The sequence below is a fragment of the Oryza sativa genome, chromosome 6 (assembly GCF_034140825.1).
Source record: "Oryza sativa Japonica Group chromosome 6, ASM3414082v1".
Classification (NCBI taxonomy): Eukaryota; Viridiplantae; Streptophyta; class Magnoliopsida; order Poales; family Poaceae; genus Oryza; species Oryza sativa.
The window spans coordinates 28,795,788-28,867,355 of NC_089040.1; the positions used below are offsets into that span (position 1 = coordinate 28,795,788).

General features: G+C 42.8%; 5 protein-coding genes, 2 long non-coding RNA genes and 1 other non-coding gene across 11 annotated transcripts; 1 reads left to right on the top strand and 7 right to left on the bottom strand.

Annotated features, from left to right (window-relative positions):
* Positions 1-39: 39 nt before the first annotated feature.
* LOC9270111 (uncharacterized) lies at positions 40-2,739 on the bottom strand. The gene is made up of 3 exons (XR_010742048.1): positions 2,640-2,739; positions 1,181-1,395; positions 40-589 (listed from the first exon to the last, which is right to left on the bottom strand). It is a non-coding gene; the product is annotated as an uncharacterized protein (transcript).
* A 21,652-nt stretch (positions 2,740-24,391) lies between these two features.
* LOC107281402 (uncharacterized) lies at positions 24,392-27,044 on the bottom strand. Its single transcript, XR_001546736.3, has 2 exons — positions 26,815-27,044; positions 24,392-24,844 (listed from the first exon to the last, which is right to left on the bottom strand). It is a non-coding gene; the product is annotated as an uncharacterized lncRNA (long non-coding RNA).
* Positions 27,045-28,850: 1,806 nt separating this feature from the next.
* Positions 28,851-30,399, bottom strand: LOC4341814 (polyubiquitin). The gene is made up of 2 exons (XM_026026381.2): positions 30,332-30,399; positions 28,851-29,637 (listed from the first exon to the last, which is right to left on the bottom strand). Exon 2 carries the CDS (start codon positions 29,635-29,637, stop codon positions 29,074-29,076), a length of 564 nt encoding a protein of 187 aa, XP_025882166.1. The 5' UTR covers positions 30,332-30,399; the 3' UTR covers positions 28,851-29,073.
* A 727-nt stretch (positions 30,400-31,126) lies between these two features.
* LOC4341815 (uncharacterized) lies at positions 31,127-42,275 on the top strand. 4 transcript variants are annotated; one of them, XR_010741897.1, is made up of 7 exons: positions 31,127-31,248; positions 31,502-31,574; positions 39,226-40,059; positions 40,153-40,505; positions 40,930-41,512; positions 41,609-41,893; positions 42,019-42,275. It is a non-coding gene; the product is annotated as an uncharacterized lncRNA (long non-coding RNA). The 4 variants fall into 4 exon arrangements; XR_001546735.2 differs by lacking the exon at positions 40,930-41,512; XR_003242989.2 differs by lacking the exon at positions 40,930-41,512 and having other exon boundaries at positions 41,609-41,863.
* LOC4341816 (uncharacterized) lies at positions 32,992-34,335 on the bottom strand. The gene has a single exon (XM_015787511.3). The coding sequence runs from the start codon at positions 34,216-34,218 to the stop codon at positions 33,874-33,876; it is 345 nt and encodes a 114-aa protein (XP_015642997.1). The 5' UTR covers positions 34,219-34,335; the 3' UTR covers positions 32,992-33,873.
* On the bottom strand, positions 39,338-41,853 carry LOC4341817 (uncharacterized). The gene is made up of 3 exons (XM_026026380.2): positions 41,705-41,853; positions 41,284-41,409; positions 39,338-40,562 (listed from the first exon to the last, which is right to left on the bottom strand). Exons 1-3 carry the CDS (start codon positions 41,825-41,827, stop codon positions 39,345-39,347), a joined length of 1,467 nt encoding a protein of 488 aa, XP_025882165.1. The 5' UTR covers positions 41,828-41,853; the 3' UTR covers positions 39,338-39,344.
* A 4,100-nt stretch (positions 42,276-46,375) lies between the features above and the next one.
* On the bottom strand, positions 46,376-49,787 carry LOC4341818 (uncharacterized). Its single transcript, XM_015786693.3, has 4 exons — positions 49,416-49,787; positions 49,236-49,293; positions 49,005-49,133; positions 46,376-46,818 (listed from the first exon to the last, which is right to left on the bottom strand). The coding sequence occupies exons 3-4, from the start codon at positions 49,131-49,133 to the stop codon at positions 46,591-46,593; spliced, it is 357 nt and encodes a 118-aa protein (XP_015642179.1). The 5' UTR covers positions 49,236-49,293; positions 49,416-49,787; the 3' UTR covers positions 46,376-46,590.
* A 10,044-nt stretch (positions 49,788-59,831) lies between these two features.
* On the bottom strand, positions 59,832-61,955 carry LOC136357045 (chromatin modification-related protein eaf-1-like). The gene is made up of 2 exons (XM_066311775.1): positions 60,732-61,955; positions 59,832-60,605 (listed from the first exon to the last, which is right to left on the bottom strand). The coding sequence occupies exons 1-2, from the start codon at positions 61,953-61,955 to the stop codon at positions 59,832-59,834; spliced, it is 1,998 nt and encodes a 665-aa protein (XP_066167872.1).
* Positions 61,956-71,568: the final 9,613 nt, after the last annotated feature.

Below are 71,568 nucleotides of genomic sequence, written 5' to 3' on the forward strand. Positions count from 1 at the left end.
AGTAATAGGTGGTACATCACTAAGATCAGGAGGCACAAGTAATATACAATACGGTATTTATATTTCACACAGTAAGGTTTTGTATTCAAATACAAGGCATATCGGACATACACCACACAATAATAATACACAAGAAAATAAAGTTCTATGATGGACCCTCTGACCCTGCACACCACACACAGACTTTTTTGAATAGTTATATGGGACATACACAACATAACTACTAGTATAATACCACAGTACAGCTACAGAGCCTACAGGTACAGACATTGCGGGGATAACTGACAACTCACAAACAGTTTGACACATGTTTTTTTTTTTTGGTGGGACATACTACTATACAAGATGTTTAGCTAGCTTCTTTCTTTTTTTTTTTTGATGTGGGCCATGAAAATGTTGCAAGGACATCTTGAACTTGGACGGTGCGAGCATAGCAAGGTAAACAAACCGGCACCCAAGAAGCAGGAGCAAGAATGCCAGGAAGGAGATTTCTGGTCCACTGATGAAGCCAGCCCATACGGCCAACACTGGTGCGGCCATCAGGATGTAGCCGGACCAGGCCACCTCCGCACGGTTCACCAGTTCAACACTGCAAGGTGTAAGAGAAGAATAAAAATTTCCACGGGTACATCCACACCTCAATTTATAAGTAGGGTACGATTTTACATGCACAAGATAATATATGGCATGAACATGATATTGAGGATCTAAGGGACACTAAGAAGAGTGCATTCATTCTATGTGAATTAGAAAAGGCAGCCAATTGTTCAGCACAAACTAGATTGAAGTTTATTTTAAAGTATAAGATGAGTGTTCGCAAAAAAAAAAGTACAAGATATACTTCACAACTCTTACTTTCATATTTACGCAGACGATTGTATTTTCTTTGTATAATTATAGTTGAGCAGTCCTGTTATAATTTGGGAGCATCATATGATCCATAGTCTAGATATTAGTCCTCTTTTCCCGATTAATATGATAATTTAAATGCATTCATAGCAAATGCGGGGCTCATTTTAGTCTTTCTATAATAATACTGTATATAATAGATAGATTATCACATCCCGTGCTCTGAGAATTTCAATATCACAGGTCACAATTGGTATTTTTCGTGCTACTTTATACAGGACAGTTTGTCAACAAAGGAACTAGTGGTATGTGAAGGTCTCTCATGTCTTACCATGCTGGGCTTGTTGGTGTTGCTGCTCCCATGCTGTGGTTGTCTCCATGATATGCTGGAAACATTATATGGAGAAGACCGAAGAGCTTGAAGCAGCCGATGAGCCAGATCCCCAACAGAAGTAGCAGAGACCATTGCAAAGGTTCTGCCTGCCAAGCCACAGCTACCATTGGGGAAGCACAATACAGCAAGATCACAAATGCCGACGTGTCGACCTGCTGGGCATCACATATATATAGGACGGTTATGTAAAGATGTAGCTTAAACTGCTAGATTTGAATGCTTAGGGTATGGCTGAAACCATCAGTAATTAACATAAAGTAGTGAATCTAAACAACTAACATGCAGATGCAGCACTCCATCAGGACAAATCACTAAAGTAGTAAAATCTAGATGGATAAATATTAGCCGATTAGAACCTGAATCAATAAAACTAGCTGACATGCATCTTCACATTACTTAGAATTTAGAAACGGATGTTCAATCGCAAATAGGATGTTCTTCAATCACAAAAGGAGTAGTCAACATTAGCTGGTACAACAATGAATAGATCAAAACCTACGTGAACCTTTGCAATAATAACCTATCTGAAATCACCACAGCACAGCAAGTCAGCATTCAGCGACAGTATTGGAGCAAAATATGCAGCTATCAAAGGCTAAATCACGTCATAACAACTGGAACAAACCCCATAAGGACTTGTTTGGTTAATCCCTCCCACAAGAGGATTGAGATGGATCTGGAGGGGATTTATTCCACACCTATTGTGGTGTGGAATTATTTCCCCTCAATCCCCTCCTCTTGGGGATTAAACAAACAAGGCCTAACACAGTAAAAAGGGGAATTTAGTAAACAAGGCCTAACACAGTAAAAAGGAGAATTTAGTAGCCCGGGAAGCGATTAGAACGTACAACATCAACTGGACTACATGGATCTGGGATATGAATCATACAATTTTGAGTTAAATTTCATATTAAACCAGGTGAGGCATGGATAACGCAAAATAACATGTTCCCCTTTGGTTTGGACGGAATTGAAGGGGATTGGAGGGGGGGATAAATCCCCTCTAATCCCTCTCTCACGGGGATTAACCAAACAAAGCCTTAAAAGTTTATATGACTAGATTTCCCGGCAAAAAAGAAAAAAAAAGACAGAGTGATAGATATGGAAGCAGGATGTTTCACAAAACTCAACCTTACAAACAACGAAATAGCCAGTAGGCCAAATTCCCCTTCCCCTTCGCTGTTATGGTCAAATTCCACGTATTGGTGTCATAGGTCGAACAGAAACATGAGGCGCCAGCCAGTCGGGCCACATCTTCCTCCGATCTAAAATTTCTAAACCCGCACTACCGAAATCGAAGCTCGGCACACCCGCACACATACGCATCTCGATCGACCGGATCAAAACACCATGAGCAAAATACTGGAATGAACGGATCGAGGGGGGGTCGCTGTACCTTCACCATCTTGAGGGGGCGGAAGGCGGGCGGAACGAGAGGCGGATCGGCGAGGCGAGGCGACGAGGCTGCGCGCAAAGGGAATGGAATGGAAGGGAGTGAGGAGGCGATGGAAACGGGGAGTAGTATATTTGAATAGACTACTCCGGCCTCGGCCCGGCCCGTTTTGACCACTCTGTGAGTTGCGGCTGCCTTCTCTCCTATGAGCAGGTACAATAGCAGGCTATAAGCCAACTACAAACATATTTTAAGAAGATAAATAAGGAGAGAAAAGAAGCGGACTACAGATTTTTAGCCAGCTATAGCACGGACTCCAAGACGCAGTGTGTATATGGTAGGTGGGATAAAGTATTAATAGTGTAGTATATAACTATTATATGAATGAGCTATTCAAATTAGCTATAAATGAATTGGAGCTAATACTTGGCTATACTATTGAACTTGCTCTAAGCCTCCCTTGGAAGCGATCTCATCCGTCCATCTCTCCACGATTCGCCGCAGATCAGGACGAGGAGGGGAGGAGTGGCGTGAGGAGGAAGACGAGATCGGCTGTGTTCTTTTGCCCTGGGTTTCTAAACCACTATCTTTTCCGTGCGTACACTTTTCAAACTGCTAAACAGCGTGTTTTTTAAAAAAGCTTCTATAAAAAAATTGCTTAAAAAGAATCAAATTAATCTATTTTTGAAAAAAAGATAATACTTAATTAATCACGTGCTAATGAACTGCTCTGTTTTTCGTGCTAAGGAGATGGTTCCCAATCCCTATTATCGAACACAGCCAAGAAAGTTGATGGAGACCTTTCTGTTTTCTATTTTCATTCATCTACTTAATGCAGTATGTTCATTTTCTAGGCAACCTCATTCTCGAGATTATTTTAAATAAGATGGACGATTAAAGTATTCACCAAAATGCTTGATATGAGACAGAGAGTACTATTCATCTTGATTAAGTTGAGTGAGTAAAAACAGAAAATCATTAGCATATAATTAAGTTTTAATAATTACAAACTCCACAAATATATATGTTTGATATTTTAAAATAATTTTTATATAGAATGTTTTTCGCACAAAACATGCTTTTTAATTGTTTGAAAAGCATACTAACGAAACCAAGATAAAATCTAAATCTTAATAATAAAAAATGGCCTTAACTATTTTTCACTCTTACGAATGACAATTAAAGATTTATTACTAAATCCACATAACATAGATGTGAGTGACAAAATTTTAATTACCGTATCTTAGAAGTGATAAATAGTTAAATGTCCGCTCGTTCTCACACATGTTTCGAAGGCGGAGTGACTCGCTGCTTTGCTGTCGGTGAGGTCGGTCAGGTTGGCTGGCATGATGTCAACGCTCACCATCGTTAAAATCAGAAAAACCCAGAAGGCCAGAGTTATTTTTCTTTTAAAAAAAAAGAGTATTTTTTTCTAAAAAAAGGGTAATTTTTTCCCTAACCACATGTATATTGGGAAAATGCTTCTCAGGATACGTCCGACGCGGGATGATTCGTCGGACGCCAGTACGCTGCTTTTCTCTACTATATTCTGTACTGCTCAAGTCTTTGCAGCTGAAAAATATACTCTTTGTAGGCTGCTCCAAGTATAAACGGCCTTTGCAGCTGCGTACTATAGATAAATTATGGGAAACTGATCTGAAGTATATATGGCCCGAAGCCCGATGGCCTGGCCCAGACACGGCATGGCCCGATTCGACTCGTGCCCGTGCCGGCCCTGCCCAACAACCGTGTCGTGCATAGGCTGCTACCTCGGCATGCTGGGCTGACACTGTTCGACACGAAGTTGAAGGATGCGAAATAGACTTATTTCAACCACATGTAAGACGCGACGCAAAGTATAGAGAGGAAAAATAGACATTATATGTCACAGCCCAAAGATTAGGGATGTAAAATAAACTTATTTTAGCTATATGTGTCACAACCCAAAGATGAGGCAGGGAAAATAGACTTATTTTAAATAAGGCACAATAGGCTGCCCGTGCTTTCGGCCTGAGGTGCAGCCCGTGAGCCGGTACGCAATGGCCCGAAGTGCGGGCCGTGCCGTGCCGGCCCGATCGCCTCGGGCCGTGCCTAGGCTGGGCCATGTCGAGCGGGTCTTATGGCCATCTATAATTTGAAGGGTAACTAAATAGAAGCAGGTTGTGTTCTTTTCTTCTGAAGATAAAAATAAAGATGAAGATAAATACTAAGGACCTATTTGGTTGGTTAGGCAACTTCGGAGAATTGCATGTGCTTTGCCTGGCCAGGCAACCTAGATTTTGCTTGTTTGGTTTGGCACACTTGACTGAGAGAAAAAAATTTGATTGGACTTAGATTATTTCTATTAATTATGTGTTCAGGGGAAGAAACAAAAATCAACCAAACTCGGCGTCCACTCCAGATGCGGATGCGGATCCTCTGACTTTACTTGCTAAAGTCACGGTGTGACTTTCGGCTAATCTCCACCGTCCGACTCATCCGACGGAGGACGTCTCCTGCGGGCTGCTTTCGGGCCATTAAATGCCATTTCATTGCTGATCCTAACCAGCGATTAGTGAACCTAATTACCTAAACAATATAATACTACATGAGATTAGTCAGATAACTGGAAATTACTTCTAATCTGTGTGCTAAATCGCTGATTCCATGTGAATATATTACTGTGTAATCAGCATTATTGAAAAATTTAGTGTAAGCAGTACATGTGATTAGTTTTCTCGCTAGAACGTATCGATTGATATGTTGCACGTACATAAACGAGATCCCTCCAAACATTTTATTAAAAAGAAATTATAAGTGTGTTGGGAATTGAACACGGGACCTCGAAGTCAAAATCAACAAATATCAAGTGCACCTCTATGTTTCACGTATATAGCAATGTATTTTTTTACATAGTTATTTGCTTAAATTTCTGTTGCTATTAGAAAAAGTATGCGTGCATTGCAATTTTTTCTCGATCTTTCAATCCACTTGATTTTCATTTTTTTCATTTCCCATAAAAACGCGGGAAAGCAGCTTTATTAATTTTAGTCACCAAAAAAAAATTTCATGCAGTTGCCGGACTAATCTCTCATGGAGTAGTATTGTTTAGATTTATTACTCGTTGGGTAGAATCAGTACTAAAATGACATTCATCTGCAACAGATTAGAGGTAATTTTCAGTTATTAAACTAATCTCATGCAGTATTATATTGTTTAGATAATTAGGTTCATTAATCGTTGGTTAGGATCAGCAATCAAGGCATTTAATGGCTCGAAAGTAGCCCGCGGGAGATATCCTCCGTTGGATGAGTCGGACAATAGAGATTGGCCGAAAGTCACACCGTGACTTTAGCATGTAAAGTCAGAGGATCCGCGTCCACTCCATCCACATCTTAGCTCTGAGAAATTACTAGCATACTCACAAAGTAGGGAAAAATAAATAGGATGCTGAGAAAGAGATCCCCAAATCCAACAACCGGCAAATTAAACTTTCAATTCCCAGCCGCATGCAAATCAAGTCAATAATTAACGAAACAAATGGAGGCAGCCATCTCCGCAAGACGGTAGATCCAGCTAGACGACAGGGGCTGCTTCATGCGAGAAGGTGAGAGATCTTACTATACCATATGCCACAGCAAAAAACTAAACATAGCGAATCGGCAGGTTCCTCCATTCAACCTGGCGTGGCAATGGCTCCGCACGATGGGCGACGGTGGCCGGCAACAGTGGCTTTGCGCGATGGTGGCCAGCACAGGGGCTTCCCATGACGGCCGGCGGCGGCGGGGGCTTCGCTTGACGGCAACGATACCGATGGCGACGGCTTTGGCTTCGTGCAGCGCTAGCTGAGCATGCATGGGACTTCACGAGAGATTAGGCTGGTAATCCTCGAGCAATGCTACGCCTCGAGCTCAGGCGCCTGACTCTTGCTAGTGACATACCGGGTTTAATCATACCAGGCGAGTGGAAAGGAGGCTCAGGGTGACAACCAAACAGAGGGTAAAATAACTCGGGCTTGTCTCAGGCTAGGCAAGTTTTTCTCAGGGTAGCCAAACAGGTGCTAAGTGTTTTACGTAAAATGAGGTGGTATTATCGTATGATTAATTGAGTTTTAATTATTACAAACTTAAAAATAGATTAATATGATATTTTATAGCAACTTTCATATATCGCACACGAAACATACCGTTTAGGAGTTTGAAAAACGTGTCACGAATATCCAAAATTTTATCCACTTTTTATAGTGAAAAGGAACGGGACCTCAGGTGACTTGCAGTTTGGACCTCTCTTATCAAAATTTTATCTTGGAACCCCTCTCTGCATATTGAATCTTTCTCTTTTTTAGCCTTTCCATCTCTAAATTAAATAGGCGCGGCGGATGGTAATGGTGGATTCAGAACTATTTTCAAGCCTGAACAAACTTAAGTATATACCTTATCATTTTCTATAGAAATTCTATCTTCAATCATTTGGACAACTTAAAAAAAGTTTAACAGAACATTCTTTAACGAAGATGATGGCGGGCGATCACTCTTTAAAATAAAAATATTGGATCAAAAGGTTCCAGCGTGAAACTGCGTAAAAAGTTGTTCAAATTGGAATCAAATCGATATATATCACTAGTATCATTGTTGGATGATAAAGTTCTATATTTACATGGCGCGATGACAAGTAATTGAGAACTACATATTTCACATGATGGAAGTTCTATGTATATACAAGACATGAACATATACAACCGCCATTTAAATTCTACAAGGGGACTATCTTTCTGGCGTAGCATATACAGAATCATTTTAAGCTACTGTAGTTAGTACTAGCGTAAGCAAATAGTAGAGCTATAGACAGAGATCACAGATGGCTGATAAGTGACAAGCCAATATAAACGGTCGTTTTTGCCTTCTTTTCTCTTTCTTTTGTAACCTGCGCAACACAGATCAGTCACACAAACATAGTGAGAGTAACAATTAACAAACACTAATAGAGCAATGGTCGATCGAGTTGAGATCCTTACATACGTCTAGGATCGAGTTTCTTTGGATCAATTCATCACATCATCGGTGCCAGCATCGCAGAGACGTAAATAAAGCCACAACCAAGAAGAAAAAGCACTAGCGCCATGAAGGCGGACACCGGTTGACCCACTGATGTGCTAATGAGTATGTAGCCGCACAACTGCAGGGTGCCCTCGTCAGGGAGAGCGTCGTCCTTCACCATCCCGCTCTTCTTCTTCTTCTTCTTCTTCGCTTTCGATCTCGTGTAATGTATCGTCGTATTGGCCTGGTACTGTATTTAAGGCGGGGGAGCACATCTGAGAATTACTCCATCCGTTTCATATTATAAGACTTTCTAGCATTGTTCACGTTTATATATATGTCAGTTATGTCTAGATTCATTAATATCTATATTAATATGTAACAGAGGGAGTAATTCGTGCGTCCAGCGATTGAAATTTGAAAAGGTCACTGGCTACAGCTAGATTGCTTCAAAAACGACCTGTCGTTGCTGTAATTTATTTGCTCAACATAGTATTGTCATTTTAAAACCTTTCGTACAAATATTTATTATGGCCTTATGGGCATAACCCGCGGCCGTCTCAACAAAATCCATGGGTTATTCTAATTGTATATATAGCAACTTAAATTATCCAGTTAGATTACTACTTACTAGAGCAGCCTTGATCAAAGCGTGCGCCCCAAAGAAAGAAGCTTCGAGAGTGGTCGAGAAAATGAAATATAATCCATTTCTAAAGAGAAAAATATGTGGGCATTATCGCCTCCTATAATCTCAAGTATACCCGTTCTATTTTTATGAGCACCTTAACTTGAACAGTAGACATATTCCACAACAATAGAACTAAGCAGCTGAGATTCACCTAGAACATATATTTAGTTTAACTTATCATTATAGAATTTAGATTGAATAGCCAAAGTGGTCCTCCAAGTTTCATCTGAGGCTCAGTTTAGTCCTTGATGTTTCAATCTATCCATATTAGTCCTTCAAGTTTTCATTTTATTTCAAACTTATCCTTGAACCAACAACTCTCTTCATAAATGACACTTATACCCCTCATCATTCACATATATAAGAGAGAAATTGCATGTTGAATTTTTTATAGGTAATACATAGTATATTATGTAAAACGAAAAAAAATTATGTACTAGCAAGTGTATACGATAGCAATTGCTTAAGTTTTATGTGCACATGTCGAAATAATGGGAAGTAGATCTGTAATATTGTTTATTCATGTTGGCTTTCTCTTTTCTAGTATATAGATGTATACAAATTAAGGGCAAAAATGACATTTTCTAATAGAAATATTGACTAGAAATAGCCATATGGCATATTAAGTGGACCTAAGGATGATTTCAAGCCAAAACAAATATTTGAAGGATCTATGTGGACAAAATGAAACGTGAAGGACCAAATTAAGCCTTCGCTGAAACTTGAGGGACTAAATTAGCTATTCACCCTAGAATTTATATGGTTGTTTTCTTTTGAAATACAGTACAAACGTAGACACTCACAATGTGTATATATTCACCCTATAAACATACATACTCACACCCTATTTTTATAAACATCTCTTAAAGACTGGATTGATATAACTTGAGATTCACGAAGTCGTTATATAGGCGCCTCGTTGTCTCGATATTTTCGTTGATTATCTTTAGGAGGGAGATGGGGATTTGTCTCATAACATTGAATCTTTTTTATTTAACTTTTACAACTCATTGACTGTATGTCTATTGGTAGAAGCCGGAGATGCGAATGCTTTTCATTATTAAAAACTTATTTAATTTAACGACTTATTCGGTTAGCATGTCTTAATTTTGACCAAAGCCATGTCAAATTCACCAGAGGTGCAAGATACATATCTTCTCACTATATCATTTTATAAGTTTTAGTTGAATCTGTCATTACAACTTAGCCCGGCTAACTCGATAAAACCCATCGATTTTATATCTTGCTGTATATGAAGAGATATTCTAATAGTTTAATTATAAGGTTGTCTCTATTTTTTCTCTCTACTCTTTTTCTCTCCCTATAAATTTAATGTAAATATTCTAGTGTATAGTTAGCTCTTCTATAAAAGTCAATACTCATCACTTTTCTTTAGCTCCTCCATTTTAGTTTATAGTTAACTTATAGTCCATTATTATTATCTGAAGCCCAGCGAGGTAGTCGTCGGCGAGATCACTGGAATGCACAACACACACCTACACACGCGAGGAAGACACAGTTGCACACAGAGATTGTGCTGCATAATACGGCGTAGCTTTTCTGTTGCTTTACTTATCCTTTTATTTGCGAAATACAAGACGGCATGATCAATGTGATCCGCATTGCCCGCCACACAACCCAGTGGGTCGTGCGCCATCCCACACGATCCGATCGTGCAGCGAGCGACTCGCTACGCTACTGCCATGTCGTGAACATATATACGCACGGTTCGGGCTTATGGACACGCTCGTTCTAACAACTGAGCCCTGAAAACATGTAAGTACTAAAAAAACATGAGCTAAAACCTAGCCTAACAAAGCGGTAGAACAGGTGGTAACTTAATCAAAGTATCCAACATTATCCTTTGCTCTAACATATACTAGCATGCATAAGAATTTTTTTAAAGAAATAAATACAGGACTATATAAAATTATCCTATAGATGGAAGTCAAAAATCTGAAGACATTGTTTAAAGGTGTGGTGGATAATATTGAATGGTCTCAAAGGTTCAAAACGCAATGCCGTCCCTCGGATTCACCGGAAGTTGACTCCCGGTGGTTTAACGCTCTGCAAAGAATCCAACGGTCGCACTGACTGCGGCTGGGCTTTGTTATGGTAGCGTGGTTATCGTTGATTGTTCATGGCTTTTCTTGTCATTTCTTTGAGCTGAGATTTTTTTTTAAGCTGAGAATAAAGAATGGTGGTGAGAAATGGGATTGATCTCCAAGCCGAATCGCTTCTTCATCAATTATCATCATTCTCCTTCAGAACTTGCAAGTTGTAATCAAATTATTGGAGCGAATTAAACCCCTTTCAAATACTTAAAAATATGAATTAATATGGTTTTTCAAGCAATTTTGCTATAGAAATTTTTGCTAAAATACACACCGTTAAATAATTTAGGAAGTGGGTGCACGAAGAATGAGAGAGTAGAAGTTAGGAAAGGGGAGAAACGTACATATCCTAAGGCTGAGTTTGGAACAACTCCCACATGTTCTCATCTTCTACTCCTCCATTTTCTGCGTGTATGTTTCCTAAACTATTAAACGATGCGTTATTTGAAAGAAAAAATAGTGGATCTGAACAAGACAGTTGACATATAATAGGGACAAAAAAAATTTCACATGATAAAGTTATACTATATATAGCCGTGGTTTCAAGTTCTATATCATACATACTTACAATCATTTCAAGCTATTCAGTACAAGTAAAAGTATTAGAGCTATAAACAGATGGCTGATCACATGGTGAGAAGAAAATAGCTATACGGTCGTTCTTTGGTTCTTTCTTTAAACCTAAGCCACGCACGCACGCATATGTATATATGTATGAGGGCTTCTACAAAATAGGATCCCGTTGCAACGGGATAGACATATTAACTATTCTCTTCTTGCATGAGTATCACAGGTATTAAATCCTAGGTATCATAGGTATCGGGTAACAGGTATCACAGGTATCGGGTACCATGCAGCTGGTACCAGAACATATATTAGGTATCAGGTACTGTCTCATAGAAGGATATCCCGTTCCAACGGGATACCGTTGTCTAGGTTTTCTGTATATGTATGTACCAAGAGTAACAGAGGCAACACTCGAGATGTCATGGGCTTTGGACCAGGAATCCTAGGCCCATTGGATAGAGTTAGGGTTTGTTAGGATTTAGATTAAAGAGTCCTTTATTTATTTGGAGGGATCCTATCCCAGACCAGTTAGACATTAGATCAAGATTTTACCTTCTCAGTACTACGGAGAGCGTCGCACCGTTTAGGTTCAGGGCTATTCCTTATTATTTCCTCTATTATAATCCAATCTATTTCCCTTCACCACGTTTCATCCAAAATAATCCTAGCACGCGACAACTTGGTATCCGAACTAGGATTATTTGGGATGAAACGGGGTGAAGGGAAATAGATTGGATTATAATAGAGGAAATAACAAGGGAATAGCCCTGAACCTAAACGGCGCGACGCTTTCCGTCGCACTGAGAAGGCAGGCCCATAGGCACTAAGATAAATCTTAATCTAGGAACCCTCCCAATATAGATGGAGGACTATTTAGCCTAATCCTAACAAATGCTAACTCTATCTAATGGGCCTAGAATTGCCGGCCCAAAGCCCATGACACGAGAAGTTCACAATCGTTAGGTCTAGGAAGTCGTATAGTAACTATAGTTAGCAATAGTTGTGCTGATAGGGACGGTCGGGAGTGCAATCGATTATAGGATTCATAGCATCTTGGGCCTCGACGGTGTGAAAGGGAGCAGAAAATAAGCCCGCATCCAAGCATCACAAGCATGAAAGGCTTGAAGGCGGAAGAAGGGTACTGGTCCATGGCCCATACCAGCCCACATGGCCCAACACAAGCAGTAGTACCGCGAGGGCATAACCGGGCCATGCCAGACAGCCATCGTCACGGCCCAACGATCCGTCGTCGCTGCTGCCTGCCACGGAGAAGCACAAATTTTATGCGTCTTGGCGTTTGTAACGTGATGATCTGTTCGAATCAGTAAAACGAAATTAAAGAAAGGAATTTACCGTAGTGTGTTTGCCGGTGCTGCTTCCATGTTGTTGATCATCCGCTGGTTTACTAACGTTCATGGGTTAATGTGTTACTGATCCATCTCGGCGACCTATTTATAGCGCGATAACGAGCATTGAAAAGGTCGTTACTAAATACTGGCCATGTTACAAATACCGTAGACGGTACAGCACATCGATAATCACATTCTAATGAGTCGTTCCATTTTGTTTTGTGAGCTAGCTCGAGCGAAAAGTCCTACTGGTTACTAGCGTTGAAGTATATTTTTTCCTATAAAACAGTATGTACAAATTGCATAACTAAAAGACAATCTTTCTGAATCTTGGTGCAGAGCCTAGAACCCTAGGGGCTACCCGGTTCAACAAGCAACGATCGGGAACATATGCCTCTCATGCTTATAGCTAGTCTTCTTTGTGATAACAACGGAACTCATAGATTAAAGTAGAGAACAAAGATGACTTCCGATCAGAGGTCAGATTGGGTTAATTCTTTCTCTTATTCCATAAGAAACTATTTTCAATTGATAAAGGTGGACAAAATTTTTGTTTAATTAGGTGGCTTTATTTCATATTGCCAGCTAAAGAGAGATTATTACATATAATCCGTTCAGTCGGTAAGCCGAAATGACCTTAACTGAATTGCCATTATTGGCTAGAGAAACCTAAAATACATAGTCTTTTTCAATATTTGCAAATTAATTTGGTTTAAACATAATAAAGTGCAAATATAGGTTTGACCATAAAGTACGTAGATAACTTCATTGCGCCATGGTGCTGCATAAGTACTGTCGAAGGACGTACCGGTGGAGATGATCAGTCACACAAAGCGGATAGAATATATGCATATCAAATATGAATATGCATATTTGAGAATAGGTAGATCAAACACAATAGCCGAGACAAGTCAATGTGGTAATAGATATTCTTTAAAAAAACCTTTGTGGAAACGTTATCACAGCACAAACCCATGGCTAACTTGATAAAAACCAGTGGATTTTCGCATATTCATAATATAACATCACTAATTGGTTGTACCGAAAGGAAGAAGCTTCTAGTTAGTGTGTGTGTGTTTTTTTTAAAAAATATAGATTCCATATCGCATCGTACACGAAAAGGGATTACATCGTATACGTCACACGTATGAGTCATAAGAAAATAAGAGACTCAAGTTAGTAGTTATCCTATAGATAAAAGTCAAATATGATATTGTCGTTTTGCACATGCTTCAAGTCAAATTCCTATAACTTTCCTATCCGTGGCGGAGATCAAATATAGATTGCATATCGTGTCGTACACAAAGAGGGATTACATTGTATACGTTGCACGTACGAGTCATAAGAAAATAAGATACTCAAGTTAGTAGTTATCCTATAGATAAAAGTCAAATATGATATTGTCGTTTTGCACATGCTTCAGTCAAATTTCTATAACTTTCCTATCTGTGGCGGAGACAGGAGATGTGTGGCCTGGCTCCCTCCAACAATTTATTTTGGGACTTACACATAATCATCTAATTGGTGCTCTCTCTCATTTCAGATTATAAGTCGTTTTGACTTTAATCAAAATCAAACTTTTTAAGTTTGATTAAATTTGTAAACAAATATACTAATAACAATAACACTAAATTAGTTTCATTAAATTTATAATTAAATATATTTTTATAGCATATTTGTTTTGTGTTAGATATGTTGCTACTTTTTTAAAAAAATTGATTAAACATAGAATAGTTTGACTTTGATCAAAATTAAAATGACCTATAATCTGAAACGGAGGTAGTAATTAACCTAATAAAGGAGTATTAGACTCCCTCTACGACTCAGCCACCCTATGTTTAAATCCTAGCTCTGTTGTTGTTTCCCATCAAGTTCTTTCTAGCTAGTATTTAAATTTCAAATCAGTGTAATTTCAGGCTTCACCATATGCAATACCTAAGCACCTAACGATGTTGAAATTTTTGGAGACAAAAAATCAACCAAATCTAAAACATTAAGGCCATCTAGGACAAATCAATAGATTTCATATAAACTCCTAGTGAGAAAACACCTGCATGCGCGTTACCTTGCCTTAAAAAGGAAAACTAATTAAGATTGATGAATGGATGCATAAACCCACACAATTTTATCATCACACAAGGGCAACCTTTTCAGGGTAAAATGTAATTTAACAAAATAATGGGTCATTGATCTGGAGGTCCTATCGATATTATAACGTATTTGACGTAATAAGATTGTGTCTTGTGTGTAAACAAAGCATAACTACACACCGTACATACACATCGTGTTTTTTTATTTGAACGAAAAGCATAAAATGCCTTATTTATTGAATATAGAAGGGATCAATAATTACGAGTAAGGAGTAAGTGTAATATTTTAAAAAACGATTACGGACCATAGCAACATCTCTGCTAGGCGTTTGGCTCCCGATATAACCTAAGATTTTGACTCTTACTTTATCTTCTCAATAAGTGCTGCTGTGGATAACTCCTTATTTCGGAAATACACACCGTGTTGAGATAAAGCTAGTTAGCAGAAGAATGTTATAAAAAAAATGCTAGCAGCAGAATAGTGGAGCTATATATATATATAGGATAGATGGCTGACAAAGTGACAAATGGCAATAAAAAACAGGTGTACTCAATATTACAGAGAGTTCGGTTTTGTTAATTGTTCTTTTTCTAAAACCTGCGCGACACACATGAGTAAAGCCATAGTAAAAAACAACCTTACACATATAATCGATTCTTTTTTCATTTTTAACTCTAATATATATTTTTTTAAAAAACTCATGTTTTTATTTATTAGTAGACATAGAACAAGATACATGAGTTGCAGCAGTACAACAAACATAGATCACTATAGTACATCCAGTTTTGCACAAAACCCCCTCTAGAATGGGTAAATTACACTTGAGATCAGACTTTTGCAGAAAAGGACTAGAAAAAAAATACACAAAAGCAATCGGGTTCTCTTTTAGTTGCATGTGGTGTTGATGGCGGATGCTTGGAGCTTGATTCTGGCGGAGCTTGAAACAAGGCCAGCTGCAAAAGGTAGAGCTTGTGCATGAACTCTGAAGGGGCCTCCATATGTGGAGGTTGAGGCACCGGCAAATAATTTGGATTGTCAGCCACACTAACGAAGATTTCCGCCAAACCTCTTTCAAAAGATCAACACAACAACAGCCATAGCAAGGAAAACGGCCAGATCAAATCCACCAACGAAGGAAACCAATCAAACGTAACACGGTGAACTGCAAAGAAAGCTGGGGGCCATACCCAAAAGGGGCCTTCTTGCAAAGGAGGTTCAGATCTTCCTGGCTAGAATCAACCACATCAGCTACCTCTTGAGAAAGTTTCGCCGGAGATCAGGAAGAAGACCGCTTTTCTTGAAAGGGGCTCGCCGGAGAAGACGAAGTGGGCCGGCACAACCTTTACTTGAGCAAAACCAGTAGCACTCTTGCCGGTGGCTAGGGAAGGGAACCCGCCGTCGTCATAGCTCGCCGTTCGAAGGTGATCCGATGGAGAACCCCGCAACAACAGGACGAGAGCAGTCGGCACCTGCGACCATCTCGATGACAGAAAAAAAAAGTAAAAACACCAGAAAGACCCCAAAAAACGGGAGAACCCCGACTAGTTCTCCTCCTACTACTAATAGAGCGCGAGTCCGACCCCCCCCCCCTCCACCCTCCGCCGGTGGCGAGCTGCCAGAGGAAAGGAGGAAGAGGGGGCTGGAGAAATGGGAGAAGAAATGATAACTGAATGGAGTGGAGAGGCTTCAAGAGAGGACCCTCTAGCAGTCTAGCAATATATTGGATGTGTGTTAATTTATCGGCAGAGATTGGGTATGTACATAATCTACATTATAGAATAATATATAATCGTCCTTTCTAGCTGGCTATTGGGAGTTTGGAACCGATCAGAGCAGAGCTTGGGCGATCAGAGAAGCAGAAGGGACCAAATTAACCAGCAGCGCTAGAGGCAGGAGACGGTGAGGCCATGTCACGCTCTGTCCCTGTAAATCCATCGCCGACTCCACCATTTCGGCCTCACCAACCACCGCAGCAACCATCGCCAACTCATCTTTGCCTCGCGCTTAGGGGACGCGCGCTGCTGCAGCTGTGTTCATCTGGTAGAGATCCATATATGTGCGTATTTATATATGTAAGATCTCGTGTAAATTCGTGGTGACCATAGGATTTCATACAGGCGGAAACTGAGCATCTGGGTTCGTTTTCGTGTGTGTGTTTAACTGGCAATGAAAAGGTCACTAACTAGGCTTGTTTGAAAACGATTGTTTCTATAAGTAAACCCATATAGGATTATGAAAATTGAGGAAGCTACTCCAAGTTCAGTCATTGCTATCATGGGAGCTCCAAACTGTGGATCCGTAAGTGAAAAATTGTTTAATTGGCTCACACTTTCAACTGTTTTATGATATATATATATATATATATATATATATATATATATATATATATATATATATATATATATATATATATATATATATATATATATATATATATATATTAAAAAAGAGTAAATTGGATTGGTAGTGCACAAACTTTTTAGGTGGGTGCAACTTAGTACATAAACTTGTGAAATGCTTGTTTCGATACACGAACTTGTCTAGTTTGTGTGAACGAGGACCAAAATAGCTTGACAATGTTAATTTTACGAAGTTGATGTTGATTAGGATGGGATGTGCATACGTACTAAGATATGCAATATTTATAAATTTGGTCTCTACTTTATCTTTCATCATTGAAGTGTTGAATTTCATATATGTCTAACCCTTAAATCATGGCTTGTTTTTTTAATCTTTTTCTACGATCATTATATCCATTCTATTTTTATTGAAGAGGTGTATGTCTAATAGCAAAAATTCTTAAATATATGTTTACATAGTATCCTAATGAGCTCCTAAATTAATAAGATTAGCCATGTAGTGTCCTTTTTGCCTTCATCCACACGCACCAAACAAGTTCATGCACCAAAACGAGCATTTTACTAGTTTGTGCACTAGATTGACCCACCTGACAAGTTCGTGTACCGGCGATGCAATTTACTCATTAAAAAAAATCAGTTATACTATGTTCCATAGCTAACTTGGCATAACCCATGGCTTTTTACTTAGCAAATTCAATTATACTAGCCACTTGGCAGCGCTTTGCGCGACTTTGAGCAATGCCATAACCTGCGTATAGGAGTTGACGATGGATATTGACAATTACGGGATAGGTTTCATGAGACTATTCTCTTCGTCCTCGAATATAAGGATTTATATATTGTTTAATAAAGATTGCATTCGAGCATAAAAGGCTTTTACATCACTTTACTAAGGAATGGTTGGAGTTGAGAAATTACTTGAGAGTAAGATGAAATGAAATTTGAATGGGAACTGAGGTTGAAGGGGTAAGTAATACTCTATAAATCCTTGCATTCTGCATAATTTCAAATATTGTAATGCTTATATTTGGTGGTTTGAATGGGAGCTGAGGTTGAAGGGGTAAGTAATCCTATAAACCTATACAATTCATCTCCACTTAGTGAAGTTAATAGGAAGTTCCTGCATTGTGGTTGAGCCATGTCATCCAAAAGAAGGAGAACCATTCAGCCCCTCTCTATTCTCCTATCAGCACAGCCCGACTTTGTGCACATGAAGGCCCAATTCACAATGTAGCCCATTACAGTCGTCGTCCCCTAGCTGCAAGTCTGCAACGCCGCCACCGTTCGGCGTTCGCTCTCCTCCTCGATCGCGGCGGGCAGCCAGGAAGCGCGACCACCACGCAAACGTCGCGCCTCTTCCATTCACCGCGCCGCTTCCTTTGCTGATTTTATGGCGACTCTCCCCCTCCCAGCGCTGCTATGCGCGGTAGTCGAGGGATCACGACCTCCCGTGGTTCGCTCCCCATTCACCCAGATCCCTTCGTTTACACTTCGATCTCCTTTCTCTCACATCTGTATATCATTGGCAATATAAGCATAAAAGCCATCGAATCCGTTTCCTCCGACTATCAAATCATCGCCCATCTTCTCAAACTTCCCCTCCATTTTTCATCTCCCATGTATGTATGTCGGGGCACCAGGTTGAGTCCAGCTGCACATCGCCTACTCCTCTTCGGGCTAAAGAACGCACCTTTTTTTTTAACAAGGGTGGCCCTTTCTGTGCCCAGCGCCATGGAGGTAAGCACCACCACCGCCTCTCTAATCCATGAAGGTAAGCACCATCATCGTTAATTTTGCAGCCCAAATACAGAAACAGAAGGAGGTCGCTGGCGCTGGGCAAAATTGCTCAACTTGCCTTCTGATTCATCACTATATCTATATGACCAGGTCTGACCGTCTGAGGCATTGTCCAACTTTCAGATGTAATTTTTGCATACGGCAAATGGATTCAGAACTGCAGACACTATTCATAACACAAAGGTAACCATATCTTCCAGCGTTTAAACACTTATTTACATTGATGCTTCTGTTAAGAAAAATATACCATACGTACTAATTCAATTGCTGATCGATTGCAAAAATATATCATGGAAAAAACATTCTCTTATTCCATAAAATTTTCAGGCTGCAAAACTGCAATGCTAATCTTCTCTTTTTAACTCATGACACATGAACAACCTACCAACAACAGTTCTTCTTCTCCTAGATTGTAACCCATGCGTTTATCCTCCAGATGTGTTCCCTTTCATATTATTGAATATTGACCCTTTATATGACCATCATGTTATCCCTTCTCCTAACACAAAAGTTGGACTACCGCATCTGGAGGCTCCTAACATAAAACATCATGGCACTAAGAACAACATCCAAATTTAGTATCATCATATTATTAATTGCCAATTTTGTTTGATTTACGAAAAAAAATCCTCATAGACATAGCACTCTTGAAAGTTGAAACAACATAAAAGTTTTTGATTCATATTCAAGTTATTACAATTTATCTGATTTAGCTATTACAATGTTCCGCAACAACGCAGCGGGGTATCATCTAGTACTCTATAAATCCTTATATTTCTGGATAATTTCAAATATTTGTAATGCTTATATTTGTATACAGAGAGAGTAGCTACCTTTAAAAAAAATTGAAGCGAGAAGAAGAGGGCAATAAAATTAAAGGAGAAGGTTATGTTTTATTCTTATTTTCTTGACATAAAAGGTGAAGGTTATGATCGATCGAGATAAAGAAATCAAATATAAGATGGTTGTAGTTAGTTGAGATGAATGAATAAGTGAAGTAGCTGTGTATATTATATTTAGGACAAATTTTAAATACTAAATGTGCCTATATATATTTTAAGATAGAGAGAGTAATAAAATTGGCACTAAGGTGGATGTTGCTCTGCCATTGTAGGCCACTGGGATGAGCTTCTGGTGGTCTCCATCTACGTTTGTGTATTGTGTAGTATTATGTTTACTAGAAAAAGTATCCGTGCATTGCAACGGGTAAAGTCGTTTTCCCAATAATACATCAATAGATATTACAAACTATAATAAGATTAACTTTATGTGAATTTATAATCTAGCTACCTTGGTCAAAAAATAAATCCACCTAATGAAAACATCTAGCTAAATTTCTCGTTGGTTTCATTTTGTTACAATTGAATTAATAAGCAGTCATAAGATTTTGTAACAACTTTAAGCAATTAAAGTGGTACCAATGCTATTTCTATTAAAAAAACTCAAAACAAGCTAGAAAGCTCACCAAGCTAAGTGGTGGCAGCGTGTGGCTCCGATTGTGTGTGATTCCAACCTAACTTGACTTCGCATGCGCGGTCCATGAAGCGCACCGGCCCAGGGGTGACACTGGCTCGACGCGAGAGGGACCGCTCAGATTTCCCCAAGTCAATCCCCTTTCCTCCTTATCAGGGTGTCGCTGCTGCCTCACTCCTCGCCAGATCCGGCCTGAGACTCGTTGGATATAGCCTTGAGAGGCGGTGGTGCATGGCGTAGCTCGACCGAGCCACCGCCAGCGGCTACTCCGCGCACCCTCCTCGCCATATATGGCCATGGGAGGCGGTGGCGGTAGCTCGAAGGTGGTGGTGGTGGCTGAAGTTCGACGGCGGCAAACTCATGTTGCTCGTGTCTCTGGCGAGGTCCGACGACGACGTGAAGTTGATTGGGAGCACATGCGATGAATAATGCCATGTGCGGCCGAAGATCGAAACCGGTGAGACCATGACTTTTGTGATTGGATTTTTGCTCGATTTTTTTCCTCGTTTGATGCTCTTCAATTCTTGTATTTGGGATCTAATTTGAGGAAATTTGTAACCAAATTTTGTATGTTGTATATGCAAGTTCTTTTGGTTTAACACGAATTTGTTTAAGTTTAGTCCTATATATATGTAAAATCCCGACCAGAACTGATTTGACGTGGACTTGGGATGATTTTTGTGTGTTATTTGATACGGACTCGGGATGATTTTTATGGAGTGGACTCGGGATGTCGCGATCGGAAAAATTTAGGTGACTTTAAACGGAAATTTTCACCGGATTCCTTGCGTATTTTTTTTATTAGGTATAGATATTGTATTTGGGTTCTAATTTGAGGAAATTTTGTAACTTATTTTTGTATGTTGTATAAGCAAGTTCTCTTTGTGTAACACCAACTGGTTTAAATTTAGTCTCATATATATGTAAAATCCTGATCAGAACCAATTTGATGTAAACTCGGGATGATTTTTGTGTGTTATTTGATAGGGCACTGAGTTAGAGAATTTGTTTCCGTGGTGTAACATTGTATTGCCCGTGTGTTTTTTTAGTGGCTGCCTATTCAGATGCTCCCTATTTTTATTTTGATACATGCGTTGACTAACACTGTAAGAAAATAAGAAAAAGAAAATTCTAACAAAAAAAGTGAAAAAAATGGTTCATCAGGATTAGTAGCACTATTTGCATTAGGTGGTTCCAAACTTCCAATTGGTCCAAGAAATAAATAACACGTCCACCCAGGTTCGACAGGTCTCGACCCTATGCGTGCACTCTGTTCATGCACAGTTTTTCTTGGAATAAGTTCACCGAAGGTCCCTCAACTTAACATCGAGATTTTTTGAGGTCTCTTAACCACAAAACCAGAAATGTGTAAGTGAGAAGGAAATCAGAAGGGCCCACTTGTCAGCATCATCCTCTTCCTTTCTATTTTCTTCTCCTCTTTTCCCTTTTCTTGCCGCAGAGGGGAGAGCTGCAGCAGTCGCCACGGTGGCGAGCGGCGGCGGCGAAGAGCGGAGTCGGCGGCGGGCGAGCATGTAAGTGAGAAGGAAATAGGAAGGGCCCACTTGTCAGCATCATCCTCTTCCTTTCTATTTTCTTCTCCTCTTCTTCGCTTTTCCCTTTTCTTGCCGCAGAGGGGAGAGCTACAGCAGTCGCCGCGGCGGCGAGCGGCCGGAGCGGCGGCAGCTGAGAGCGGAGTCGGCGGCAGGCGAGCGTGTAAGTGAGAAGGAAATAGGAAGTGCCCACTTGTCAACATCATCCTCTTCCTTTCTATTTTCTTCTCTTCTTCTTCTTTTTTCCCTTTTCTTGCCGCAAACGGTAAATATCTTCAATTTTTATAATAGTAGAGAAGTAGAGATAGAGAAAAGGCATTTAAAGAGGCTATTGAATATACTCATTACCCAATGGGAGCAGGACGAGGAGAGAGAATCCGAATCTGTGAACATTCAGGCTGTGTTCTTTGCTTCAAGTTCCCAACCCCTCTACCTCGTTTTCCACGTGCACGCTTTTCAAACTGCTAAACGGTGTGTTTTTTTTACAAAAAGTTTATATACGAAAGTTGCTTAAAAAACAAATTAATCCTTTTTAAAAAAAACTAGCTAATACTTAATTAATCATGCAATAATACGTGATGGGACCCCTCCTCCCGAACACAGCCCTTAGAGGGCCGAACAGTTTGGATGGATAGAAGTGCCCCTCTTCCTTTTGAAAGAGGCAGGCGATTCAGATTCTGCTTTCTTGTGGCCTGACTTTTTATCATCAATCAATTTTAAAAAAATTCAATATATACCCCTGAAAATTTACTCAATCCCTTCAATACCCCTGGCTTTGACCTCATCCCTTATATATACTTGAGTTTTCGTTTTTATCTCCTCTATATACCCATCTCCGTTAGTTGACCGTTAAATATTTTAATATAACTATATTACCCATCCTATACATATGTGGTACCTACCCAATAAATTTTCGTATGAAAAAATTAACTTATACAAAATACAAGCAATATAATCATTTAATGCCCAACTAAAAAAATAAAACTTATTATTTTTTATTTTTTAAAAATTATGATTAAATCCATACATTAGTTTCACCATAAAATTAAGAGCAAAAACTAAATGTTATTTAGGTTTAATTTTTTGGAAAGATATACGAAATTCATCAAATTTGATCTAAAATTTATTTAAAAATTTTAAATTTGTTTTCTAATTTGTGATAAACTAATTACATCCCCTTTGTTTTTTTTCACAACGAATCTTTTTTCACTAAATATTTGTTGAAAAGTAATTTTCAAATTTTATGCAGAACTTTTTTTATAATAAATCTTTTTTATTTTAATGAAATAGTGTTTTATTTTTAAAAATTCATAACAAATATTTAGTAATTTATTCCTTATTGGTTTTCACAACTCAAATAATTTACACATAAAACATTTCTAGCTTTTAACAATATACCAAGGACAATAAAGTAATTTCTACAATAACTAACGGTCAAACTAATGATCAACTAACGGAATAGGTATGTAAGAGATCCAAATAAAAACTCAGGGGTATATATAAGAGATCAAACTATAAGGAATTGGGTGAAATTACAGGGGCATGTAGGGAATTGGCCCAACTTTGAGAACATCAACTTTCCTTATGGTCTGGAAGCGCGGAAGCCGATAGCTGTGGGCCGTGGAGGTGGTCTAGAACTCAGGATGTATCAGATCGTTGTCTGTCCTAGGCTACTACAGAGTATATTTTAGAGTAAAGTGTACGGGCGGTCCTTAAACTTATAAGACTTGGATATGTCATCTAGGTCTCTAAACTCTCAAAATGCATATCCAAATCCCAAATCCCAAAACTTTTCATAGTGTGTCATTTAGGTCCCAAATCACCACAACTACTTCAGAATCCTATGTGACATTGATGTGGCATGCCACACGAACATGACATAGCATTATTTTGACTGACAAATGAAACCCATTTAATTTTTTCCTTTTCCTTTTTTTCTCTTTTCCCCCTTTCTCCACCTTTCACTGTGACCCGTGCAGGAAAAAAAAGGAAAAAAAAGAAGAATGAGAGGAAAACAAAAAAGAAGAAAAAAAAGAAGAAGAAAAGGACACGTCAAGTCCATGTGGCATTGCCACATCAGTGTCACATATGATCCTAAAGAGGATATGTCAATTTAGGACCTAGATGATACACTTTGACAAATTCTGGAATCTGAATATGCATTTTAAGAGTTTAGGGACCTATATGTCATAATCCTACAAGTTTAAGGACCGCCAATACACTTTACTCATATAAATATATATACACATGATTGGTGTTCTATGAAGCACATACCAATATACCATACACGCACAAACCTATAAACACACGATACCAAAAATTCTTATAATCGCCCCGTGTTGGAATTGCTTGTGATCAATCAGAACATCTTGGGCTTGGACGGTGCGAGCATGGCGAGGTGAAGAAAGCCGCACCCAAGCAGCAGAAGCAGGAAGGACAGGAAGACCGCCACCGGTTCAGTGACCAAGCCAGACCACAATGCCAACACTGATAAGACCATCAGGGCGTAGCCGCTCCAGGCCAGACTGCCCTCATCCGGAATGGCGTTCTCCTCCTCCATCTCTGCATTATTCACCATTCCATCCCTGCACGTTGCAAGAGTAATGTAAGTTTTGTATGGTTACACCCACAACCCAATTTGTGAATGGTGTGTGAAACTGTTTACTCGCATGGGATCCCATATGGCATGAACATGACACTGAGGGTTTCAGGGCAGCACACACGAGTTATGTAAGAATAAAACCAATTATATGTGAATTAGGAAAATATATCAGATCCCGTGGTCTAGATTTTCAACAAGTCATGGTTGATCCATTCCCTGCTTTTATAGGATGGTTTGCAACAAAAGAATTAGTGGTATGTGTCTTAACGTCCTGTGCTTGCTGGCGCTGCTACACCTTGGCTGTTGTTGCCACCGTGCTGATGATAATATACAGGAAAAGCGATTTGAAAACCGTAGAGCCTGAGGCAGCCGATGAACCAGGTCATCAACGCAAGAAGCAGCAGAGGCCACGGCACATGTACCACCTGCCAAGGCAAAACCATCATCGGGGCTGCACCGAACAGCATGAGACTGAACCCTGACCAATTAAACTGATGGGCACCATTGGCTGGCACCCCGCGGTTATGGTCAGGGCCTGCATTCACCCTGTTGAGATCAACAAGCTGGCCACCACGGAGGTGGTGCACGTTGTGCATCAGCATCTGCATGTACAAAAACAACCAAACATGGTGAGTGACCATGTGAAATCACCACTATACATGGAAATTGATATGAGCAGAGCTTGTAGACGGAGCAAACAACCACCACATTTGTTCTGCTTTTACTCGATGTCTTGGAATTATTCCAGGCATGAATGATCCTTGTAGAAAAAAAAGAAAAGCAAACCACCACATACATATAGGTCGATTGTGTTAGGATGCCACTTAGACTGCTAGATTTCAGTGTTCAATTTATGGCTGAAACCAGCGATATAAAAGTGTTGAATAGTATAGGGAGAGGAATACAACTGCGAATATTAGACCATAGGCCCAGAACCGTGAGAAGATAATAATCTAGCTGTTGTGAACTTGTGATAAATCGAGTAAACACATACTCCCTCCGTTTCAAAATGTTTGACACCGTTGACTTTTTAGCACATGTTTGACCATTCGTCTTATTCAAAAACTTTTGTGAAATATGTAAAATTATATACCTACATAAAAATATATTTAACAATGAATCAAATGATAGGAAAAGAATTAATAACTACTTAAATTTTTTGAATAAGACGAACGGTCAAACATATACTTAAAAAGTCAACGGCGTCAAACATTTCGAAACGGAGGTAGTAGCAAATAACCACCCTGTACATATAGGCCGATTGTGTGAGGATGTACCTCAAAAGGCTCAAACTACCAGATTAGGATATGGATGAAACTGATAGTAATTAATGTAAAGAAGTGGTGAATTCAGATAGGGCAGTCCCAACCCATAGTGTCCATAAGCAGTATCTATGGTGCCATGTCAATAAGACATCACAATAGAAACTACACTCTACAACCCATGGTTTCTTAAAGTGGGTCATTAATAAATACATCATCTCTCTTCTCTACCAATCATATTTATTCTTCATCTATTATGAAGACACTATTATCTCCCAATGCAAAACTTGATAGTGTCTAGTGCATAGGTTCTCGTATTGAAACTGTGTCTTGCATGAGACCCAGGTTCTTCCTCTCTTCACTCTCTCTCTCTTAATTAATATAGTGCCACATAAGCTAAAAGTACTACATGGCAATGTAGTTAATGCCATAGACACCATCCTAGGTGGAGGGTTGGGACTACCCTAAGAATTAGCATGCAGATGGAGCAATAAATCAGGACAAATAACAAACAGGGCATATCAGAAGTAATGTACTACGAGTTCTCTTTAAACATCCATCCTGCCCAAACTCTATGTGAACCTGTGCAATAATAATCTAGTCTGAACTCACCACTGTGGCACGCAAGGCAGTAGATAGCAACAGTATTATAGCAAAATCGCAGCCATCAGTCGGCCAAATCGCGTACTTATCTACTAGAACGGAGCCCATAACACCAAAAGGGGGAGTCTAGTTACTGCAGAATCGGACAGATAGTACATCAACTGATCTACATGACCTTCGATATGAGATCGTATATAAATATCTGCATAAATTTCTGAATACCACAGGCTTATGATAACACAAATCACCAGGTTTTAAAGGTTAAATAAACATCAGATTTGAGGTAATATAAGCATTAGATTTGAGCAATATGTTACTTCACGAAACTCGTTTCGGGTAAGATCTGACCAGTGGGCCATTCCTGTCAGTCCCACATCCCCATTCATCTTTCCTCCCCCTTCCTTCTCCTGATCCCCTTGCAAATATCAGACAACGCGATCAATGGATCATCGCTCGAGAAGAGAGGCGCCGAAAGGGAATCGTCTCGAGCTCTAAGGTTTATTTAAATAAAACCCACAGCCATCGTTTTGCGTTATTCATCATGCCCCCAAAATTCGTGGTCTAATTTTTTTTTTTGTTTTCCGACCATACATATCATCTAAATCCGCTTCCCGAATCGAAGCTCTGACATACGTAACAACACACAAATCCCAAACAGATTGAACAGCACGGAGAAATGGATCGAAGGGGTTGCTCCGCTGGCGTACCTTGACGAGGACCGTGCGTGGGGTGAGCCTCGCGGAGATCGAATCGAATCGGTCGCGCGGTGAACGAGGGGCTCACCGTCACCGGAGAGACGACGAGGCGGGGGAGGGGCGGCGGCGCGGCGGGGGAGGTCTCCGCGATGGGCGGCGGCGAGAGGGGGGAGGGGGAGGAGTGGGAGATGCCACTGTGTCGGCTCGCGGAGAAAAGGGAAGAGGAGTTTCCTTCTCTCGTAAGCCTCCCCTGTTTAGAGCGATCTCAACCGTCCACCTCGCGATCTGACGGCATGTGCGGCCAGCAACAGCCTTGACACTTTTGGTTTGGGGTTTTGTCATGAGATGGGGGGTTTTAGGGGGTTTTAGATTTGCATTCAAGTGGATGAAAGTTGAATTTGAGCTTTTTTTTAAAAAAAAAGTAAATTTCAATTGAGTTGTTTTTTTTCTATCTACTAGGTAAAAATCTCTTAGCTAGTTAACGTCAGAATAGCGGAGTTGAGTAAGATATAGATGAGTGGCATGACAAGTGATAGCCGTTCATGATCTTTATCCGTTGCTAAAACTTACTTCCTCCGTCCCAAAAAAACTTAACCTAGGAGGAACCCCTCCTAAGACAACGAATCTGGACAAACAAGAGGGAGTGGATAACAAATAATCCCACTGAAGACTGGCTTTTCCGACCTTCCACCAAATCCTAGGCAATCTCAGATCGTATGGATTTTGAATTACTATTCGTCGTCTCGCAATAATAACATGTGAGACTTCTAGCAATAGTGTGAATTGAGCTCTAATCGTAAATCTTTTTTCTTCCACAAATACGTAAAAGAATTGCACGTCGGTATATTAGAAGAAATAGAGTTTTAAGTTACGCAACACAACCGATCAGACTGGTCATTGCCGGTTACCAGGAAAGGACTTCGAACGAAAAAACAAACGCTGAAAGATGTTAGCTCTAATCATAAATCATCGAGTCCTACCTGTAGTGAGAGTAATAACAAAAGCAATACGAGGAAAAAAGGAAAAAAAAAACCTTTACATAATCGTAATAAGTCTATGAATTGCTTGGCAGGGAAGACGGTGAGAGCAGCAGCCAAGAGCAGAGTAGACAGATGATGGAGATTAAACAACGAGCGCTAGAGGCAGGAGTCGGTAAGCCCATGGCACGCGCTGTCCCTGTAAATCCATCGCCGACTCCACCATCTCGGCCGCAACATCCAACTCCAACTCATCATCGCCCCGAGCTTAATTAAGCTTCGCTGCTGCAGCTGCGTCATCTGGTAGAGATCCATATATGTGCGTATTTATACACAAGTTCTCGTCTAAACTTATATAATATGGTGTAATGGTGACCATGGGATTTCGGGCCTGTTCACTTTGATGACAAAAAAAAAAAACCTTACCAAATTTTGACAATGTCAAAATTTTGGCAACTATGCCAAAATTTTGGTAGGATTTCTTATATAGTTACCAAAATTTGGTAGCAAAATAAATATAACCACTTTTTTGACAACTTCACCAAAATTTGGTAAGATTGAAAATGCATCAAAGTGAACGGGCCCTTCATACAAGAGGAAACTGAGCATCTTGGGTCGTTTTCGTGTATGTGTGTTTAACTGGCAATGAAAAGGTCACTAACTAGGCTTGTTTGAAAACGATTGCCACTAATAAGTAAATTAAACCCATATAGGATTATGAAAAATTAAGGAAGCTACTCCTGGCTGAGTCATTGCCATCGTGTTTGCTCTAAACTGTGGATCCACGAGAAAAATACAAGTTCCACTCAACAATCCATAGCTAAATTGGCTTAATCCATGAGTTTTCAATTATATGTCTGTATAGTTACATTAGTCGTCTCGCTTGGGGCAAAAGAAAGAAGCTTCGAGTAATGGCACAGCCACTGAAATCTGAGGTTGTGGACATCAGTGAAGATCTGTTCTAATAATACAAATGCTAGTGATGGTACCAATAAGCCAGTCAAATTTTAGGCCTGTTACCTGTAACTTACTTCAGGTGATTGTGATCAGAGAGGGCGGTTGGGCCAAACAGCTAGTAATGGTACCAAACGAGTTTGGCAATGATAGCACCAATATGTCACTGAAATTCTAGAACCTCTTGTGCCTTGAGCAAAGTCTAATGGCACAAGCATACCGTTTTCTGGAAATAAAGAACACATATCCAGAATAAGCAGGATTGATTTTTCTGAAAAACAGGGACAAGTATCAAGAACAAGCAGGATGCTAACTAGAGTTGTTCTTAACATATATCGTGTCACGACGATGACTGAAACCCAAATGGGAACTTGAAACTAACACCATCACAAACTTCATTTGCGCAAAGCCACCGCCCACCAGGCGTAGCAAAACATCTGAACCTACCGGCCACACGGAGGCGGAGCACCAGGTGCAAGGTGGACTCCTTCTGAATGTTGTAATCAGCCAGTGTACGTCCATCCTCGAGCTGCTTGTCTGCAAAGATGAGGCGCTGCTGGTCCGGGGGAATTCCCTCCTTGTCCTGAATCTTCGCCTTCACATTGTCGATCTTGTCCGAGGACTCGACCGCAAGAGTGATGGTCTTTCCTGTCAAGGTCTTCACAAAGATCTGCATGCCTCCCCTGAGGCGAAGGACAAGGTGGAGGGTGGACTCCTTCTGGATGTTGTAATCCGCGAGGGTGCGGCCATCCTCTAGTTGCTTGCCAGCAAAGATGAGACGTTGCTGGTCAGGTGGAATGCCCTCCTTGTCCTGAATCTTGGCCTTCACATTGTCAATTGTATCAGAGGACTCAACCTCGAGGGTGATGGTCTTGCCAGTGAGTGTCTTCACAAAGATCTGCATCTGTACATAAGAAGGCTTATGAGAAAATCAATCAAGACAGAAGCTGGAACACGGATGATCTATTTCTTGTTATAATCATGGAGTAAACAATGAAAAAACAACCAACACCAGATTCATATGAACTCCTAGATTAGAAGATTTCATGGTTTACGGAAGTAATGGGAGGACCATATACATATGAGCTCGTAGATTTCATGGTTTAAAGGAAGTAATGCAAGTTACCCAAAGATTATAGTATACAGGAGAGCTTCCAGGTAGATGTAATAGTGAATTAGGAAAATTTCTGAAGGGGTCAGATCATATATAACCTGATGAACCAGATGGATCAATGGGTACTGGAATGAATGATTTCACTTTGAAACGTACAGTATACCAACAAACCAGAGCATCCTTAGAGGAGTAATCTCCACATCGTAAAATCGAGTAGACTATATTAGCGGTCCATATTCATCATCTAAGCGAACCTGTTTCCATGATTTCATCAATCTACCAACAGTATTTTGAGAGAAATCCCCAAACATCCATACGTAGCAAACACTAGCAACTAAATCGAACTAGATGCACCCAGCGGAAACAAATTTAATTAGATGGGGATCATCGGAACAGATCTATCGCTAGTCATCTAACCGGAGCAAAATCGAACAGAAACCAAGGGTATAGGGTAATAGGGATCAAGCGGCTGATGCATACATACCTTGACGAAGATCGCGAGCGCCGAGCGGCCGCCTTGCTTCAGATCGCAACGATTTCTCGATTTATGTCGGGGGGATTTGGATTCTTTGGATTGGGGCTACTTAAATGCGGGGAAGAAGAAGAAGAACATGGGCCGTCTCGGTTGCGTCGCGTCACGGCTCACGCAGCTGAGACGGCTTTGCGGAGTCCACTTCTGGGCCCATAGGCTGGACTCTCTCTCTTTCTCCTACTCCTCCTGTGTGATGGGCTGGGCTGAGCCCATATTATGTGGGGCTAGCGTGAGTTATAAGGCCCATGGATTTACCAGATTTGGGCTGCAATTATTGGGCGCCATTTTTAGCCTAGATTATCTCCAGTCTCCTCGGCCAATTCCCGACTTTTGCTTTTATTTTCTTCATCTCTTCTTTTTTTTGAGAACTAAGAAATCTCTTCTCAACTGGAGTACGAATTTTTATCTGCTTGTTTCGTGGACAAAATTGTAATGTTGACAGCGTGGATAACGACAAACAATTATTCGGTCTGTGGGCCCATGAATAATTCCGACAGCGTGTGGTCCATATCTAACTAAACGTGCTTGTATTATTAGTTGACTAGGTCGCGCAGCGAAGACTTGCAAAGAGGTAGAAAACCAGTAACTGACAGATGGGGTCGCGTGCGGTTTGGTCCCACTTATGGGCCCATTGTCAGTGCCAAACCTAGAGACGAAAAGGGTACGCAAGCTTAATGTAGTGGAGACTTCATCTTAGTGCTGTTTTTAAATTTTTTATTTATAAATTAACAAGACTCTCACCAGTTGACCTTGACTTGGGAAGATGGCATATAGACGACTTGCATTGCAGATCTGGAGAGAGCTGGAAGAAGAGCCATGGCCATTCAGAAAACTGAAGAGCAGCATTCAGCATTTTTCCATTTGCAGGGGTAAGTAAGTATAGTCTCGAAACACACTGTTCATGCATCCATATAATCCATTACCAGCAAGCTAGCTTAGAGAACTTAGTTTACCTTCAATTTCATCGACCCCTTCAGTTCCTTCTGCTAGCTGCATGTCTGCAGCAGCCTTGCAGGGGATCGATCGACTGGGTTAACACTTCGTTCTTCAACGCTGTGTAATCTATGTATATGTAGCTTCTTGTTAATTAATTTCTCTTATCACTTCTGCCTTTTCCTGCAGGATATGATGTTTGGCTATACATGCACTTGCGCATAATGCACATGTCGCCAGACAGGCCCTAACTCAAAAGCAGGTACGAGACTGTCTTCCCTACATGTAAGTCGTATACGTATCGGACCAAGATGATTGTTTGTCATCTCTGTCTTGTGACTCTCTACTGAAACTGAAAGTAGCTAGGATTTGTCGTCCATGGATTATGGTTTCGATCGTAAGTTGAGTGTTGATGGATGCTGCATGCTCCTAGTTCAGCTGTTTAAGTTTTAGGTGAGATTTCCATGTTCCAAGTTGGCCGACCACTAGTGAATTAGTGATGCAATGATCGATGTACTGCACTAATCACTAGGTATGTCTAACTTGACAATTAGTTGAGAATACCAGGTAGACAATATTGGGCCGCAAGAATTTTCCCTTCGAAGATATTACTCCAAACAGTAAAATTTTTCTTTCTACTATGCGTGGACCAAATTTACACCAGACAAGGTTTTGGCCCAACTTGAGTAGTTGCACACAGGGAAAAATATCATCTGGCCCAAATTCATTGAAATATATTTTTAATAAAAAAATCTCTATCCGGCCTGCCGGAATATATTTTCTTTAAAGAGGCCGTGAAGGCCCATACAGGCTCTCCACTAGTAACCACGGCCTTTATCTATCTGGGCCTATTGAATTGTCTGTTGGGCTGTACGGTGGGATTTCCCTACTCGCGTCCACTGTTCATATTTTTCGTTGGGTAATCAGAAAGGGACTGACAAATTTTCTACCACAAATTTGTCAAATATAAATATAATACAAGCATAGTATAATTATAATGTAATTTGTATGAAATTACAATGTAACTTGCATATAACTTTTAAAAATCCCGTGATAACACGCTATTTTCGCAAAGCGGGGTTTGCAGGAACAAATCCCCTCACAGGTGCACGTGCTATGATTTCTTCTCCACTTGCGTGAATCTTGAAGTAAATATAATGGTTTAAAATCATATAAAAGTTATATATGAGTTACAATCTACTCTCTCTGTCTTAAAATATAGATTTTGGTTGGATATGATACATCCTAATACGTACTACGAACCTGAACAAAGATGTGTCCCATCTAACCCAAATCCACTATATTTTGAGACAGAGGGAGTAGTTACATGCTAATTACAATGTAATTACACTACAATTAGCACTGCATTTATATTTGACAAATTTTAGAGTAATTTGTTGGTAAATATATAGCAAAACTGATCAGAAATCTGATTTTCTGTGTTGTACGGTGTTCTCTGTAGAAAATAAGAAATAAATAAATGTTGGGTCGATAGAGATGGATCATCATAGACATTTTTGGCCACAGTACGTTCATAATATCCGGGACGTCTGATAGCATTATTATTGCACTTTTTCCATATTATGCTAAGCGTCTTTTGATTCCAAAAATCTTCGTTACTCAAAACGACCGTGTATGTTATATCAAAACTACATGCAAGATCTGGCAGACAAGATAGATAAAAACGGGAATGCCTTAATATATATGTTGTATAGTAATTTCTTGAGGAGTACACAACTTCATTTAATTTATGCATGCATGCTTGTCCATATGTAGCAAGTATGCATCCAGCGAAACCCCTAGATCTCATCATAACAGAGAGTACGTACGTAGTAGTACTGTAGTACACTTGGATATATACAAATTAAGCCAACACATTAGTCTTCAGATTACAATATAATAGCATCGTCCTCTTTGATGCTTCACCTTGAAGCTATCTAGGTTGACAGAAAAACAGAGATCGAGCGCATGCACATCCTGGGACTTGGTGGTGGTGGTGTTTGAGATAAATCTTCCATCAAATCGATCCTAGCTTTTGTATTTTTCATATACACGTGAGGGCAGAGATCTTCCAGACAATTAGCTGGATATAGTCGTAGAGAGAAACGCACGCAAGCGCGAAATTGCATGCGTATCACAAGATTATTCAGTAGAAATGCTTCCAAGAATGAATGATCAAGAGATCAGAGAGGGTAGATGGATCTCTCTCTCTTCTTGAGGAGATCGAGGTGGAGATAGATGCATGTCGACAGGGTATAGATCGATAATTAACTCGGTCGGAGTAAACCACAAAGCTAGTACTTTAGATGAGATCTAGGGTGGGAGCAACAATCTGTCGCGAGTACTGGCTGATCGATCATCCGTCAGGTTAATTTGGTGGAGGAAGGAATTAAGCGGCGATCGATCGCCGATGGGAAGTGCGATCGTACGTCCACCAGTTGGGATTGTGGTTGCGGTAGCTGGTTGAGGAATTGGTAGCGGCTGCCGGCGATCGAAAAGGCTTACCGTATGTGAAGCAGACGGCCGGAGTTGGCCGGCGTTGCGGCGCGAGTGCTCGATCGTCAGTTCATCAGATAATCCAGCACGTACAACAGGTTCAGCCCCGTGATCCAGAGCACGTAGGCGGCGAAGAACCACCCGCCGGAAGGGTCGCCGCCGTCGGCCGGGTCCCGGCCCACGGCGAGAGCATCGGCAAGAAGGAAGTAAGCCGCGCCCGCCACCATGAACCCGACGGCGAACACCTCGCCGCGGACAGGCCTCCACCTCCGCCGCCGCCTGATCAGCCCGCGTCGGTGCCCACCGTCGAACTCGTGGCTCGGCGGCGGCGGCGGCGGGGACGGCGCCTTGCCTTTGCCGCCTCCCGCCGGAAAACAACCCGCCGCCTCGTCGTCTCTCTCCCCTTGCATCGCCGGAACACCACGACCCCGGCCAACCACGCCCTCTGAAATCCTCTCCGGTCTCGATATCCTCGATCGATCGCAATCATGCGAATTGCTAGCTCATGCAAATTCTTAGCAGTTAGCTCGTAGCTAGAGCTCCCCTGAGCTCTGTATATATATAGTATGTTAATTTAGTTTTTTCTTTTCTTTAATTTTGAGGAAAAAATTAAGGCATGCTGCCCTGACGACGAAGCTTCGTGGAAGCGCGTCTACGTAGCTTCTTGGAAGCTTCAATGAACTGTACTGTTCTCCTTTCATCAGCACAAAACCCATCAGATAACGGATAACCTGCCTTAATCTTGTTCGAATTGTTACTTATGTACTGTTAGTACCTCTATATGTACTGTTAAATTTGGGCCGTATATTGAGAGATGATAATAAGTGTTTCTGAATTAGATCTGAACTTAATTCATCAGATCCGTGCTTTCGTAGTTTTGAACGACTTAAGGCAGGTTATTCAAAGCAGCTTCCATCATCGTCCGCGTCATCAAATTCGGCCTGACGTGCAGAGAGTAGATAAGATCATATCATAAGAACGCGTATACATATGTGCAGTTGATAAGCACATACTCCTCCTATATATCCACATCGATTGATCAATAAATAATAATCTTTGATCAATGCCGGCCACTCTTTGGAGCGTCCAAACTTAGAGCCTGTTTAGATGGGACTAAAGTTACTTTTAAGTCCCTATCACATCGGATGTTTGGACACTAATTATAAATATTAAACGTAGACTATTAATAAAACCCATCCATATTCTTAGACTAATTCGCGAGACGAATCTATTGAGCCTAATTAATTCATGATTAGCCTATGTGATGCTACAGTAAACATTCTCTAATTATGGATTAATTAGGCTTAAAAAATTTGTCTCGTGAATTAGCTTTCATTTATATAATTAGTTTTGTAAGTAGTCTATATTTAATACTCTAAATTAGTATCTAAATACAGGGACTAAAGTTAAGTCCCTGGATCCAAACACCACCTTACCACTGCACTGTAGACTGCGCCTCATGCAGGTACCTATCTAGTGCACAAATTTTGACAATTTGACCCTTTACAAAAACTATTTTTACAAATAAACCGCTGCCAAAACTTATTTCAAATCTGACCCTTTTGCTCAACGCCAAATCATGTGGCGCTGAACTTAGACACCTTAGCGCCACATCAGCTGGTGCTAAATGCCGTGCCACGACGGATGGGAGACTAAGTCAGCGTGCCAACATACATTCAACGCCATGCTATTTGGCGCTAAGGTGTCTAAATTCAGCGCCACACGATTTGGCGTTGAGCAAAAGGGTCAGATTTGAAATAAGTTTTGACAGCGGTTCATTTGTAAAAATAGTTTTTGCAAAGGGTCAAATTGTCAAAATTTGTGTATCTAGTGACCAAAAATTCATTCAATTCAGAGCTATAGCTATCTGGTAGTGCTAGTAGTACTACTATCAACTATAGCATTTATTCATCTTTTAGGATATACTGTACACACATTCGATCTTACTGGCTCTGCAACTCTGTATTGCATGCTAAATCCGTTATGATTTACTACTAATGATGGATGTACTGATACATAGTACTGATCGATGAGCTAGCTAGGGTTTTGGATGGGTCGGAAGGTGAGAAAGAGGAGGAAAGAAGAGAGAATCTATTATATTATTAAAGGAATAGAAAAAGAAGCCTCCACGTTCGCTCTCACGGCCTAGAAATTCTCACATTAATCGGAGAAAAGAAAAAGCAGAGTCCATATAGAAATACAATTTAGAAATAGCTGAAATTCGGAATTATAAAATAAGGAATATTAGAAGAGGAGACTAGAGTCCATATGGAAATACAATTTAGAAATAGTTGAAATTCAGAATTAAAAAATAAGAAATATTAGAAGAGGAGACTAGAGTCCATATAGAAATATAATTAGGAAATAACTGAAATTCGGAATTAAAAATAAGGAATATTAGAAGTAGAGTATAGAGTCCATATAAAAATATAATTAGGAAATAACTGAAATTAGGAATTAATAATAAGGAATATTAGAGATAGAGTATAGAGTCCATATAAAAATACAATTAGTAAATAACTGTAATTCGGAATTAAAAATAAGGAATATTAGAGGTAGAGTATAGAGTCCATATAGAAATACAATTAGAAAATAACTGTAATTCGGAATTAAAAATAAGGAATATTAGAGGTAGAGTATAGAGTCCATATAAAAATACAATTAGGAAATAACTGAAATTCGGAATTAAAAATAAGGAATATTAGAGGTAGAGTATAGAGTCCATATAGAAATACAATTAGAAAATAATAAAAATTCGGAATTAAAAATTTGATATTAAAAATAATTAATAACTAACACGTATATATAATACAATATAAATATTACACATTAGTAGTTTTACAAAATTTAAAATTATATTGTCATTTTAATAAATTTGAATAATACATTGAGAAAACATATATGCTATTACATGAGAGAAAATATAATGATGCTAGCCGCGCAATATGCACGGGCCACTATGCTAGTTGAAGATGATTAGAAGAAATCTAATCAATTTCAGAGCATTACTGTATTCATCTTTCAGTGTATATTCGTCTGGGTAGTGCTGATTGTGCCATTATAATTGACGGGGTCGTACTTCGTACGGACGAATCGACACAGACATGCATGATTGTCTTTTAGTACTTAGAATTAGTAGCAAAGTCGGTGGGACAACGGCATGTTCAACACGCTTACTATATAGGACGTATATATAGTTTTCAGATAATCCCAGATACTACTTGCATGGACTAAATTCAGTCACCAGTCGCATGCACTGTCATTTCGATTAGCGGTGTTCACTACAACTAGTAGTATATTATTGTCAAAAGTTTTCAAGCTAGCTAGCTTTAACTGAAAATGATACCATGTATACAGTGCGTGTATACTCCAGCTTGCAGTGTTTTTGGGTCCATTGCTTATCAATTTCTTGCGCAGTACGTGGTCAATATATATATAGTTCGATGAAATAGGGACATATGTGTATAACATATCAAAAGCTTCTTGCATTTGCGTCGAAAAAACAATAAAATTTGCGTAAAAAAAGGCTTCATGCACTAGCGCGCAACTCTTTTGTGCAACCATATTTCAGATTTCATTTTCTTTTCTAGATATAATTTAAGGAATAAGATTTTTCGTTCAAAAAATTTGTAAGGAAGATGAATTACATTTCCGGGTTCTTTGCCCATTTCAGATTCCATAGTAACTTACAAGTCCAAATAACCGTTGAATAGTAATTAACCTCTGCATATCTATAATCTAGATGATCGATCTGTATCCTCGTGGATCCTGAACTGGACAAAGGGTAATTACGATGGTGTACTTGGCAATGTCGGCGGCAGCTAATCCTGATCAGCGCAGTCAAATCAGAATATATGAGTTTCCTGATCTAGTTGTTTGAATTATTTTGTTACGCAATTAAGTTAGCTAAATTGCAGCTAGCTATAGCTCTACTTATGTCGAGAGATGTCGACATAATATAGTTAGAGAGGATAAGGACAAATTAATATTCATGGTCTCTATCACTTTTTTTTCTGAACACATCCAATAATTAATAATGGTACTGGTTAAGGTACTCTATATATAGGATTATAAAAGTAATAAACAGTAGTAGTAAAAAGCGACGTATCTACGGTTTAAGTCGTGTTGTGTATGGACTGTAGTCTGTAGGTAGAGTGTGTATTCATATGATCCTGATTCGTTGCTGAGTTTTAATTAATTCATGGGTTATTGGGTAGATGACATTAATTTCAGTTGGCTACTTGTTGGTCTAAAGATGAGGTTTTAATCTATTATTTAAAAATCTCTACTACTTTAAAAGTCAATAGTGGTGGTGGCAATAAGCTTGCCTCCATCATTACCAACTGACACGTGAGACCTAGCAATAGTACCAACTTATAATTTAATATAATATATGTTGGTATAATAAATTAGAATAAAAGAAAGGAGAGTATATGATAGTCATATAATATGGATAGTTTTGATCCATTCTTTGTGTATATAATATAGGCTTTACAACATATAATTAGTTATCTCTCTTAACATCCCTTGCAATGCATAGACATTTAGCTAGTTTTGTAAACATTTTCAGACAAGTGTTGTTCATGTTCGTATATCTACCGGTACCACTGTACCAGTATCAGGACACTAAAAAAAGTATTAAGACGAGCACAAACCCTCAGCTTTCTCATCGTACCAAATAGGGTTTGTCGTAAAACAAGAAAGTCATTAGTACATAGGTGTTTAGTTCGTGTGTCAAATTTTTTTTAAGTATATGAACATACATTTAAAGTATTAAATATAGACTAATAACAAAACAAATTACAGATTCCACATGTAAACTACGAGACGAATCTATTAAGCCTAATTAATCTGTCATTAGCAAATGTTTACTATAGCACCACATTGTCAAATCATGGTGTAATTAGGTTCAAAAGATTCGTCTCGCGATTTACATGCAAACTGTGTACTTAGTTTTTTTGGTCCATATTTAATGCTCCATGCATGTGTCCAAATATTTAATGTGACGGAAAAATTGGAAGTTTGAAGAAAAAAGTTTAATCTAAACATGGCCATAATTAATTAACAATTATTGCACATGCAGTTTATCTAGAGTATGTGTGTGTTTGGAACACACGTATCGTATACAAGTATACCAACAGCCTAAAAACACTTAATTATTAGGTGCCCTAACATATAGACATTCTCCTCCCTAATCCACCAAATTAGTTTCTACAACATTAATTAATAACTTCCGAATGAACATGTCTCGATTATTTATTTACAAGCATCACAGTTGATGACCGTGAGAGAGTACATTAACATTATATTCCTGCCATCACAGTACTAACCCCTTCTTTCTTGGGTTCAATTTAGGTTTCTTTTCCCCCCTTTTGTATCGATTTGATATCTTGAAATGCATCGCATGCCTCCTTCAGATCACAGAGCGCCGTCGTCGTCGTGACTCGTCCCCTCCACTTACTAGCCGAGACTAAGTGTTCGACATGCGCGCACTGGTGAACTGCTGCCATGGCGCGGATCACGTACGCGTACTCCATCATGCGCCGATTTGATAGAAGAGAGCGAGCGCGGCGAGAACGAGGGTGCCCAAGCCGCAGCACGACAGCACCGCCGCCGCGACCGCCACGCTCGCCTTCCTCGCCGGCGCCACGGAGGCCACCACCCCCAGGCTCACCGCGCCGACGAACGCCGACGTCAGGAAGAACGTGCACACCTTCAGCTGCGCCTTGCCCACCGCGCCGCCGAGCAGCCCGCCGAACACGGCAAGCACGGCCCCGAACGACACCGACGCCACCGCCACGGCGATGGCGTACATCGTCCCCAGCTCGGACTTCCCGTCCTCCTCCTCCTCCTCGCCTACCGCCGCGGTGCAGAACTCGATGAACGCCCACGCGGCGGCTCCGGCGACCACTGGGAAGACGACGGCCGGCAACAGGAGCCCGTGAAGGATTGTCGCGGCGATCAGCAGCAGCGCCGGCACCAGCATCGCGAGCATGACGACGTTCGCGATGGCTAGTACAGTCTTCTGCCACCATATCCCCGACGGCGACTGGCGGCGGCGCCGGTGAACTTCACTGTTGGACAGCAGCCTGCAAAGGAGCAGCGCCAAGATTCCGGCCAGACCGGAACCAAGCATGAAGAAGATCGACACCTTGGCGTATGAATACTGACCACCCAATTTCTCTGTCTTGTGATAGATTCCAAGGAGATCTCCAATAAAACCAGAGAATGATGTGGTCACCAAAGATAAGGTGAGCTGATTTGCACTCTTTAGTGCTTTCTTCAGAGCTTTACTCTCTTCAGGCCTTACATCTCTCACATCGAATTTGCCATTATATATGAAGTGAAAGACACCAACAAGGATGGAAGGGACCAATGAAATGGGCAGGAAGTAATAAGCCTTAGGAAGCAGAGAACAAGTGATGGAAATAAATGACAAAATAAGGGAGGATATGGAGGTAGCCAAGAGGACTATGGAAAGTTTCAGCTGGTTGATGGCGCTGATGATGTGCTCTGGCTTGATTGTCATCAACTTCAGGGTGTGGAACATGAGGGAAATTGCGGTGACAAAGGCTGTGAATGCAAAGGAGGAGGCGAATTTCAGTCCGAGTGGAAGTTTGAGTGCATCTCCACGAAGAAATAGAATGTCAATCAGGGGGACTGTAGAGATTGTGACGAGGAGCAATGCAAATTTCAGGTAGTGATGCGTCAGGCGCTTGCCCTCTTTCCTTGCAGTGCTACTCGCTGATCCATTCTGCAACATCAAACGTATTAATTAGGGACTTGCTACAAAAATCATTGGATGCATGTTATTAATTTATCATATATAAACCTGCAGGGTCGACATACATGCATGGATATCCAGAAGAATTAACTTAGTAAGAGTATATGCATACACTGATATTTTTCCTCACAAAAAAATACACTGGTATTTCATGTTAACGGTATCCAGAAAGTTCACGTGTATGCTTGTACATTGGCTTCTATATATGCTATGAACTGAAAATTTGAGGCCAGAAATTGCAGTAGTATATATTAGAATAATTGAAAATAACATCAAAGCTTATATGCGTACTAGAACTTGCATCCAACTATAGCTTATGTTTCTTTTCATGACTTAGAAGAAGAAGAAGCAAAAAGGGGAAGCACATCAAGGATTATTTGATGCAGTTAGCTTTGAAGTAGACATGTAAAATTAGAGCAATTCTACGGTCCTTAAGGAGGTACCATGAGGTACCAAAAATTTAGTATCAAATTTGGTACCTCATGGTATCTTATAGTACCTAGGTACTAAGAGATACCAAATTTACAATAGAAAAAGTGGTACCTCCTCCAGAACCGTAAAATTGCTCGTAAAATTATGGAAGAGAATAACTTTGTAGATTGGGATCGCATGTATGTAGTACATAGCTAGCCAGCTACTAGGCTACTACTGAACAATCAAGAATCAATCATATTAAGGATTTTTGAGTTACCTCATCAGGCAGCATGTTTGATGGGTCGACTCCTCCTCCTTCTATATCTCCCCCATGATTATTCAGCAAAGCTTGCACGCCTTCTTGTATCTCCTTGTCTTGTGAGTCCCCCATCTCTTGCAATGGCTGCGCGCATATTAGTGAAAGATCTGGTCATCAGATCTGGACATGAACTAATTATATGAGTTTCCCCGATCTGGTCGTTTATACACAACATCTTTAGAATCAGGTGCGTAGTTAGCCTAATTACATAGCTTTCTGGTTTATGAATTTTAGCTATTTCTACTTTTGTATAATTAATTCCCTTCTTCTTTACTTGAATCAGATTCTTGGGGGCAAATGAAAGAAGCAAAAAAAGAAAAAAAAATTGGCGAGCTGTACCGATGTGAGAAGCTGAAATGGAGGGGATTTATTTTCTTACTTGAGGAGGGTGAAGTAGTTCTCCTCCGAGAGGCAGCTCCCTTTCGTCGTCGTCTCCGGCAGCCACCGCAGCTTGAGCAGGAACACCCTTGACGACGTGCGCTGACTTCGGTGCCTTCACCATGGCGTTCTTCTTCTTGTGCTAGTTCATCACTTCATCGTACGTCCTGTTTTATCCAGCAAAAAGGAAGTAAGAAAGCTGAATCAAAAAAAAAAAAAAACCCCTCTCCTGAGTCCTGATGAACAATACCTCCAACTCGATCGGAGTTTTCTTCCCGGCCGGCAGCTAACTTCGTTCTTCTGAACTGAGCTCAGGTGATCGTGCTACTTGGAGAAATTCCATATGAAGAAGAAGGAGGCCATAATCAAAGTCGTCGTTGCCGATAGAATTGGGGAGGAGGAGGAGGAGAGGCTAGGTCTACGAGAAGAGGAGAGAGGAAATGAGCTGGAAGCTAGCTAGGGAGAGACCCATGCATACTGGGGGAGGGGCCGGGTGCGGGTAGCGTATGTGTCACGCGTACTCACCGAACTTTTTCTTAGCCTCCAAGTATGCTATGCTGTCATTTACACTACACAGCTGCTCACACATGTTCATCGATCTCACTGTGGTGTGTGTGTACGTACGTTTACAACTCCCTCCGATCCGTCGGCCGCGTCATCACAGTGAGCTGCAGCGCATGAGGGAGTGGCCGGCGTCGAGGAATAGCCGCCGGGATAGATGGGCCTCGCGGCGCACAGGGACGACGACGACCTGCTCTTAATTTGAGCAGGATATGATCTCTTCTATCTGTTCAATTCGGCCATTGATTTGGGCTAGCTAGGAGCCAGGGAATATTAGCTGCGCGCTGTTGCTAGTAACAATCTATATATATATATATATATATATATATATATATATATATATATATATATATATATATATATATATATATATATATATATATATATATATATATATATATATATATATATATATATATATATATATATATATATATATATATATATATATATATCAAGACACGAAAAAAACATCCAATATGGTATATCTCTATATTATAAAACTGAAGCAGTGGCGTTTAAAATAATAAAACTGAAGCAATAATCTTTACATCATATATTTCACCATGCATCAAAAGAGGATAACTTAAGGCCCTGTTTAGGTCCCACCCTAAAATTTTTCACCCTGTCACATCGAGCGTTTGAACATCTGCATGAAGTATTAAATATAGGCTAAAAAATAAATAATTGCACAGATTGCGACTAATTTGCGAGATGAATCTTTTAAGCTTATTTGCTCCATAATTTGACAATGTGGTGCTACAATAAATATTTGCTAATGGTGGATTAATTAGGCTTAATAAATTCGTCTCGAGGTTTACTGACAGATTCTGTAATTAGTTTTTTTATTAGTACCCTATATAATACCTGATGTGACACGCCAAAACTTTACACCCCTGGACCTAAACACCCCCCTAAGTTATTCTTAACAAAAAAAAACTTAATTACTAGCCACTACTTACGGAGGCCAAGCACCAGGTGCAATTAATGTGGATTCCTCTTATGGTGTGTTTAGTTTATGCCAAAATTGGAAGTTTGATTGAAATTGGAACGATGTGACAGAAAAGTTGAAAATTTGTGTGTAGAAAAGTTTTGATGTGATGGAAAAGTTGAAAGTTTGAAGAAAAAGTTTGGAACTAAACCATGCCTTAATGTTGTACTCTGCGAGGGTGCAGCCATCCTCGAGCTAGCTAGCTGCTTATCAGCAAAGGTGATCAGGGCCGTTGGTTCCAGGGAAAAAACACTCCTCTTTATCCTCTTAACATTCTTTATATATAATATATATAGTACTCCCTCCGTTTTTAAATATTTGACGCCGTTGACTTTTTTAAACATATTTGACCGTTTGTTTTATTAAAAAAATAAATAATTATTAATTCTTTTTCTACCATTTGATTTATTGTTAAATATGCTTTTATGTATACATATAGTTTTACATATTTCATAAAAGTTTTTGAATAAGATGAACGGTCAAATATGTGCTAAAATGTCAACGATGTCAAATATTTAGAAATGGAGGGAGTATGAAAAGACTCAATCGACTTTCGCAAGCGTAATGGTACGTCTTGCCGGTCAGGGTTTTAATATATATCCGTCATTTATGTAGTCCCACACAACAATATGAATAGTGGACTCTTCCTTAATGTTGTAATGTGCCAACGTTAGACCATCCTCAAGCGGCATGCAATTGCCGACATGGATGAGACGCTGCCAGTGTGGTGGTATGCCCTCCTTGTCATGGATTTTTGACTTCAGGCTATAGATCGTGTCCGAGGACCCGACCTCCAGCGTGATGATCTTTTCACTCAAGGACTTCACGAAGATCCGCATTCCTAGCCTGAGGTGAAGGATTAATATAATTGTCTCTGAATTCGAATGCCGTAATCTGCAAGAGGGTGTGTCCGCCCTTGAGACTGATCTCAACCTCTCAAGGGTGATTTATTTGGTCTTGCCGGTGATGAGGGTCTTCGCAAATTAAAGAGATCTGCATTGGCAAATTCCAAAAGAAGACAAGTATATATATATGAGAAAATCAATCATGCATGGATGAAAGAGGAGGAATACACATATAATCTATTTTTTATCATCATCATATGAGTTAAAGTGCTTAAATTCCATGCTTTGGGGGAAAAAAACAATACTAGATCCGTTTCGTGATAATTGACACTAACACTATTCACTTTCGAATTTTGACCTCTTTTTTTTTAAAAAAATAAAATATTCACAAACACTACAAATGATGCCATTGTTATGAAAATATAGAGTATGCACTAAATATATGTACTTCATCCGTTTCACAGTGTAAGTAATTCTAGCATTTCCCACGTTCATATTTATGTTAATGAATCTAGAGAGATATATGTTTAGATTCATTAACATTAATATGAATATGAGAAATGCTAGAATGATTTACATTGTGAAACGGAGGGGGTATAAAACTTCTGTTTACTTTGTCCTAACAAATTAATTAAATGGGAAAGTCAAAATATAGTTCAGAGATTCACATCTCTGATGTATTACTCTCTCCGTTCCTTAACAATTGGCAGAGAGTAATACATCAAAGATGTGATCTATAGAAGAGTTATAATGCATGAAGTCAGAACAAATAATCATGAAAGGGTCTATGTATAAATATTCTGTGAAACTGAAACCTATATGGATCAGTGACAATGAAACCTATAGAGATGGGGGCGCCACCGCGCCAGTGCAACAAACAATCTACTAAGTGCTGACTACTGGAGACTATGTACAATATCCGTGCATAACCAATCTACATGAAGCTAACAGAATTAATGATCATGAATAAACGATCCACAGTTCCACACGGAAGGATCTATATATGGACATGAGAATATATATAAAAAGGAAAATCTACGATGTTTTTGTTTTCCTCCAAATCACCCTCAAAATCATACGGAGAAATCAATCGAACAGAACGCGTACAATCGGGAGGGATGGAGAGATTTGATTTAGCACCTTGACGAGAGGAGATTGAAGTATAGGATGGAACTTGCTTCGTGGGTTTTTCAGATGGAAATCGATCGAGCAGATTAACGACGAGAGGAGAAAGTCGCCGATCGAGTAGGTGGGCGTGCTACAATTTATTGACGACGAGAGGAAAGAGACAGATCGCGTCGCGGCTCACGCAACGGATGGGGACGATATGGGTCTCGCTCTCGCGGCACGGCTCGGCAGCTCTGTGGGCTCGAGGCGCACATTATCTTGGGCCTTATATGGGCTTTGATTCTCTTTGTCCACCACATTATATTGGGCCTTGTATATATGGGCACTAGGTATGGTGACTGTCAACAATTTGGAAACTTTTTAATCAAAACCTGATAATTTAGAATCACAAACAAATTAACTCGTGTATTAGTACTCAATCCGTCTCAAAATATATAATATAACAGTAAACTAGTATTCTCTCCATCCGGGATTTTGGTCGGATGGGAATCTAGATAGACTCTTGTCACATCTGATTAAAATCATTTATATTTTAAGACAAAAGAAGTACTCAATTAGATATTATATAGTACTATAAATCTGAAACAAATAAATTAGTACTACTAGATTTTAGATTTTAGAATAGAGGGAGTACTTATCAATAGCTAAGCCAGAAAACTCTACAGGTTTAGTACGCTGATAGCGTATAGTCCTCTACAAGGTTGTCAATATCCCTATTCGTATTCTAGTATCTTACGATACTACGATCCTACCAAGCCGAAACGATACCGATCCCACATAGTATCCTAATTTTCAAAGTATCTTGATCCTACTATTCATTATTACACGATCCTATGAAATCTTAGGTGGTATCCCGATTCTATGATCCCTACGATACTACAAAATATTATTTAAAATAACATGGTTTGAAAATAATGTAACTAAATATGCTCAAATTTATATGAAAATCAGTTAAATATATCAAAACTAACGTGGTTTCTCTTGATAAATGTCTCTATTTGCATGGCATATATCATTACTACATTTTTTATATAGAATGTCTATATATAATTAATATAAATATTAATTAAATTTAAAACAAGAAAATCTCATAGTATCCCGATACTACGATACGATATTACTTTGAGCAAAAGGATACTACTATCCCGATCCTGACAACCTTGGTCTCCTGTGAATTTATTATTACAATCATAAGTCATACAAGTCCCAGCGAATTTATTATTACAATCATAAGTCATAGTACTTATAATTGAGTTGCAAACGTGCTCTCCTCGTCCCATAAAAGAACAAATTTAACACATGAACTGTGAGAGCAGAAGTGACGCGCAGATAGTAGGCCCAGTGACACGCAACTGCCACCGTTTAATCAAGGGCGCGAAACATGAGGCAGATGACACTCAGGAAGCCGATGAACTTGGCGAGCGTGGAATGCGGGCTGTCGGATTCGGCATGATCGTTTTGTTGGTCTCCGTCGACGTCGAAGAAATGATCTGTCAGAATCATCACCCAAACAACGATCAGGAACCACAGCAGCAGCCAGTACTTCTTCCGGGCATGCTGATTATTCAGCTTACTGGCATCGCGTTGCACCTGTTATTACATGCACACGGAAAATTAGCTGGAAGCCAGAACAATCGTCGTGCATGCATGCAATATATACTCCTGGCCCTAGCTTCATTCTAAAATATATTACTTCCTCCGTTTCACAATGTAAGATTATAAATTTTAGTGAATCTAGACAACATTTATATAATTGTGGGCAATTTTAGAAAATCTTACAATATAAAACGGAAGGAGTAGGCAACTATTTTTTTTTTATTTTATACAAAGGTGTACATACACACATGCTAGCTAGTTAATTGTATACATGTGTATGCATGTCTTATAATATTGTGAAATATCTTAAAAAATAGTTGTGCCTTATATTAATTATAAAATGGAGTGAGTATATTTTAGGATAGAGAAAGTAGTATATGTGCTACTTGCAGTAATAGCCTGATTATTAAATGCAGTAGTATGTATTAATTGATTAAATACGAAATTTTGTGAAATATAGGACATACCTAGCGCTAGCTACTCTAAAGAAAGAAGAGCCAGTATTAGATTCGAATTACTATGTGATATGTAATCAATTAGATTGCTATATTTTAAAACTGACGGTGATCAGAGTACTACTACACACTTAACAATATATTATTGCCCGTAAAGATGACTAGTGATATGATGTGCCAATATAAGAATAGTTCAAATTCAACATATATACGTGCGCAACAGAGTGAGATGCAATAGAGTCCTAAAGCCTTGTTTGGATAGGATTCATGTGATTGAATTCCTTACATAGCCCATGGTGCAATAGTTACTTCGCATGCAATATCCAAATGCCGAAGTGTCTCTGTTGGTTTTTTTTTTTTTTGGGGGGGGGGTAATAGAGGACAAAAATTTGCAGGACTCTTGCTGCATGTTGATACTTAGTACAGATATAATTATTATTGTTCGTAAACAATATCATGGCCATTAGAATCATATACTAGTGAAAAATATATGTACTTACCACAAAACAGATATATATGTTGCACTACAATCTAGCTGTAGGGAACTAACTAAGAGCAAATACAAAGCATGCTATAAGAGTTGCCACATCAATTTTGTGCTCAGGAAGAAGAGAGGAGATGAGAGAGAGGGAAAACTTACTACATATTTATGCCTAATTGTAGCTCAAGCTTCAATAGTAAACTGTGTGTGAGAGATGGGTCATATATTAATGAAATAGTAGTATATATCTATAGCTATTTATTATATGTGTGAGCTATTAGATTGGTTGTAAATGATGTGTTAATCTTATTAACTAGTAGTTTGTCATACTTTTAACCTTGCTGTAAAATTCTGAACGTATAAAAACACGGTTGTGACCCTTTCAAGAAATTTAGACTACTAGTTTAGTGCTTCTGACTTTTCCATAGTTATCCAACACATGGTTTACAAAACGTGCGGTTATCATAGTTATCACGTGCGGTAACCTTTTCAGTTTAGAAACTACGGTATATAACTCGGTTACCGCGGTAACCGTTAAACTGTGGGGTGACGGTAACCCCACCTAAAACGGTTTGGTGAACCCTGGCACAACATGTATTTTTAACTTTCACACAAATGAAGGATGTCTTGTTCTTAACATGGCAGATTTATAAGTTACTGTTTCTCCCTTCTCCTGTTGAGAGAGAGAAAAAAATTATGAAGGGCTCTTTCTGCAAGCAAGTGAGCTTCAGAAGAAAACACATGAGAAAGACATGAAACTCACTCAATTTCTTCATACTCTTTATATAATGTCTACACATGAAAGACAAAGGAATCAATGGAACTGAACTTCTGCTGATCTTTATCTCTAAAAGAAAATTGCTAGTTGATATTTGATGGTAAGAATAATTCTTGTAAATCAATATATACAGAGAAAAATTATATATATATATATATATATATATATATATATATATATATATATATATATATATATATATATATATATATATATATATATATAGTGCTAGTTAATTAGGCATCTTCCAAGCTAGTATTCACGGGTTTTTGGTGTTATCATGAGTAGAGGAAGCAGGACTAATCGAGTGTGGATCTCATGCAAGAACAACTCGAATCAAACGACGAACCAGGAAAAAAAAAAGAAAGTGATCGAAGAACAAAATCAAAGCCAAAAGGGGAGGGAAGTTATTAGATAGTAGCATGATGAACAACATGCATGAAGTTGTACTAGTAGGCTTAGTTACCTGCACTTGCAGATCTGCAGGAACCTTTTCTTCTCCAGCTATTGCCTCAACAACAGCAGCAGCATCGATGATGTCGATCGCCTTCTCCAAGTCCACCACGTCCTTCGCCGCCTCGAGGCCCTCGACCATCTCAGATCATCAGAAAAAAGAAATTAATGGAGGTTACCTAGTTGAAAAGGCATGGGATTGAGGAGGGGTAGCTAGCTATCTAGCCATGATGAGCTCAGATACCTTCGATCGATTGATCAGGTCGTGGAGTTCTATCCCTTCGATCCTCTCGGTTTTCTTCCTGCAGACGAGGAAAAGTAAAGGATCAAAGAGAAAATCAGAAAATTAGCAATCAAAAGTTCAGAACTCAGAAGCGCTTGAGCTAATAGAAGAAAATATTTTACACATGGTTATCTAGCTTACCTGAACGAACGGATGCAGGTATATATCGACGAACCAGCTGCTTACTGATCGGATATTAATTAGGTCAGATTTCTGGATCTAGCTAGCTTAAGGCAATAGCTTAATTAGCTAGAGCTAGCTAGATGTAGCTAAGGAGGGGAGAAGAGCATCAAAGCTACCCTGATCCGAACCATGACACGCACGGAAAGGGAGAATCGCGATTCGAGAGGCGGTGCGTTTGCTTTTGGTCTGTGCGAGAGACAAAGAAAAAGAGGGAGAAACCGATCGAGAGAGAGAGGAAGAGGAAGAGAGAGAGAAGGAGAAGCAAAGGAAGGAGATTACTCTTGCGTAGCTCCTTGACCACCAACCAACGACGACGCGTTATTGGTTTTAAGAGATGACGACACTGTGTGCAAGCACACTAATCGTTATTAATTGCACCATGGCACGTTAACACGTACTCCTATATTGTCTGCTAGCTCGATCGTTTTTGTTGTTTCTACGTACTCGTCTGTTAAAAAAAAATCCAAATACTAAAAATGTATCTAAATAATGTGAGATATTTTTTAGACAGAGGGAGGACATCAGAACATGCATCTCTCTTTCGTTGAAAATAAAAGCTTCGCCAAATCACAAGACATAAAACTGAGCTGCCCAAGATTGCTAACGATTAGTCTATCCACTCTGATATATTAAAAAAAACTGTAAAAATTAGTATACTATTTTCAGAGTATCTACGAGACTGAGAGTCAACACGTGTGTGTGTGTGTATATATATATATATATATATATATATATATATATATATATATATATATATATATATATATATATATATATATATATATATATATATATATATATATATATATATATATATATATATATATATATATATATATATATATATATATATATATATATATATATATATATATATATATATATATATATATATATAGTAAATTTGTTTGGTGCTCCATGGTGCCCGGGCACCATTGTTGAAATTGAGTATATACCCAATTCAAATGAGCATGAAACTTTTTCAATTATTTAGGTATTAATATTAACTACTTTACTAACTAGTTGAAAGCAAGTTTGAACTGAATTTGAACTTGTTTTTGTTAGATTTTGATTCTAGGTATATAGCATCCATACATATAATTAGTTAGGTATGTAATCATGGATTGTGAAATAAAGTTAAATTTGAGTTGTTTTGTTGATAGGTATAGGTATGAATCGAATTCTTATAACTAGGTATATACTCACAATTTGAAAATTTTGAAAAATTTGAGTGATTTTGTGCATTTGAAACCATGGGGCCCGGGCACCATGGTGCCCCATATGAGTGTCCTATATATATATATATATATATATATATATATATATATATATATATATATATATATATATATATATATATATATATATATATATATATATATATATATATATATATATATATATATATATATATATATATATAGTCGAAACGACAACCGCATACGTCGAAAGACGTGGTTACTCAACAGTGGTTGGAAAAACGAAGTGTACTAAATTCTGAATTTTCACTTTCTTCATCCCCCCATTACATGGCTCTAGGGGACTATTTATAGCCCCATTACATGTTCTTACTACCAGGGTTTAGGTTGTACAGGGGAATTTACATGATTACCCTTACAAAAGAGACATTTACAGGGGTACATAATGTTATAGGGGCTCATGGGCCCCTGATGGGCCGTCTGATGATCGCCGGCCTGATGGGCCGGAAAGGCTTCCTCGGCCCTCGCGGGGGCGAACTTGTCAAGGCGAAGTCATCCTCCTTCGGCAGACAGTCTTCGCCTTGCACCCTTCGCCTGAGACGCCTCTGGCCTGGTTTCTCGGCCCTTGCGAGGGCGAACTTTGTCAAGGCGAAGTCATCCTCCTTCGGCAGACAGTCTTCGCCTTGCGCCGTTCTTCTTCCATAGCCTTCGCCATGGGTTTCGGCAGGTTTGGTTGAAGGGCCTCGTGCCATCCGCCAACAAGCCCCTCACGGGCAAGGGTGAGATTGGAGCTTCAGCCGAGACCATGCAAACCATGTGGTATGGTATGCGGCGCCCCCTTTCGACCGATGCTCCTGCCGAAACATACATTATTCCTGCGAATGAAGTTTGTTATTTGTGCGGCTGGTATTATTTTGCCGCGCTTCGCCTCGTGCGATTGATGGTTATATATATTCTTTTTTCCTGGGCCGAACAAAACAGTATTGGGCCTTCCTATCTTGGGCTTTTTACTGTGCCGCTCGGTCGATGGGAATTTACCGTTTCGCCTACCCTTGCGACACGTGGCGCTTCATTACTGGTGGGTAGGCGAACGGTCGCCTGGGCGGGCTATATATTCCCGTTGCTCTTTCCTTTTCACCGCCACACTTGCCATTTTACCGCGCGTGGTCTCTTTCTCCGTCTCTTCCTTTCACAGCATCTTTCGACCCCTCAGGCGTTTCGCCGAATCTCTTTTTTCGCCACCGCAAACGCACCGTTCGCCATGGCCCCACGTAAGCCAAACCCTACTTCGGCGAAAGGGCCAGATCCCGGCTGAGTCGATAACGACAGCACCGCCTTTCTGGGGGTCTCTCTTGTGGACGACGTTGAGCTGGCGAAGCTGGTCAGCTCCGGAGCGTTGGTTGAGGGGCAGCCTTCCGCCCCAGGGAAAACCGTGGTGCCGAAACCTGTCGACAATCGGACGGTGGTGTTCGCCGTATTTTTTGAGGCAGGGTTACGGTTTCCCTGCAACGTATTGTTGCCGGAGATCCTTCGCCTCTTCCAGGTGGAACTTCCGCAGCTGAGCCCGTCGGCGCTTGTTCGGATCGCTATCTTCGACTGGGCGTGTCGGACTTCCGGGTTTGAGCCCAACGCCGAGCTCTTTGGCGCCATATTTTTCGCCACCGTGAACTCGAAGACGGTAATTACCCCGGCTGGAACGAAAAAAACAGTGTTCGGGAGCGTGAACTTCAACGTTTGCCCGGAGCGATCCGATCTCTGGCCGGTGAACACTGCCATGTCGAAGTGGGACCGCCATTGGATGGCGAGGTGGTTCTACCACACCATCCCCTTCGAGGCTGGTTCTGAATCAGCGAAAGCCCTCCGGTGCCGGCGTAGGGCGATTGCGCCGAACCGGAGACCCAAGATCGCTGTGGACGGCGCCATGGAGGCGCGGTTCGTTCTACTGCGGAAGGTTTGCTCCCGCCTTAGCTGCCGTGACTTGGTGGAGGAATTTTGTATGCTTCGCATTTTTCCCCTCTCCCAGTCATGACAAGTCGCGGTTGAACAAGGCGAAGAGGTCGACGGTTTGCCGAACCTGATACTCCCTAAGGGGGCGAACAGTAAGACTGTTCTTTTGCTATATACTTCTATGCTTTGTTATTTCGCCTTATTTGACTTTTGACATAGCTTCACACTCTACTTTTACAGCGTTGACCCTCGACCAGGCCGAAGCCGAAGCCCGCAGGATGATCGGCGATGTTTCGGTCGTCGAGTATAGTCAGCTGTTAACGCGTCAAGCGGCTGGGCGGGCGAACCGGGTTTACAATGGCGAACTGCCTCCCCGGGCGAATCCCCAAAAGGCCAACGACGAGGCAGGGCCTTCGCGAAAGCGGATGCGTGGACAAGTGAAGCTTGCCCCCAGGAAGCGAAGGGTTCCTGCTTCATCTGACTCCGACGCCGACGACGAGGATGATGCCGAAGAACGTGACGGCGAGGAGGAAGGAGAGGAAGAGGAGGAGGTCGAGGCTGTGGCTGATAAGGCCGCAGGTGAGGCGGTTGAAGACCGCGCCGACACCCCCGGGTACACTCCTACCCCAAGTCCTGGTCACAACGAAACCGGGGTGGAGTCGAACAGCTCCCCCCTTCGTCGGAAGGATTTGGAAGGGGCGAAGGCCCTAGTTGCGTTCTCTTCGGGTGCGAGGGCGAAGGGAGGTCCTATCAAAAAGGTGGCTAAGAAGAAAGGACTCGTCGATGTCGCTCGCGTTTTTAGCGATGACGAGTCCTCCGACGGGACTCTGACTTCGCCCGCTGGTCGTAGCCTGGATCTTTCGGCCGCCCCCATTCCTCCACTTGGCGCCGCTGGAGTGGACGGTAGTACCGCCACTGGGGCTTCGGCTTCTGCGGAAAGGATTGTGACAGCCGCGGCGAAAGTATTCGGCAGTCCTCCGCATCAGCCGGTTGCATCGCCGCTGACTGAGGCGAAGGGAAAAAGAGCGGTCGCTGAGACGTCCGCTTTGGAATATTCGCTCTCGGTACCCCACTTCGCCCCTGGCGACTTCGAGACGCGAGCGGACCTCCTTCCTTTTGTAGAGGGGGTAAGCAATCTTGTACTGCCCGCCAGTGCCCCGAGCTTGTTCACCGAACTGAATGAGTTCGACGAGGGGTGCTCCGCTATAAAAAGCTTGGCTGTTCGGGTACGTTTTTTTTTATCTTTACTTTTCCTCTATCTTGTTTTTACAACTGACGCTTGTTCTCTTCGCCGCTCGTATTCTGCGCCTAGATCCTCGCGGCTCACTGCTCAATGGAGCGAACTGTGCAAGCCTGACTTGATGGGTTCAAAAGCCGTCTTCGGGCCAAGGATGACGAGCTAGGCCGTAAAAATCTGGAGATGGAGGCCCTTTCCAACACTCTTAAGGAGGCGAAGGCTGAAAACAAGCGGCTCCAATCGGAACTGGAGAAAATGAAAGAAGCCAGGGCCGAGGTCGATCGCTTAAAGGCCGAACTGGAGAAAGAGAAGGCCCATTCGGCGGTGCTCATCGACTATTACAACCTTACTGAGCCGAAGATGGAGTCTCTTCGCCAGAAGGCTAGCAGGGCCGAAGCGAGCGCCGCGGAGGAGTCGCGGCGGTTTTCGTGGGAGATGGCGAAGACCACCGAATCCATGAGAACAGCTTGCCAAACACTCCGCCTCGCCCTTACCGACATGGGCGCGAAGGTGCGCGAGGTCCCTACCGAGGATGCCTCAGCCTTCAACTTCTCGGAATGGACCCAGCAGGCCGGCGGATCGGTTTTGGACTGCGCCACCGTGTATGGCGACTGTTGTGCGTGCGTGTTAGCGGCCTTTACCATGGGCCTCCTGCAGCAGTTCGGCTGCGAGCATATCGCCGAGTTCCCCAAGTACACGAAGGGGGATTGGGAAATCAGTGCGCAAGACATTTCGCCTGCACTTCGTGCGTGGCGAAAACAATTTTGGCAGAAGGACGGCCGCTCCGCCGCTAAGGCGCGCCTTTTGGAGCAGCTGGCGAAAGCAGAGGCGGCGGACCTTTGTGAAGAGGAAGGCGCGGCGGCCAGAGGGGGTGGAGGCGATGCCCAGGACCACCCAGAGGTGTGAGGCCCTCCGTCCTTCTCTTAGATTTTCATAGTTTTCTTTTGGTGTTCGCTAAATGTGGCGAACCGTTGTATATTCGGCAAACTGCCGCTAAACCTTAAAAAAGGCTTTTTGGTATATTTTTTATTTCACTCGTTTCGCATTATGCCATACCTTCCCCTTCTTTCGCCTATGCTTACCATGCAAGATGTGTTTTGCCTTTTTTGCACTGTCTACCAGGGGGTTCGCCGAAAATCGTGCATTCGGCCCCCTTCTGGGAGCTGGCGAAGTCAAAATGAGAAATTTGTGGCATTGAAGGGTCTGCCGAAAATGCGATGCCCATTTCGGCCCGTTTATCGCGAAATGGAGATAAACGGTCGCAGCTATAAAGTTATCAAGGTTGCCAACTGGCTACGTTCTCACCCCGGGCGAACCTTAGAAGATTACGATCTTGTTCATTCAAAACGTTTGGAGGATATGGCTCGCTTTTGGCGAAACCATCAGAAGACTAAACGTCAGGAATCGATCTTTCAGCGTCGTTACAGTTTAGTCTGTGTTTCGCCCCCTTCTCCTCTTAAGGTTGTGTATGATATTAGTAGTGATGACGAACCTAGTTCGTCTAACCATTCCTTATGGAGGGATGATGATTACGGGGGCGAAGATGTAATTTACTTGTAAAAGTGAATTGTATCGGGTTGTTAACCTTGTATCCTTCGATTATTTTTTCGAAGCTAATAAAAATCGTGCTTTATTTCCTTTTCGCTATTTTTCGCATCGTCATATTTTGTGCTTTTGTTAGGTCGGAACATGCCGGCCCCTTTGCATATATTAGCGAAATAGGTGTACTGACTTTTCAGCTTTTCGTCGTTCGTCTTTGATCTGTAGCGTTCTGTGTCGAGAGAAACGCTTTTGCTTTTATGCTGATCGGACATAACGTCGTTCGGCTATTTATTTTCCGAGACAAGCTGTTGCGGTTTCAACGTTCGGCGAGCGATGCTTCGGCCGATTCGTTTCGCCCCCCTGGCCTTTTTCGCTGATCAGGCGTTTGCCTTGGGGTTTTTCCACAAATTATCAATCACACGAAAATAAAAAGAAGGCGAAGGACACAAAGATTTTATACTGGTCCGGGCCTCCATGGTGGATAATAGCCCTACATCCAGTTTTTTTTTCTTTTTCTCCCCTTTTTTTTTCTTGCCGAAAGGCTTACATAGTGCCGAAGGGCTTACATGACAGTATGTACATTTTTTCAAGTTGGCGATTTGGGTGCCACCCATTCTAGACATAGAAGCGCTTGAGAGAGGCGGCGTTCCAGGAATGATCGAACTCCTCGCCTTCGAGTGTCGCTAGGCGAAAAGATCCCGTCCTGGACTTGTGTTTGATGAGGTATGGTCCTTCCCACTTTGATTCAAGTTTGCCAACCGCTACTGGGTTCGCCTTCTTCTTTAGGACGAGATGACCAGGCATTAGCTTCGTGGGTCGAACTTTTTTGTTATAAGTTGCCGAAGTGCTTGTGGCGTACTTGTGCATGTGCTCGAGCGCTTCGACCCTTACCCCTTCCAAGAGTTCGAGCGAGACTTCGCGCCCCTCTTCGCCCCCAGAGAACATAACCCTTGGTGAGTTAGCCCCTAGCTCTGCTGGGGTCATTGCCTCATCGCCATAGAGAAGCATAAATGGGCTAAACTTGGTTGGTCGTGTGGGGGTCGTCCGAAGGGCCCAGAGAACCGATAGCAATTCCTCTGGCCATTTGCCTTTCGCTGCCCCCTCGAGTCTTTTCTTTAGTGCTTCTAGGATCTTGCCATTTGTACGTTCGGCCACCCCATTTGACTACGGGTGTGCGACCGACGCGAATCTGATTTCCAGGTTAAGCCCCTCACACATTTCTCTGAACTTATCAGAGTCAAACTGCTTGCCATTGTCAGTAATGAACTCTTTTGGCACTCCGAAACGGCAAACAATTTTTTTCCATACAAACTTCTGTACTGCTGCCGAAGTGATTGCCCCAAGGGGTTCGGCTTCAATCTATCGAGAGAAATATTCCACAGCTATAATTGCGAATTTATACCCGTTTCGCGCTACCGGGAACGGCCCGATGATGTCTAGTCCCCATCTGGCGAAGGGCCATATTGGCGCAATGGGCTGCAGATCATACTGGGGCGCGGCTTGGCTTCGGCCATGACGCTGGCAACTTTCGCACTTCTTGATTTGCTCAACACAGACTTTCAACACAGTGGGCCAATAAACTCCTTGCCTAAACACTTTTGAGGCCACTGTTCTTGCAGCCTGGTGCGCGCCACATAGCCCCTGGTGTATCTCCTTTGCCATTTCTTCACCTTCGGCAAAAGAGATGCAGCGAAGTAAGGGTTGAAGCACCCCGGAGCGGTAAAGCTGACCCGAGACCATCTTATATTTCGTGGCTCTGAGTTGCAAACGCTTCGCTTCTGCTTCGTCCACCGGAAGCCAGCCAGTTTCAAGATGTTTCACAAATGGGGTTCGCCAGTCATATGGGTCTTCGCCCAGTTTCTCCTGATCGATTGCCATGACTTCGGAGCAGTCCATTGGCACACTCAGAGCATGCAGGACTTCGCAAAAGATGCCCGGCGAATGCGGGCCACCACAAGCAGCGGATTTCGCCAAGGCGTCTGCTTCCCCGTTCTGGTCTCTAGGCAAGTGTTCGACCGTTATGCCGGTGAAGCATTTTTCCATGGACCGAACAGCCTCCAGATACCTCTTCATTCCCTCTTATTTTGCCTCGAAGGATTTGTCAACATGGTCTGCTACCAACTTGGAGTCAGTTCGAATTAGCAGGCGCCGGACTCCCAGTGCTTTCGCCTTTCTTAGGCCTAGGAGAACGGCTTCGTATTCTGCTGCATTGTTGGTTGTGTCGAACTGCAGTCTTGCTGCGTACCGAATCGGCACACCATTCGGCGAAAATAGGACTGCCGCAATGCCTGCTCCCCTGTGTGACCACGAGCCGTCGGAGCACATCACCCAGAATTGTTCGGCGGGCTCGGGGTCGAGGGCAAGTACCAGTGTCCATTCAGCTACGAAGTCGGCTAGCACTTGAGACTTGATAGCAGAGCGTGCAACAAAATTCAAGTCGAACGAGGATAGCTCTGTTGCCCACTTGCTGAGCCGGCCAGTGACTTCCTTGCCTCGGAGTATTTCGCCCAAGGGGTACTGTGATGGCACTATGACTTTGTGGGCCTGGAAGTAGTGCTTAAGCTTGCGCGAAGCCATCACTAGAGCGTAAGCGAGCTTTTCCATTTCAATGTACCTTGTCTTCGCTCCTTGCAGTGCTTCGGAGACGAAGTAGACCGGTTTCTGTCCGGACTCTGTTTCTTGGACGAGTGCAGCACTGACTGCCACCGGCGAAGCTGCTAAGTATAATAGTAGTTCGCTTCCTGGGGGTGGGCTTATCAGAGCTGGCGGGCTTTGCAAGTATTGCTTTAGCTTGTCGAATGCTGCTTGGCACTGTGGCGTCCAATTAAACTTTCCCGCGCCCCGGAGGGTCTTGAAGAAGGGCAAACCTCTTTCGGCCGCCTTTGAGAGGAATTGACTAAGTGCCGCAATTCGGCCTGCGAGCTTTTATACTTCATGTACGCTTGACGGAGGCTTCATTTGCTGGATGGCATCGATTTTCTCGGGATTCGCCTCAATGCCTCTTTCGGAAACAAGGAAACCCATCAACTTGCCTGCGCGGACGCTGAAAACGCACTTCTCCGGATTCAGCTTTATGCCTGCCGCGCGTAAGCTGTCGAACGTCTCCTGCAGGTCGATCGCATGGTCGAAAGCCTTGCGGCTTTTTACGACGATGTCGTCGACATAAGCTTCCACATTCCGCCCCAACTGCTTGCCAAGGACCTTGTACACCAGCCTGGCGAAAGTTGCTCCTGCGTTCCTCAAGCTGAAAGGCATCCTGAGGTGACAAAATATGCCGAATGGAGTGATGAAGGATGTTTTGGGGATGTCGGGCGGGTTCATGTGGATCTGGTGGTAACCGGAATATGCATCCAGGAAACTCATGAGCTCGCATCCAGCTGTTGAATCCACGAGCTGGTCGATTCGCGGCAGGGGGAAATCGTCTTTCGGACACGCTTTGTTCAGGTTTGTGAAATCGACACACATGCGCCATTTGCCGTTTGACTTCCGCACCAGCACTGGATTCGCCAGCCACTCCGGATGGTCAATCTCTTGAATAACCCCCGCCCGGAGTAATTTTTGTACTTCGGTCTTCGCCGCTTCTTGGCGATCGGCTAACATCTTGCGCAACTTTTGTTTTCTTGGCTTAATATTCAGCTTGACTGCTAAGTGATGCATGATGAGATCCGCCAGGACGCCCCCCACCTCGTCAGGGCTCCAGGCGAAGATATCGATATTCTTTTTGAGCACCTCTAGTATGCTCTCAACTTCTTCTTCGCCCATGTCGCCCCCCAGTGATACGAGCTTTGCGGGGTCGGCATCATCAATCTGCACTTTTGTTACCTTGCCATGAGGGGTGGGCTTCGGCGTGTGCTTCGGCCGCTCATGCGGTTCGGTCTCAATATTGTGCACTGCTCTGTTAATTATGGCTAGATCGCCTTTTGGAGCGGCCGAAGGCTGAAGCCCCTTGACTACAATCGCCCCTATCGGGCCGGGCATCTTGAGCTTGAGATAATTATGGTGGGAAATGGCTTCGAACTTGTTCAGGGTTGCGCGGCCGAAAATGGCGTTATAGTTGTACGGAATGTCAACGACGTCGAACAGTATTTGCTCTTCGCGTCTGTTGTCCCCCGAGCCAAAGGCTATCAGCAACAGTGCTTGGCCAAGAACTTGAACTGGTTCCCCGCCGAAACCGCGGAGCGATGTTGGTGCTGGGGTAAGTGCTTGGGTTGGCAACCCCATCTTAGCATATGCTTTGGCAAAGATAATGTCGGCCGAACTCCCTCCATCGACCAGGATTCGCCGTACTTCAAAACCGGCTATCTCAGCTGAGATTACCAGTGGATCTTGATGCGGGAACAGGACTCCTTCGGCGTCTTCTGGCCCGAAAGAGATCAGCTGGTTCACGTACTATGGCGCCCCTTCGCCCGCCGAAGTGATGCTGTGGACCATTCGGATCTGCATCTTCTTCTACCGTTTGGACAACTGGCTTGGCGGGTCGGCCCTTGTAATCACTTGGATTATCCTTCGCTGCGCATCTTGACATTGTTCGACTGGGGGTGTTTGCTCCTGAACTGCTTCGCGGGGTACTTCGACAGTTGCTCCCTGCTGCGGCCTTGGGTCTTGCGCGTTGACACGTTGCCTAATGTTTCGGCATAGCTCCGTGGTGTGCGAAGAGCGTCCGTGAAAGGCACAGTAGAGGTCTTTTCGGACTTTCTTGCGGGCTGGCTGCTGATGGTTGCTTGTTTGCTGGGCGTCGAACTCCTTGCGGAGGGCTTGCACTTCTTCGACAGCCATCACAGCCTTGCCCGCCCGATCTGCCCTGAACTTTCTCCAAGTCATGGGGGCTTGGCCCTGCCTCGGCGGCTGTCCTTGGATTGCCGGCTGAGACTGGCGAACAGAGAGGGAAGGTGGTTCGGCAACTTGAACCTGTGCTTGAGCTTGAGCAGCGGCGATGGAGGCTTTGTCGTACTCAGCTTGTATAGCTTGTCGTCGCTTGGAATCCTCCTCACCCCTAGCGAACCCGTCAATGATGCGAAGCAGGTGCTCGAGCGTCTGTGGCTCCTTGTTGGCGATTTTTCTGGTGAGTTCGCCCTCGAGCAGTCCGGCCGAAGTGGCGTTTATAACCGACGCCTCGGTTATGTCTTGAACTTGGCACTGGGCTTGCGAGAAGCGACGCATGTACTCCCTTATCGACTCCCCCGGCCTTTGGCGAATGCCGAGAAGGTGTTGCTGCGTCTTTGGCTCCTCATAGGTGCCTCGAAAGTTAAGGACAAAAACATCGCGCAATTGCTCCCATGAGTAAATGCTATTGGCTGGTAAATTGAAATACCAAGAACGGGCGATGCCGTCTAGAGCGAGATGTATTACCTTCGCCTTGGTATTTTCGTCACCATGAGCCGCTTCGATCGTTGACTCGTAGATGGAGAGGAACTCCTTCGGGTCGGTTTCGCCCGAATAACGCGGGACAGGTGGGAACTTGAACTGGGGCGGGATTGGACGAGTCTTGATTCCCCCACTCAGCGGCAGCCCCTTTTTACCTCCCGCCCTGTTTACCGCACCTTGCTGCGGGTATGGTGTGGCGAATGGCGAAATCGCAGCTTGTGCGTGGAGTTGGGCCGTGGCATTCGACTGCCCGGCTCCAACTGGTGGTACTTGCTGGGCCGCCATGGATGGGTCAAAGATTGACTGCGACCACATCATAGCAGCTTGGATTGGTGCTTGGTTTGTTCCGAAGCCTGAGGTTGGAACTTCCTGCCGAACGGTTGGCACCTGAGCAGTGTTGACGAAGTCTAACTGCGGTCCTTGACTCCACGGCGAAGGTCCCGAGCCTGGCTGAATTGGTGGCAACCAATTGGGCGCACCTTGACTTGTATTCCCCGCCGGGTGAGCCGTTGGGGTTGTGCTTGAAATGCAGTGGGGTTGGTTAAGTTGCTGGAGGAAAGCTTGGAGTTGCACCTGCAGAGCCAAAGCCCCTTCCGCCACTGATTGTGGCGCTTGGCCAGGTGGTTGATGCTGCCCGGCGAAGTACACCGGCGCTTGTGCGGCTTGTGGCGGAATGGGCTGGGCCGTTACTTGCGGATGGACTTGAGGTGGGACATAGCCTGCCGAATACTGAAGGATTGAAGCCGACGCGGCCTTGGTCCGCCTTGTCGCCTCGTATGCTTGTTGTTGTTCTTGCATTTGGCGAAGCATGTCTTGGAGCCGTGTCATGTTCCGCCGCATGGCTTCCATGTCGGCTTTGGCTTGTGCTTCCGGGTCAAGGCTGATTTGGGCCTGTTCAATGGCGAGCGCAGTTGGGGCCGCTGCCGACTGCGATGGAGCGGCTTGGGGCACCACCGGTTGACTTGTCGAAAGGATCTCCGCCCTGGTCTGGAGTGCCCTTGCCGCTGCGGCCGCCTTCGCCATGTCGGTCGCTTTCGGCACTTGCACAGAGGTTGCAGGGGCCGAAGGCGGTTGTGATGGCGCTTGTGCTCCTCCATCTTCGGCCACGGGCGCCGAAGGCTCTGCTCCTTCCTCAGCAGCCATGTCCGGTCCAGCGTCGCTTTCCCTCCGCCTGGCAACCTTCTCCTTCACGACCCTCTTCGGTGGCATTCGCTCTCAGTGGTTTCGCTCAGAGGTCCCCACGGTCGGCGCCAGCTGTTGTCGAAACGACAACCGCATACGTCGAAAGACGTGGTTACTCAACAGTGGTTGGAAAAACGAAGTGTACTAAATTCTGAATTTTCACTTTCTTCATCCCCCCATTACATGGCCCTAGGGGACTATTTATAGCCCCATTACAGGTTATTACTACCAGGGTTTAGGTTGTACATGGGAATTTACATGATTACCCTTACAAAAGGGACATTTACAGGGGTACATAATGTTATAGGGGCTCATGGGCCCCTGATGGGCCGTCTGACGATCACCGGCCTGATGGGCTGGAAAGGCTTCCTCGGCCCTCGCGGGGGCGAACTTGTCAAGGCGAAGTCATCCTCCTTCGGCAGACAGTCTTCGCCTTGCACCCTTCGCCTGAGACGCCTCTGGCTTGGTTCCTCGGCCCTCGCGAGGGCGAACTTTGTCAAGGCGAAGTCATCCTCCTTCGGCAGACAGTCTTCGCCTTGCGTCGTTCTTGTTCCATAGCCTTCGCCATGGGTTTCGGCAGGTTTGGTTGAAGGGCCTCGTGCCATCCGCCAACAATATATATATATATATATATATATATATATATATATATATATATACACACACACACAGTAGGTGATACCCCACGTTTTGCTGCAGGATTTATGTACGAGTATATGTTAAATATTGTTGAAATGATAAAATTTGAAATATTGAGAAAATAATGTGAGGAAGATGATTTGACACATACTTATCGATCTCCATATATAATATTATAGATCATGTGTCATGTTTGCATGGGATTTAAAATAGGCTAGAATAGTAATTACTAGTAAGAGAAGATGTGATATGCTTGCATGGGATTTTAAATGAGCTAGAATAGTACTAACTTCATTTCAGGTTATAAGACTTTCTATCATTTTTCACATTCATATACATGTTAATGAATCTAATATGAAACGGATGAAGTAATTGCTAGTAGGTGATGATGTGGCATGCTTGCATATTGAGTTTTAGCTTCTAATAATTGTTAGTGTGTACTAACTATATAGAAAGTATAGATATGTAAGCACCTCCTCCATTGGATTAGCAGCCTGATTTTTTTTTGTTTAAATCCATCGTCCACTTATCCACCCGCTCTGTCTGGACATGATTGTCCTCGGTATTTATAACTTCTAGTAGGGGGAAAAAACATTACCACGTTGACACGGATTTGGATCGTCTACCTTCACAGCTTGAAGGCACGAGCGTACTGTTGTCCTGTTGCCCTCTAATCCACCATTCAAGTGATCCAACAGCTTACATTACTTAAGGAAAGACAGACGATCCAAATCCCGTAGACACGTCTGATGTCATGTTGTCTTTGTTTTTTTTTTTTTCAGAAATTTCTGGCTTCTCTGGTGGGCATTACTTTGGCGGACCGTGGCTGGCCCATATGAAGAAGCCCAAAGAGGAGGACACTGACAGTAGAGGAATAAGTTCACTTTAGGTCCCTCTATTTGTCGCCCAGTCTGATTTTCATCCCTGAACCGCAAAACCAGATACGACCCGTCCCCCAAATTACGAAAACCGGACAAACGAGATCCCTTAGCGGTTTTGAGGGTGGTTTTGGCTGACGTGGCGCCTACATGGTTATTTTGACTCGGTCTTCATCTGATGTGGCACTGACGTGGCGCTTACGTGGCAATCCGATACAGAAAAATAATAAAACCTGTGGGCCCCACATGTCAGTCTCACAGAAAAAAATAATAATAATGTGGGACCCACGTGGGCCCCACATGTCAGTCCAACTCATCCCTCCTCTTCTTCCTCCTCTCTCTCCATCTCCCCTCTCTTCATCTCTCTCTCCTCTCCTCTCTCTCCAAGCGACGGCGGCCGCTCCTCTCCCTCCCACCTGCGGGTCGCCGCACGCTGCTCCCTCCCGCTGGTCTCCGTGCGCCGCCGCTCCTCTCCCGCCCTCCCACCGGCCGCCGACGCTCGCGCACCACCGCTCCTCTCCCTCCCTCCCGTCAGCCGGCGTGCGCTGCCTCATCTCCTGCCGGCCGCCCCGACGAGCTCGCCTCCTCCCTCGCGGCGACGGACAGCGCATGGCCGGCGGCGAGCGACGGCGCGCGAGGCGCCTGGGGTGGCGGCGGCCATATCTCTCTTGCGCAAGCGCTCCCCTCGTCGGCCATATCACCGACACCCTCCCCTCGTCGGAGCTCTGCAAGCGCCATGGCGGCTCCGCTGCTTCTGGTGGTGGTGGTGGTGGTGAGGACGAGAAGCTCCACTTGCTCCGCCGCCTCCTCGCGCGGCCCGACATCGCCATCGACTCCACGCGCCTCGCGCGCCGCCGCGCGCGCCGTCGCCCGCCGCCGGCCATGCGCTGTCTGTCGCCGCTCCGCCCGTCCCGTGGCCTGCCGCCGCCGCCGCTCCGCCGCAAGGACGAGGGAGAGCCGGGAGGAAGAAGAGGAACAGCCAAGAGTGGAGAAGGAGAGGGGAGGGGAGCCGGCGAGCTCAGCTTGGGGGGCGGCGGGAGCAGCGTCGTCAGCGTCGCTCCGCCCACCGCCCGCCGCCGCTCCATTTCGCCCCACTGCCGCTCCGCTTCCTCCCGTCGCCCACCGCCGGCCGTCGCTCCGTTCACCGCTGGCCGCCGCGCCGCTTCGCTCCGTCGCCGCGCCGCCAATCGTCGCTCCGCTTCCTCCCGCCGGCCGCTTCGTCGCTGCTTCGCTCCGTCGCCCCCTCGGCGCCGCCGCTCGCCCTTCTCTCCTGGCAGTGTAGGGGGAGAGAGAGGGGGATAGAGAGGAGGCTGACATGTGGGACCACATGGCCCCACCTTTTTTAAATTATTTTTTGTGTAGCTGACATATGGGTCCCACTATTTTTATTATTTTTTCGAGATAAAATTGCCACGTAATCGCCACGTCAATGCCACGTGGGACGAAGACCTAGTCAAAGGAGCCACGTAGGCGCCACATAGACGCCACGTCGGCCAAAACCGCCCTCCATACTGCCGAGGGACTTTGTTTGCCCGGTTTCGTAAGTTGGGGGATGGGTCGTACCCGGTTTTGTGGTCAAGGACGAAAATCGGACTGACCGACAAATAGAGGGACCTAAAGTGAACTTATTCCGACAGTAGATGTAGACACACGGGCTGTGCGATCTTGTAATAGGGATAAGTTCGCTTGTCATCCCTTATCTTAACGTCGAGTTTGTGAATCAAAATACCAAAAATTTGTGTTCCCTCAATATTTCTCTAATGTGGCATCTTAGTCAGTAAGAAAATAAAAACACTACGGGCCCACATGCAAGTGGCAACCTCCTTCAATCCCCCTCCTATTCCCATCTTTCTCCACCTCTTCCCTCTTTCCCAATCTCTCTCCAAGATCCCGACGGGGAGGGAAGGGGCGGCGACCGGTGGCCAGTGTTGATGGGGGTGGGAGCAATCCGATGAGGACCCCAACGAGGAGACCATGGCCTTCCGCATCCTTCGCAAGCTCCACTGGCGGTGCCGCGGGTTGAGGCGGTTTCACACCACTGGGGACCACCGCGCTGACCTGGCGCGGGACCTCACCCACGCGCGCTTCCGGGTTCCGGCGCTGACGCCCATCCCTACACCACCGCTGGGAGGGCTTCCTCGGCGCCCACGCCAATGGCTAGAAGCCTTTCTTCTCTACTCACTGCTCCTCTATCCTCAGCAGAGCCGTGGCCGACGCTCTCGTCGAGCTCCTTGCTTCACACCCACCTCCTCCTGTGCCCACGCTTCCACTGAGCTCCTCCACGTCGACGACCCTTTCGGCGCCTAAGGCCGAGTCAAGTGGGGAGACGGCAGCTGTGGGTGCACCGCCCCCAACATGAAGATGAGGAGAGAAGAGAGGGAAGTATAGGAGGTGGCCATTTACGTGTGGGCCCAACCTTTTTTTTACTAGAATGCCACGTCAGCGAAGTTACAGTTATAGGACCGAATTTAACCCAATTTTACAAGTCTAAAATTCGGATATTGTGGTTTAGGGGTGTGAAACAGACTTGTCGTAAAGATAAGGGACCTCCAGTGGACTTAGCCCTTGTTAAAGAGAAAGGAAAAGTTAGGCAGATGTACAGCAAGATCCAGGTTGAACCGATAAAAAGGCCCATTGTTTTCCAGGTCAAAAATATCTAACAAAACCCAGCTATTCGGTGTACTAGCTGTTCGAGGGCCGCACTGTGCAGAATAATTTTGTGTCAAAGGGGCGATTTCTTTATTTTTTTAATAAAATATTTACAAAAAATAATTTTTCGTTTTGAAAATTTAAAAATTTGTACATGAAAATTTACAAATATTTTTGTAAAAAAATTAATGAAAATGTAAAAAAAAATCCAAAGGGGCTAGGTGATTTGAATAATTGTGTCAAACACACATCTAAAGGCTCTCTCATCTTCACTTTTCTTCCCTTGTGAGTTCTGATTCCTGACCCCGAAATACTAGTCGTTTTTTTCTACACTTTTCATCCTGATGTGATGGCGTTAATTTCCATATACTTACTATCAATCTATCATACATACTGTATTTTTTTTAAGTAAAGTCCATCATCGGTCTCTAAACTTGCAGATCACTCGTTTAGCTCTTTCAACTTGTTCAATTGTGTCACACCGGTCCCTAAACTTGAATTTGAATATCATCTGGGTCAAATAGGACGGTCTAAAGACTTTATATTTAAAAATAATTCATAACTTTTCCATGTGAACTCTAATGAAGACAAGTTTTATATCAAACTTGTAGCCCTCGACGCGATCTACAACTTTGTAGTTGAATTTTTTTTATTTGAAGTCAGTTTTTGTCCCAAAATGTAATTTTAAAATTAAAATTTCAAAATCTATAAACATCAACAATATTTTGGGACCCTAAACAGTTTTAATTCAAAAACTTTTCAACTACAAAGTTGTAGGTCGCATCGAGGGCTACAATTTTGATATAAAATTTGTCTTCATTAGAGTTCACATGAAAAAGTTATAAAATATTTTTTATATAAAGTTTTTAGACCGTCCTGTTTAGAGACCGGGGTGACACAACTGAACAAGTTGGAGGACCTAAACGAGTAATCTGCAAGTTTAGGGACCGGGATGACACAGTCGAACAAGTTTGAGGACCTGAACGGTCGATTTGCGAGTTTAGGGACCGGGATAACATAACGGTACAAGGATCGGTGATGGACTTTACTTTTTTTTTTTCATTTTAACATGAGATGCATGTTTGTCAGATCATGTATATAGGCAGCCCGGCCCGCAGCTATGCATATAGACAAGAATGAAGCACAGATGGACTCATGCACAACGAAACGTTAGCCGACCTCTTTTTAATTTGTTTCCAAAGGAAGTAAGAAAAAGAGGGGACAATAGCTTATTAACAAGCATAATATAGACCATACTCACAGGAAACTGCAAAAACGTACTTATCTGCTTATGTCGTTGGCCCAGCTGGGCGGCGCCGCGGAGGTCTCATGTCTGCTCTGCAGCCGCCGGCGCCCGGCGGCGGCGGCTGAGGCGAGAGAGCTCGGCGGCATGACGAGTAGTTGACCTCGGAAGCCATGGAGTGGTGGTTTTAAGGTACATGCGGCCCGTGGTGAGTGTTCCAGTTCGATCGGTTTGAAGCCTCGCACCAATCAAATGCTCCGATCTACAGTGAGTGGTGTTTGCTGCCATGTTAGGTCACCACCTGTCGATTAGTAATTCTTAAATGTGGTGCGTACAAGTCGAGATGGAGACCAAAATTATATGAAAACAACACTCGCTCTTCACTGGCCAATTGGCAGTGGTTATGTACAGACGGATAATCTGTGTATATATTACACAGAATTAACAAAAATAAAAGTTTTAGATCTTGATGAGTTATTCAACTTTGTTGTTGATGACTTTTTCAATTGAAATCATTTAGTATTTGAAAATGTTGTTTGAAGTTGTCATATTTTTAAATTCAAATTCAAACTGTTTAAAAAAAAGTTATATTGAAAAATGACCAAACTAAAAGTTGTAAATATTGATAAGTTATACAACTTTGTTGTTGACATTTTTTCCATTTGAAATCATTTACTACCCGTAAAATTATTTTGCTATAGTCAACTTACAAATATAAACATTTCATATGAAAAATGGAAAAATAGTCATCGGTGACGGGCTTTAGTTAATGCCCGATAGAGATTAAGTATATAGCTCGTCATTGATGAGTCATCTGTGACGGGCCTAGTTGTTATCTCAAACGGGCCTCAAGTTGGTGTACGTCACAGATGATGGTCATTTGTGACGGGCCACAACTTGAGGCCCGTTTGAGATATGGAATGTTATCTCAAACGGACCTAAAGTTGTGGCTCGTCACAGATGACCATCATCTGTGATGGGCCACAACTTAAGGCCCGTTTGAGATATGGAATGTTATCTCAATCGGGCCTAAAGTTGTGGCCCGTCACTGATAGGTATCATCCGTGACGGGCTTAAGTTTTATACCCATCTAACATGTCGGGCTTAAGTTTTATACCCATCTAACATGTCTGTGCGTCCATATCTCAATCGGGCACTTTTCGGCCCGATTGAGATGACTTCCTTGTGACGGCCCGCTATTTCTAAGCATATTAGAGCCCATCACAGATAGAAAGATCTGTACTAGTGTATTGTAATCGGACCAGTAAAAACTTGGTGAGCCCCACCTGTCAGTGAGATCATCATCATCTCTCCTCCACCTCTCCTTGCTGAGCTCGCCACCCTCACTCTGTATGCCAAGCTCGCCGGTGAATCTTGAGGAGAGGGAAGCGTGCATGCCCATCACCATCGCCTCTACACGACTCCAAACACCATTGCTACATCAGAGATGATGACCACGCCAGAGCGTGTTGACCAGCATCAAAGATGTGCAGTGGTGGAGGCAGTGGAATCGAGGATGAGTGGAGGCCTAGGCAACCGTTGCCATGTGGTTCCTTTGCTACTATGGTCCAAAGTACTACAAAGCTAAAAATACCCTATCAAAAGTAAAAGCATCAGTTAAAAGGGTGATTAAAATCGAAATGTCGATAATAAAAGATGATCCAAAGTGAAATTTAATCAAATTAAAAAGGCAAGACGGGAGCCAGACTAGCAGATATTTTGTTTCAAATTTTTTTTATAACTATTTCGATGACATGCCAGCAACGATACTACTACAATACCTATTTTTCCATGCGGGTGTTTGGATTATCACGTGCGGGGGTCCGGCCCGTCTGCAGTCGGTCGTCTGGGAAAATCGACATTTTCGCGTGCGGGCAGGCCGACCACACGGGATAATCGATTATCCCGTGCGGTCGTATTATACCGACCGCACGGGATAATAAAGAAGGGAAAAAAATCAAAATACACCCACGAACCCTAACCAAAATCCACCCACGAACCCTAATAAAAAATCAACACCGTCGTCGTCGCCTTCCCGAAGCCCACCGTCATCGTCGCTGCCTTCCCGAAGCCTGCTGCCGTCATCATCGCGGTCGTCAGCGACGGATCCGGCCTCCCCGCGGTGGCAAGTCACGGATCCGGCATCCCAGAGGTGGCAGGCCATGGATCCGGCCTCCCCACGGAGGCTGGCGATGAATCCGGCATCCCCGAGGTGGCAGGCCACGGATCCAGCCTCCCCGATGCCACTGTCGTAGCCGTAGTCGATGCCGCCGCCTCTGCCGCCCTAGCCGACGGTGCCGCAGTCGCCAAGGACAAGAGGAAGAGGGAGAGGGCGATGGGAGGAGGGGGAGCCGTAGTCGATGCCGCCGCCTCTGCCGCCCTAGCCGAGCACGCCGCTGTCGCCGAGGACTCGAGGGAGAGGGAGAAGTGTGGGAGGAGGAGGATGATGATAAGTGTGGGAGGAGCCGCGTGGAGGGAGCCACTTTATTTTCGTGGGGTGGACTATTTTCGTGTGCGGGTCTGTTAAGTGGCCAACACACAAAAATTGATTTTTCTGTGCGGGTGATAAACTGGCGCCGGTCCCCTTATTTTTTTTTGTACGGTTCTACTTACGGACCGAATGAAAACAAAAAGGGGGGCGTCCAGGAAAATCAAATCATGTAGTAGTGCGAGGGGATGAAAATCCACCTCCTTTATTTAGTGGACGCACGAGCACAGCACATGCAGCGAGCGAGCGATCGATCGAGCTGAAACCGACCATTCTACCACCAAGGAGGAGAAAGGAAGTAGGCAAGGACGGCGGCGGCGAACCGAGCGGCCGCCGGCGGCGCAGGCACGAGAGCGAGCAGGGAGACGCCGAGGAGCCACAGGAGGTGGCCGACGAATGCGCCGTGATGGTTGTGGCTGATACTACCCACGGACGCAAGCGCGCCACACAGCATGAGCGCGCGTCCGGCGTCGAGGAGGGCCAGCCGAACAGCCGCATCATCATCTTGGACGCCGCCGTCGTCGCCGTCGTCGATGGCAATTACCGCCGCCTCGCCGCGCTGCTCGTGCTCACGCGGCAGGTGGTTGGCCATCGATCTCACCTCGTCGTGCCGGCCTTGTATTACTTCAGATCTCAATTGAGCTATATAGTTGTCTAGTTGCAGGTGGCGATGATCGAGAGAAGGGGATGCATATTGGCTTATATATATACTCCACAAAGGAGGAAGCTGGGCCAAAGCCCTGAGGATACCGTCCTTTGTCAATCCTACTCAGCCACTCAGACTCAGGTCAGGTAAGGCCCCGTTTAGTTTCCCCAAATTTTTTTCCCAAAAACATCACATCGAATCTTTGGACACATACATAAAACATTAGATGTAGATAAATGAAAAAACTAATTACACAGTTAGGGAGAAAATCGCGAGACGAATCTTTTGAGTCTAATTAGTCCATAATTAGCTATAAGTGCTATAGTAACCCACATGTGCTAATGACGGGTTATTAGGCTCAAAAGATTCGTCTCACAGTTTCCAGGCGAGTTATGAAATTAGTTTTTTCATTCGTGTCCGAAAACCCCTTCCGACATCCGGTCAAAAATCCGATGTGACACCCAAAAATTTTCATTTCCTCAACTAAACACACCCTAAGTCCCCATCAATCACCTGACTCAGCCACATGCACACAGCACACTACATATACAAAATCTAAAGCTTAGCACATCCTTTCTCGGCAAATACCAGTGGTGGTTTGGAGTAGTACATATCATTTGGATACGGTGATACAATAACAATATTATACAAATGTCAAATCTCTGTTAGAAAATTGTAAAATCTACCGGAAAGGGAAAGGCCAAATCAACGGTGTGGGATAAATATATAGTTCCACACGCACAGGCAGCATGCAAGAAGCAATTAGAAGTGCCAAATTAATAACCACACCCTTCTCTTTAATCGTACGTGTCTCAGTTTCGCCCACCTTTTGCCTCGCTTGGTAGCTCATTCTGGCCACTCCCAATGCTAATCCACTTTCTTTTTCTTTCCCCTTTTACGTTTTCACCAGTACATACGCAGCACACACCTCAAAAAATAGTCAATTTTTTTAAACAAGACATCGTGACTCCATAGTTTTAGCTATAGAACAACATATGAAGTGACTTTTAAAAAGACACTCTTAAAAGTTGAATATTTGATTGTGGACACATTATCCATTAAAATAATAATTTTCGATTAAGAGTAGAGAGAAATCG

Excerpts from the sequence above, each read along its gene's own strand:
- LOC4341816 (XM_015787511.3), bottom strand. The coding sequence starts at position 34,218 with ATGCAAGGGGAGAGAGACGACGAGGCGGCGGGTTGTTTTCCGGCGGGA.
- LOC136357045 (XM_066311775.1), bottom strand. The coding sequence starts at position 61,955 with ATGCCACCGAAGAGGGTCGTGAAGGAGAAGGTTGCCAGGCGGAGGGAA. Across the intron at positions 60,606-60,731 it reads ACGAAAATACCAAGGCGAAG|CCAAAGACGCAGCAACACCT; the intron begins GTAATACATCTC and ends ACCTATGAGGAG.
- LOC4341818 (XM_015786693.3), bottom strand. The coding sequence starts at position 49,133 with ATGGTCGAGGGCCTCGAGGCGGCGAAGGACGTGGTGGACTTGGAGAAG. Across the intron at positions 46,819-49,004 it reads CTGCAGATCTGCAAGTGCAG|GTGCAACGCGATGCCAGTAA; the intron begins GTAACTAAGCCT and ends ATGTAATAACAG.
- LOC4341814 (XM_026026381.2), bottom strand. The coding sequence starts at position 29,637 with ATGCAGATCTTTGTGAAGACACTCACTGGCAAGACCATCACCCTCGAG.
- LOC4341817 (XM_026026380.2), bottom strand. The coding sequence starts at position 41,827 with ATGGTGAAGGCACCGAAGTCAGCGCACGTCGTCAAGGGTGTTCCTGCT. Across the intron at positions 41,410-41,704 it reads AACTACTTCACCCTCCTCAA|CCATTGCAAGAGATGGGGGA; the intron begins GTAAGAAAATAA and ends ATATGCGCGCAG. Across the intron at positions 40,563-41,283 it reads CAAACATGCTGCCTGATGAG|AATGGATCAGCGAGTAGCAC; the intron begins GTAACTCAAAAA and ends TTGATGTTGCAG.